At 36.1% G+C, this 72,089-nt stretch overlaps 1 protein-coding gene across 1 annotated transcript; it reads right to left on the bottom strand.

Moving 5' to 3' along the window:
• Positions 1 to 36,814: 36,814 nt before the first annotated feature.
• Positions 36,815 to 71,287, bottom strand: LOC150110400 (protein ZBED8-like). Its single transcript, XM_090397322.1, has 3 exons — positions 70,991 to 71,287; positions 37,808 to 38,032; positions 36,815 to 37,486 (listed from the first exon to the last, which is right to left on the bottom strand). Exons 1-3 carry the CDS (start codon positions 71,285 to 71,287, stop codon positions 36,815 to 36,817), a joined length of 1,194 nt encoding a protein of 397 aa, XP_090253448.1.
• Positions 71,288 to 72,089: the final 802 nt, after the last annotated feature.

Here is a 72,089-nt window from a genome sequence, read left to right as displayed (position 1 = left end):
TTTTTGTATAGTTCAGAAATTGTGGTTGTATATGTTTTTATATTTTCGGCAATTAGAAAAACGAAAGATTAATTACTTATTCTTAATTACTTAGTGGTTTGTAGCTTACATTTCTTCGTCAAAACCGTTTTTTAATTCCACAATCATGAAAATATCCACAGAACACAAGGAATTTGCAAAATGTTTTGGCTTCATAAATGTTGGCTGCTTTGGCTAACTAGAGTTGGTTTGTTCTGAATTACTGGCGAATCAACTAAAGCTATGGGGCCGGACTAATTTCCATATACCCACTTCAGTATATACAAAGGAGATAGATTTAAGAATTGGGTACTATAAAATTAAGAAACAGATGTATTGATTAAATATGTGATTTATTTTAAGAACAATAGCTATGCTCTTTCAAATTACATTTAATGTACCTTTCGTTATATTTTCAGGTTGTATAAAGAAAGAACTATATCCTCGAATAACTGTATGGGTTCTAGTTTGTTTATTCATGGTGTTGTTGATACAGGTGACAAGAGAAATAAGAAAACTAAAGCTAACTTCAAACTGCATTTTTTTTATAGTTCAGAAATTGAGGTTGTATAAGAGTATTGAACTAATGAGACAAATTTCAAATTAAATAAGAAGTTTATAATCGTACATAAAAGGCGATTTCTCTTACCCTAATTTACATGGATTAGTGCAGATTTATTACCAATATTTTCTCTATTACAAAATTAGTAATGCTTAATATGGATAAAGACAAATTATTTTCCATTATATAAATTATTCACAATTTTTTTCTGATTTTCATTTTTATATTTTCGACAATTAGGAAAACGAAAGATTAATTACTTATTATTAATTGGTTAGTGGTTTGTAGCTTACCTTTCTTCGTAATAACCGTTTTAAATTCCACAATCATTAAAATAACCGGAGAACACAAGGAATTATAAGAATATTTTGCCCACATAAATGTTAACTGCTTTGGTTAATTAGAGTTGTGGGTTGTTCTGAATTACTGCCGAACCAACTAAAGCTGTGAGGCCGAAATAACTTCCATATATCCACTTCAGTATGGCATTGGATAATTCACTGTAGTTGAAAAAGTCCTTATAATGATTCTTTGCAGAAAAGACAGGAATTTAACTTTTTATCAAATTGAGTGCATTGATATTACCGACTAGGTTACAGAGACAACCAATTGGTGTCTTCGCGCTAAGGAAGCCGTGGATCCGAATATTATTTCTGGTATAAATATTTAAGAAAGTTAATTTTAGAATACGATTACATTGATACGATTTTTTTAAAGCAAAGTTAATGATGAATTATTCCAACAATATTACGAAAATTATACCAACAATTCTGAAAGTCTGTAGTGAATAAATCGTTAATTGATGAACGATTTATTCACTGCTCCGAGTATGATCGTCGCAACCATCATTATCTGTTTAATAGATGCCTGAAGGAGCATCTAATAAACAACTGCTCAGTAGTTTATTTAATAAATTCGTTACTCAGTGGTTTATCTAAGACGGAGAGTTATGGAGAGGGACTCATCTTTTAAACCTGATGATATTTACTGTATTTTATTAACTTTTTTGTTTTAAAATTCATGATTAAATTACGTTATCGAAATTCAGCAAAGAAGGCAATTGCCATCTAGAGAGACTTAGATAATGCACTTTGAAAAGAAACGTCCAATTCTGAAGAGGCCTAACTTGAGGAGATTGAGAGAGGCTTGGAATTTTCCTCTCTGCCAAGAAGGCGAAGTAATTCAGAAATCCTTCTCATTGATAAACTTAATACATATGACAGCTTCGGAGTTAAATTTCCAAGGTTCTAAGTTGAGTTTGACACCTGAACTAAAAAGTAAATGACTAATTTAATAAAGTCGTTACACTTACGGACTACGGTATTAGAATTGAATTTCGAATAGCAAACGATTCATAATTAGTATAAATTACGTATGTATAGAAGGAGAATCACTTATATTAAAAGCAATGGATTACGTAACGAAACTTAATGTAAATAGAGTTCACTCGCAAATGAAGATTGATAGTCTATGGTTGACTGTCCGTTACACACACGACAAACTACGCTGTGGCACAAAGAGTAATTGCTGTAATTCACGGAAAAAATTAGAGAAGGGAGTGATCAAACGTTTTTGTTATTATTATGAACGGTCAATTTTTATGAAACAGAAAAATTTGGTCCAAGCTACAAACATGGTCGATTTCGTCATTCTACGAGAGGAGTCAAAAACGGGAATTTGTGACCTTCTTTTTTAACATTGGAAGTATATACCTAAGTTGTATGACAAGTAATACATCACCAAAAGATGCAAATTCTTTGAATAGGAATTAGATGCAAGCATGGTCATATCACGTAATCAGGTCACGTTTTACCTGAAGCTAAACCGTAATCAACCATAATTACAAAGATATTTACTTTAAGAAGATAAAAGTCAAATAAATGTATTTCAGTATGCTTTTCTCCTGCTTCTAGATCGCATAAAGGCTGACAGCTAGATAACTTGGAGACTTTCATATACTCTTCAAGGAAAGGGAGAATCTGCTGTAATTTCTAGACTAATGTGCAATCGTCTAATCTTCAGGTTCTGTGCTGTGTAAATTTCCAACTGGAATGAAGGCCTTCATACACAATTGTACCAAACGTTATATCCCACTATCGAAACCTTGAATTTTAAAATAGTGTGCTAACGCATTTAAAAATTACTCACTATAGCACTAGTAGCCGAAGAAATAACTTTCACTGTACATTCCGCCTACATAGCAACTCGCAATACTTCTAAAAAGAAAGTTGACAGATCCAGACCAAATTATGAAAGAGCCAAATGCTGTAAACCTGTCCACAGTCGAGTCGTCCTGTCCTTCGCCAAGGCAAAGTACAGGACGACTTTTATTCGGCACTTTTTCCAGCCTATGTTTCTACTACTCTGACATCCAGATGACACTATAGTAACGTAATGTAAAGAGAAGGCTTACTGGCATCACTATTTTTCTTCTATTTCCTCCCTTGATGAAAAAGGCAAAGTTCCATTTCACTTTAATAGAGTTGCTCGTTTCATTGCATTTCGGTCATGCACGAAAAGAAATGAGAAGATTTCTTAATAACTTGGACACAAACAAGGCGATCAGATGACATTCCCTCCATTCTGTTAAAAACATACTCCAGAATTAACATCTATCGTATATGGCCAGCACAAATTATCCTATTTAGCTGCCATCTAAAATATGGAAATACGCTTGAATTCAAAACATTCCAAAGAAAGCTGACATAGGTAAGCCAGTTAAACTACCCTTGAATTGCTCTCATTCGGCGCTTTGAGAAACTATCCATGCCGACTTCTGCAATACCGGGAGATCCACTATTTAATTAGTGACGAGTTACATGGATTTTGCCACTCGAGATACTCAGCTGATGTTCTATTCTTTATCATTCGTTTCTGGACTGAAGCCATGGAAACATTTTTTACAAGCAAATGTCGTTGCTCTCTAGATTTCTAAAGCATTTGATCGAATTTGTTACAGAAGGCTACTCAGCATACTATCATTATATGATTGTCCTCCCAGCCATTGAAATTTCATTGCCAACGTTCTGCCTGGTCTCCCACTAGGATTTTTGTTGGATGCCGTCCTCTTCTCATATTTCCCCAGCAATGAAAAAGAACATCAGAGTTCTGTACTTTCCTTCACTTTCGTCGTTTTGTATATAAATGACTTGCTTCTACTGACTTCGAATCCGATCCGTAGCCTAGCTGATTATAGTATACTCATTCCTAATTTTCATTGGACAAATCGTATACTTCTGAAGTATTAGAATCCTGAAGATCTACCATATCCAATGTCCTGAATCATAAACCCTAATCTCTTTGTTATATTTAAGTTAGGTGCAGTCAACCGTATAGATTTCAGTGTGTGTGTACTGAAAATTCGATCTCCTGACTGGCAAAAAGATCTCATGTTTGTTGTCTAACTTCCTATAATACCTAGATATCCTAATATTACATGATTTCCTTTCTTCAACTGACCTACATCTCCAGTCTATCCTGGCATAAAAACAGCTGCTCCATAGCTCCTACAGCGAAAACAATGGCTAGAAAGGTTTTTTTGCCCAAATCATTTCTTCTGACCTGTACAAATGTTAACTCTGTAGAAATCAAGATCCAAAATCGTGGGATACCGCAGGCACACGTTTCGAGAGATCCGCAGAAATGCTCTGTAAGTTTACGTGAGCCTATCTAGACAATGGCAATATCGTGAGTTTATTACTTTCCTCTGTCAGAGATCCATTCCACTCCAATCTCTCTCTCTCTCTCTCTGTTTCTCTTTCTCCTTCTATCTGTTTATCTGTCTATCTATCTCTCACTCATAGACGATCAGTTTCCCTCTTTTCTCTGTTCTTCAAATAATTTCCTCTAAAGTTCTGTGCTGAACGGGCAACTTTTATTTCTTCACTTTCTTCAAACGCAGTAAGAACAACAGTAAGCGCTGGTCAACATCGATTTCAAATCTGGCTCTAAACTATCTGGTCCGACTACTTAACCTACTCCTTTCCATATACGCCTGTTCTTCAGAACTACCTTCCTGACTGTAAGTTTCCCAGAGACATTCGCCTATTGAAAAATGTCAAAAGATTCCTTCGTTTTCTCACCTTCTTGCCCCACACAAAATACAATGCTATAGGTTTTGCATGACTACTTTCGTATGCAGGTCAGATATGTAAAGCAAAACCAATCGTGCATACTCGTATTTCAAACCTAAAAGTCAAAGTTTATGGGCAATTTCCTTACCTAATTTTCTATCAATTTCCGTTTTTTTTTTTTTTTTTTTTTTTTTTAAAGATCAGAAGCAATAAAGTTTTAGAGGAGAAGGATGAATCCTGTTTTGCTTATCTTTCGAAGGATCATAGTTTTATTTTCTGAGTAACAGGCTAAGTAACATTCAGTTGTAAAGAATTTCACGACAGACTTAAATAGTAGGCGCATTCAAGTAACGTTTACTGAGATGTTGGATCACTTTCATCGCCAGGTGGGAGAATGGGCGAGACTGCTTAATGCAAGCCTGAAGCTTGAGAAATTTCTATATTTGTCTGTCTAGTAGAACAGGATTTCTGAATCCAATTCTTAGCCTAGACTTGGTAATGATTATTTACAAAATTTAATGGTGTGATTCGCCCAAAAAATATTCTGGGTAAAATCCATCCACAATTTATATGAAGATTAAAAACACATTAAAATTATATGAAATTAGGTTACTTGAATGTAAACAACAGATCAAGGGTTAGAGAGAGAGAGAGAGAGAGAGAGAATTACGTTCATGAAAAACAGGATTTCCTCTAAAAATTTTATTTACTATTCGTACACAGTAATTAAGAGAATGACAGTAACAAGGAAACTTGAGGAAAAGAATGACAAGCTGCAACTGAAGTAGGTTCCATTATAATCTGGAAAAACATTCAGGGAAAATAATCATTTTTTTTTAATTACATTGCATGCATTTGTTACAGTTATTACACACATTACATACATTTGATTACATATGATACATTACTTACATTTGTTTACAAATGATACTTACATTACATGCATTTGTTTACATATAATGCATATATTGGTTTACATGTGATACGTACATTACATGCATTTGGTTACATATGATACATCTTGGATGAGAAGTAATTTCTTTGCTTTCATCCTCGAAGCTTATATTTAAGCTTATCTGACGATGACACCAGTTGGTTATTATTTATTGGTTTGTTTGCTGTGTTGGGAAGCTACGAAATCTATGATTGAGAAATTCGCGCGCACGCACGCGCACCCCCCCCCCCCGACACACACACACAGAGCCGGCACCGATTGGTGGCAGCACTAGTGGCCGAACAGGGTCATGATTCTAAGCTTGAGAAACGATGTATGTCGCTGTGATTTTCATGCTTTTCTGTGTGCTGGGTTTCCATATGGCGCGTTTTCCATTACTTTGGAATTTACTATCTCATGGAAATAATGTACAGAGTTTTGAGTCAGAGTGACGAAGCCATGTTTCATCAGCAGTCAAACTACAAGCCAAAATATTTGTATCTGATTTCGCAAAATTACCCAAAATCCTTTAGGATTACAGCACACGTTCTCTCTTTTTGTCGGCATTCAAACATTTGGGACGCATTTCGCTGAGAGCTTCTGCATGTTTTGATGTTGTTCCCGTTCCCTGCATGTACACGGAGTCCTTAGAATGTTCTTCTCTGGTACTCCTCTATCATCGGAGATCATGGCATGCACTGCGTCGATTATTTGCAGGTGGGATCATTATGGAAGGTTTTCGTGACTTGTGGGGATCTGTTCTCTCGGGATCCCTGTTTAATACTGATCTTGCCATGCAGTTGTAGACTTACCGGCACTTCTGCAGGACTCTGAACTGTTTTGGTAACAGCACTGATTCAAAATTGCATGATCTTCAAGACACATAATAAACGCAAACCAAACTCCAAATAAAATCCCAGTTAATGCTAAGGTCCTTATAGTCCTTATAAGGACTAGATTAAAGGGTTCGAAGCAAGAATGCTTTTCATGGTCCCTGTTATCTGTAGAGGGCAGTGTGAGCTATTAATGCTCTGATCATGGCAGGAGGGTAACAGCAATAGCCCAGCCTCAATTAGAATTTAATTGGCTACAGCATTGCTATCCATTACCCTCCCAGGGATTCATTAAAAATTACATAATACACACACACACACACACACACACACACACACACACACACACACACACACACACACACACACACACACACACACACACACACACACACACACACACACACACACACACACACACATATATACTGCGGTTGAACAAAGGTTGGTCGGTTGGTAGAGCCTCTGCAACTAATGGCTCAGTTAAGTAAGCTTGAACGCGGTTAGTAGTTAGAAGGGGACCAATTGTTCGATGCTGTTGGCACACTCTCCATCGATGAGCATTTGGACTCCCTGGTGTTAAAAAAAAAAAAAAAAAAATAATAATAATAATAATAATAATTGCCCAGCCAGTGGGGAGGGCAAGTTAGCCCATCTCAATGCCGGTCCCAAGCCCGGATAAATGGGGAGGGTTGGCATCAAGAAGGGCATCCGGCCGTAAAATTCATGCCAAAAACCAGGATGAAATGTCGAATAACAGAGAAAGGACAACGGCTAGGGTCGTCCCCCGTAAGCGACGGCAGTTCGCACGAGGACTGTGAGAAGTGGGCTTGGGCTACCGAACCAAGGACGGGTTCGGCTAAAGAAGAGAGTCCAGCATAGAGAGAGAGTGCAAAGTAAGAATCAGGTAACTGAATGTGGGTACAATGAATGAGAAGAGTAGGGAGATAGTAGACATGATGAGAAGAAGGAAACTGAAGATCTTGTGCGTGCAGGGGACAACGTGGAAGAGCAATAAAGCATAGGAGCTGGTGGAAGGATATAAACTGTTTTACAGCGTGGTGAATGAGAATGGAAGAAACGGAGTTGGAATCATCATCATCGACAAGGAGCTGAAGGGTGGAGTCTGAGAGGTGTGCAGGAAAAACGATCGGATATGATCGTTAAACTTTAGATTAGAGGAAGCGTGGCTGTGATAGTGTGTGGACACGCTCCACAAGTAGTTTGTGATGAGGAGGAAAACGAGGAATTCTGGAGAGAACAACACCAGGTAGTAATGGGATCCCTGATGGTGAGAGAGAGTGGTCGTCGGAGAAGACCTGAATTGGCATGTAGGAAGGCAACGAAGTCTTGAAAAAAGGGTGCACGGGGGTTGGAGTTGTGGTGAAAGAAATGAAGAAGGTAAAAGAATCGTAGAGCATGCTGTGGCCTTCGACCTTGCTATAGCTAACACATGGTTTAAGAAGAGAGTTGGACAACTGATAACTTATAAGAGCGGGGATAGGATGATTCAGGTTTACTATATTATGTGCAGAAAGAAACATCTGAAGGAGGTGAAAAACTGTAAAGTGATTAACGGAGAAAGTGTAGCGGTACAGCACAGGTTGATTGTAGTAGACTGTGATATAAAAGGGGAAAAGAAGAATAGAAGTGGCGGAAAGATAGGAAAATAAAGTGGTGGAAATTGGAAGAGGAATGTTCAAGGAATGAGTTTCAAGAAAAGCTATTGGAAGGAATGACATTACTAGAGGATGTGGAAGAATGGTGGGACGTATATTGTCGGAATATTAGAAAAATTGGAGAAGAGGTGCTCGGCATAATATTGGGAAAGGGGCTGCCCGAGGATAAGGAAACATTGCGGTGAAATGAGGAGGTGAAATTGGAGATCATTGCAATTGGAGAAAAAATGGGACCTGACTGGAACCAGAGCCGACAAGCGGCATATAGTTTAGCGAAGAAAAGTGCAAAGAGAGCTGCGGTAAGGGCGAAGGCGAGGGCAGTTGAAGAGGTTGAAGTACTGGAGAGAAACCGTGGAGAAGCTAAGTTGTTGAGAATAGCGAAAGTTAGAGATTAGGCATCAAAAGACATAACATCACTTAAGCAAATAAAGAACGCTACAAGAGGAGGACAAAATCAGAGGAAGATGGGAAGAATATTCTCATAATCTACTAAATGAGAAGAATCCAAGAGAGAGGTGTGAGGATGGAGAGGCAAACGAGGGATCGGTGCAGGCCATAAGTAGAGAGGAAATGTATTGGGCACTGAAAAAACGAAGAATAGGAAGGCTGTCGGGACGGACCAGATACCTGGAGAAGTGTAGAGAAGCTTGGGCAGCGAGGGCGTAGACATGTTATGGGATCTGATGAAGAAATAGCCCAACCGGAAAAGATACCAGAGAAATGGAGGTAAAGCATTCTCGTCCCAATCTACAAGGTAAAAGGAGATGTTCAAGATTGTGGCAACTATAGAGGGATCAAGCTGATGTCACACACATTGAAGATATGGGAAAGAGTAATTGAAGGAAGGATACGGCGGGAAATAAAACTCGGTGAGGAGCAGTTTTGATTTATGCCAGGAAGAGGGACAACGGATGCAATATTTGCGCTAAGGCGATTGATGCAGATATATAGGGAGATGCAGGCGGAACTACATATGGTGTTTAGAGACCTGGAAAAGGCGTACAACAGAGTCGCCAGACAGGAGGTATGGAGGTGTATGAGGAAGAAGGGGGGGGTGTCGGAAAAGTACGTGAGGTTGATGAAGGAGATGTATGATGGAGCAAAACCTCAGGTCAGGTCTAGTGGTGGCATGACAGAGGGGTTCCCCATTGTCGTAGGGCTCCATCAGGGATCAACTCTTAACCCCTACATCTTTGTTCTGGTCATGGATGTGCTAGTGGAGGACGTCAAGAAGGAGGCGCTAGGGAGCATGATGTTTGCCGATGATATTATTCTCTGTGAATCATCCCGAGAGAAACTTGAAAAGACCCTGGAAGAATGGAGAAACGTATTGGAGGAGAGAGAGAGAGGCATGAAAATTAACCGGGTAAAGATCGAATATATATCAACAGGGAGTGACGAGGATATTATCATACGACTCCAGGGTGAAAGGTTAACTTCGGGGAAGAAATTAAAGTACCTTGGGTCGGTCGTCGAGATTAATGTTGACCTGGATGAGGAAATACAGCACCGAATAATATGCGGCTGGATAAACTTGAGGAAGATGAGCGGGATCTAGTGGGACAAGAGATTGAGTTGTAAGATGAAAGGAAAGCTGTATAAGATGGTGTGAGGCCGGCGATGCTGCATGGCGCAGAGACGTGGCCTATAACAAAGGCACAGGAGAGGAAGATGGAAGTGGCGGAGATGCGGATGAGATGGATGAGTGGTGTGACAAAGAAGGACAGGATAAGGAATGACTACATCAGAGGGACGATCAAGGTGGGACCGACCGGTAAGAAGGCACAAGAAAGCAGGCTGAGGTGGTTCGGTCATATAGAGAGAAGGAGTGAGGAGTATTTTGGTAAACGAGTGGAGCGTATGGAGGTGGAGGGAAGGAGGAAAAGAGGCAGACCCAAACTCAGATGGAGGGATAAGGTTTCAGAGGATCTTAGGGAGAAAGGATGGAGTCGGGAAGATGTCCTGGATCGGAAAATCTGGAAGAAGAAGATTAAAGATGGGAACACCGACCCCGTTTAACACGTGATAAGGCATAGCGAAAGAAGAAAAATATATATATATATATATATATGTTAAAGATACCAAGCTATTTTAAACCTCGTTTTACTACATATCCCAAGTAAGCAAACACACAACTGTTTGTTTGCTTACTTGGGAAATGGAGTAACACCAGGTTTAAATTAGCTTGGTATCTTTAACATTTATTATACCCAAGGTAAAATACTTTCTACACATATATAATACAATATGCTATAAGATATTATTTTAACATATCTGCTTGTTAACGGAGTAGATTGCATTAAGGAATGTGTTGTTCTGTGATCTTGTTTAATAATTAAATAGTAAATATATAACATAACATTCATTACTTATTCCTTTATTTTTTTATCTAGTTGAAGTAATACAGAAGCCATATTTTCATATAGGAGTAACTGAAAGGTGTCTGAGCTTATTATTATAACACGCTGGATTATAGACAGTTGTTGGACGTTTTTCCACTTGGTTATATTAAAAATTAAAGAATCCAAGAAATTTACTTCAAGAATATAATTTCTTGACATTTTAATTTATACTATAACCAAGTGGAAAAACTTCCAATGAATTCTCGTCTTTTCCTTCGACTTCTTTGTAAAGTTCATTTTGACATCATAAATAACCAGAATGAATTACAAATTCAAGAATTTCAAAACTCTTATGATTTCTATAGTAAATAATACAATTAATGAATAATTTCATTAGTCTCTAATTTCATTATTTTGTTTTGGAAACCCAATGTATTTTTAAGGAGATTTAACTCAGACGTAGGGGAGTATAAAATAAATATCTATATCTATTTATTTAAGCACTTGCATTAGCTCACGCTGGTGTTTGCCGATACTTTATAGTTTACTATATTCGGCATGAAACTCTCTGATTCGATTTCAATCTTTGAGTTTCTTATTCGGTTTTGAAACAATGTGGATTTTATATCCCCTTAATTTAAAATATTATTTATTTAAAGTTTTGATTTATTTTAAGAACATGCGTTTAAAAAACGATGAGTTTCACATTTTTCATAAAAACTTTATTTTGCTATATTTTCATGTTCTTGAAAGGAAGAAGTGTATCTTTGTATAACCTAATGGATTTCACTTGATTTCTTCAAGTTGTTGACAATATGATTTAGATCATGTAAAATTTGGACCTTTGTTGAGTAGGAAATGACCTCAGGATGCATGTCGGCATTGGACTAATGATAGAAATATTTTAAATGAAATAAAATACAAATTAAAAATGAGATGTGAATAAAAGTGTTATTTTTTATTACCATAACTTACGAATACTAGTACAAATTTATTCCTGATATTTTCCATTTTAAAATAATAAAAGTTATCGTAGATAAAAACCGATTTTCTTATGCTAGAAAAAATTATTGCGAATATTTTCTAATTTCCATTTTATGTTTTCTCTAGTTCTAAAAACAGAAGATTAATTACCTAGTCGCATATAGAGAAAACGGGTTTTAGGAAAGTTGTTTTATATTTCACAGAATATGCAAATTGTCACTGGCAATTAATAGATATAATGTACTGGCCTTGTAAGTGTTACTTTCTTTGGCCATAATTGACTAATTGCTATTAATGCATTGTTCTGAAATGCGACAGGTTGGCAGAAAGTCTGCTAATTAGTGTTTTTTTTTTTTTATTTATGTGTTTTAAACTCCAGTCGAAGCTACTAAGTTCATCAAAATAGTGTAATTGTCAGTAAATTGCGTATTTTTCTAGAAATAAGAACCACTTTCATCTCCTTACTGGACCGGCTAACTAACGCAATTGAGCTGAAAAGCCTTTATTAATGTTCTTTTCAACCTAGTATTCGAACTCAGGTATTTCATTCATCGTTACTCGCCGAGTAGCTGAGACTTGCCAATTAGGATTTCGCTCTCTGACCAGCAAGTGTGGGCTTGACTTACGTTTCTCGCATAAATGCTCGTGAAAGTCTTTAGGTGGCAAAATGATTTCTTTTCTTCTAAGTGTGAGATCACCTACATCTCACACTGTCTATTAAACACGTTCCATGGCTGATCTCTAGATCACGCTTCCCTTGTTATCTAATCCGTAGTACAGTGATGGTACTAACATATGAATGACTTACTGCTTTGCAGACTCCGACACACATAATCATGAACTCACATGAAAATACAACTCCTAATGAGGAGTTACATTAAGATTTCAAGTCTTTTACATTAGTATTAAAGCATTTCGTTTTAATGGTTGTATGGTTTAAATTGTACATATTTGGTCTGATGTATTAAAATAAAGAACTTTTATTATTAAAAGATCAGAAGATAAATGATAAAATATACAAAGAGCCAGCAAGTTTCACTAGCCACTGTCTAGCATTTTCAAGGCTGAACTAGTGTAAAAACAAATGCATTAAGTTATATTTCAAACATACACTTTAGTAACTGTTAGGCCGTTACATTTGATCATTCTGTTTGAAGGCGTGCATGTGTTCGAAAGCTTCACTCAGATTCCGGTACATGACCACGTGTTGTGTAGTTTTTTGCATATTGTAATGCTGTCGAACTGAGAGAGATGATGAGAATTTTCATATGTCTTTAAGAATGATACCCTGATTTCTATTTAAATTATTGCCTGTGCGTAGTACCACAACTGCTTCTTTTAACGTTCTGTATCTGTAGCCATTCTCGATGTAAGGCATAGAACTGTTTTTCCAATCTATAACGTGATTTGATGTTGAGAAATGATGAGCTAAACCAGATGTGATGATTCTATTATGATTGACATCCCCCACATCTTCCTTCTGTCTTATTTCAAAACTTCTAGAAGTCTGACCAATGTAAGAAAGGCCACACGTTGTATGGTTTATTGAAGAGTCGTGTTAGGGAAAAAGCTCAACTTCTAATCTCATTTATAGTGAAATTTATTCATTCCATTAATAGTTTTCAATTCATAATTATGTTTATATTTAAAATCAAACACTGCATCAAAACAGAAAAAAAAAACACTTATTTCTTGATCCCTTTTTATGCAATTAATGTTTTGATGGATTCTTTTAAGTTAAATATCTTGCTGGAATTTGTTTTAGTTCAATTAAGTTTATTTTTACTGAAATAAAATATTTAATGATATTTTTACCTACTCAAGTTATGTAATAGACTTCACACAAAACGCGGAGCATGCGATTATTTCTGTGTTAGGAGCAAATTTTAAATGAACAATTAGTTCCGTATTTTTACATAAAGGTAAGGCTAGGCATTTAGAAGAAACTGCAAAATATGCAATTAATTCTTTAATCTTTTGTGAGGGAGATATAAGTATAAACCTAGAGATAATATTCAATTCGAAAACATGCGTTTACCGCTAAATATTTGTACGTAGCCTATTGTGAAAAATAAGGAATTAAATGTGTAAATTATAATCTTGTCTCCAGTCTCTTAGTATCATTGGGACTTCCCTATTTCAACAGTTCTTACTTGACTACCAACTTAAGTGTTATATGGTTCCGGAACCTAGAAGAAGAAATCCTATAAACGTTTAACTGTCGAAAGTAAATCTTTCACTACGACAACTTACTTTTTCTCCAGAGTAAGGGATGAAGAACAGGGAATCCTGGCTCGCACCTGAATTCCGCGGGTCGATTCTGAAACGTTTTCATTATAAAATTAAACTACTCGGTAAGAATAGACTTTCAATCAAGCGATTGAAATTGTGAAAAATCCTGGTATATAAGCCACCAGGAAGACAAAAATCTCCTAATGCCAATCGCTACCAGCAAGGGAGAAAAAAAACGCAAAATATGACTTAGAGTATTAAAATCCCTGGCTAGTTAGGCATGAATATTAAGTACTCGGGCCATTAATGTTCGTAATTCATTTCATAAATTGGTTCGTAAAGAACAATGTAAATAGTGTAATATTAGAAAAAGCTGCAAATCTACGAAGAAAGAATAAATATACAAAAAAAATTTATTCTGATGATTTTGTCCAGGAGAATGGTTAGATTTGAAAAATCTTTTTTTCTGTTTGCATGACGTTTCATACTTGTTTGTAAGAAGTTTTAATATTGAAAGTGGGATTGATTATAGATTTACGTACTTTTTTACTAAGACATGCACCTAGAAAACGTTACACGACAGTAATAGGGGTGACACTATAAACAAGATCAAGATAAGATAAGGATTCATGACGTCATTGCTTGATCAGATAAGATTGTGTGTGTGTGTGTGTGTGTGTGTGTGTGTGTGTGTGTGTGTGTGTGTGTGTGTGTGTGTGTGTGTGTGTGTGATATCACTGCTATCGTTGTGTGTTGTTATCAGATGACGTGACGTCATGTGTATGGAATCGTAGGAGTTTCCCTGGGGGACACCGCTCTGTGACGACACATTGTGCTTTTTTTGTTCAAGTATAGAATTCTGGGTAATTGTTCGGGTATGGAATTCTGGGTAAAGGATAGAGTATGGAATCCTTGGAATTTCCCTGGGTGACACATCCATCAATTACATCACGTTTTGTATTTGGTTCAAGTGTGGTATTTTGGGTAAAGGTTCGAGTATGGAATTTTGGGTAATGGTTAGAGTATGCAATTCTGATAAGACGGAGATGTTGATAAGATACGAATTAGATAAGTGACGTCATGTTGTGCCTTTGGTTCGAGTGTGGACCTGTGTGTAATGGTCAGAGCAGGGAATTCTGGGATGCAGCGGTGTTTATCAGTGACATGAGATGAGTTTTTTCTTTGCATGTATATTATGGGTAATGATTAGAGATTAGAATTCTTGGAGGATGTTTGGTCAAGTGTTGGGGCATGGTCTGGAGTGTGGAACTATTGGAGAATATTTGTCAATGGAAACATTAGACATTTTCTAAAATAATTAACTAGTGGATATCAGTGGTGCCACCTAACCCCCCCCCCCTCAAACACATTGTATTCTTTCATGCTCACATTTTCAAAAATAATTAATTACTAGAATCACAGTTTTATTGCTTCTATGTCATGTTTAAGATCTTAAAAACTTCATTACTTTTCAAATTAAATATTAAATGTATTGCAAATTCTAAGTAGAATAAATATTCTTGGATATGGAGAACATGTCAACAGCAGCTAAATTTGTTCATTTACGTTTACAAATACACATTTATTTGACTGAAATATTATTTACGAGTACATTCACAATGAAAAATTTAAACATGTAATTGCCTAGAAATATTTCACAAGATTTGTCTCTCTCTTGCTATTTTCCTGAAGAAAGAAAAATTTGAAAAGATTTTGGGTTCGCTAATTTTTTTAATACTTTACGGACTACACAAAACAATCAAGTTCAGCACAACAGATGTGCTATTATTAGCTTTCTGGTATACTTTCAAGCTATCTGTGTTCGGAACAATCTCTTTAAAACTAATCCACACACAAAACACTGTTAAATATGCCATGATGTATGACGTAATTCCGAAAACCTCACTAATACTGCATGCTCGAAGAAATGGAAAAAAATTAAATTGATCTTTGCTTTAGTGTCCAAAGAATTTTTGTTCACTTCATTCTTGCAATAATCAGAATGGTTGTATTACACTAGGCAATAATAATCATCTGAATGTAGTGGTATCTATATCAAAAATTTCGCCTTTACTATGGGGACTGAACAACACCACCCCTGCCTGCTATATTTCATTACGTGTATATTTTGCTGCTCGTATCCTGTCTGGGAGGATATTTAAGGGCCATTAACAAGCCAAAAGAAAGTGAATGCGTAGGCAGAAAAGTTGGTTGTAGCAGATGGAAGAAACGTAAACAAATTTAACCTTATTCCGCATTTGAATTTCGTCAGAGTTTTAGTTTTCTAAGGATCAGTCCTAGAAACCAAGGAATATTAATTTCTTTCTTGCATTGTGGTTTTCTACCTCCCCTGTGATGAGTAGAACCCTTAATCAAATCATAATATAAGACATTGTGCAGGACATTTCTTTCTTTATTTCTCTCTCTCTCTCTCTCTCTCTCTCGTTTCCTCACTCTTCGAATGTGATTTGGTCCTTTATTATTACGACAATGAAAACGATGTTTCTTTGGCTTCTTACGCTTATAATCGCAAGCATCGATTTACCTAGTGAACGACGATAACTGTTGAATTATTCTTATTATAAGTAAGATTTGTTTTTTAATATAAGATAATGAATTTAATAGAAGAATCTCTCTCTCGCTCTCGCTCGTACTTCATGTGGTTACTCATTCTACCATAAAATAAAGAAAAAATTTTATTTTTTTAAAAGATGAGAGACAGATATGCAGAATGTCAATATTTCAAGGTAAGATTAATAACTTTCTCCTTAGAATAAAGGTGTAGCAAGAACGTAAATCCTTGCAACAGAAAGAAATGAAAACAAAAATGAGGAAGATAGAATTAAAATCACACGCACTTGAGTGGAGATTCTGAAGGCCATAATTTTCGATTCATAAGTATTCTGAAACTTGTTCTTGTAGAAATTTCGAAACAGAAACCAATTTCATAAACGGAGTAATAGTACTTCTTAATGTCAAAATATAATTAGTTGAATTTCATTTTCAAATTGATATGAAAAAATATGCTTTGTCTTCTTCTTATTATTATTATTATTAGACCTCAAAAAAGGGGGATATTAGATGGATAATGAGACCACAACATACCAATATGGTCTATATCCTTAATTCGCGTCATGATGATGTTATTATTATTATTAATTGTATTATTATTATTATCACGTGATACTTCCAGGAATCCAAATAAATACTCATCATTGGCGGGCACTCGACATCACAAATCACACCCTTTAGAATATTTCAGTTTCCATCTACTTTGTCTCTGATATGTGTATGTGTGTCCTATAGAAAATATGACAGTTATGTCAGAAGAAAAACCTCATTATGAGAGTCGCGAAAGAACTGCTAATTCCGTAAGAGATAGGCTAATTGACCTTCACCTAATAAGTCCGTACAACGATTCATCATGACGGGAAATAATCACGTTTTTCTTTACTTTTGATATTTGGAAAGAATCTCAATGTTTTCCGAATATAAGAGGAAAAATATATACTCAACGTTGACTTTAGAAATCTTTCCTGCGGCATTTCTTAAAAACATATAATCCAACATATTTCGATTTATGCGTTGTAAAAAACCAGTTATTCCCTTTGGAACACCATTTAGTTTAAGTTGGCCAAATACATATTCCTCAGGTGATTTCAACATATGTCACTTTTAACGGACTGCGAAATTCTGTGAACTGAACATGCAGTAATTTAACTTGTGAATCTGCAGAAATTAGGAAATACAGGAATTCTGCTATAAAGACAAAACGAAGAACTTTATCAAACTACTTTTGACTAACAGTAGGTAAGATGATGAGCTTATTTCTTTCTTAATTTCTATCTTTCTTTCGTTAGAAATAGATGCGAATTCACTAGCCTGGTTGGCTGAATGAGTACCATTTCGGTGCACCAGCTAAAAAGCAGTGGGGTTACAGTGATTTTCATTAACCTGGATAGATTACTAACCTGATTATCGGAGTTCTGAGTTGGTTAAAATGAATCATCTTTATTGTACACAGCTGAGTTTCCGGAATTGTTTTAATTTCTTCATACTATAGTATTAAGATTCAGATAAAATATCTGTGATTAAAGGAATGTTTTGACATTTTGTAGTAATAGCTGAATTGTTTGTTCTTTTTAGATGAATAAAATGAATTTTATACTTTTAACACTAATTTTTCCCTTATGCAGGTGTTTCTGGACCTTGTTTATTCAGCACTTGTATTGTTTTTTGTAAAGCATGATCCATCATTAATGATTTTTAAATGTGCAGTTCTGAAATCAAAGAAGAAGGTTATTAGTACCATTATTAACTTTTATTTAATAATAGAAAACAATAATTCAAGTTTTAACACAAAACTGACTTACAGTTTTGTAACTATTAATTCGGTTCAAATATAATCAACATGAAGTATATCATGTCAATTATTTTTGTAGATTAAATTTCGATTAAACGATTAATTAAATAATTAATTTCCATTAATTATTAGACTTTAAATCTGGTTTTTATTAAATGGAAAATAGAACATCAATATTCGTTTTAGACTTATGCGTAAACAAGAAAACATTGAATATTTTTTGCCAACATCGTTAACATTGTAAATATCTTCTTCGTTTTGTAGCCAATAGGCTGTGGGTTGAATTTTATACCATGCCATGGATGGTTTTGAATGTATTTTTTAAAACATCTATATTTCATCATCCTCTTGATTAAATTCAACTACTACGTTTAAGACAACTTCCCTTCTTTTTGTAGAGCAGAAGTGGCTTGAAAAAGTGTACAACATTTGGTTTCTAGAGTATGGAATACTGATTACCCAATTCTTAGCATAAAAATATTAAAATATTATCATGAAATATTGAGATCTTTAAATATTACAGCAGCATTGTCGACACGGAAATCACCATGGAATGTAAGAACGATTCCGTGTCAAACAAATTCGAACAGAACAGCTGATAAAACGAAAATCAGAAAATCTGCTCTCAAATGTGTAATTACTGATATAGTAGACCAAAATATTTCATAGTGTTCCATTATCGATGCTGCATCGATGTTGTAACATATAATCCTTAGAAGCAAAAGCAATTCTTTTGTACACTGACTAATCCGACAGATATTACTAAAGAACTACTAAGAGTGATATCAAACACAGTAAATTCATATTCTTCTAAAGTCTCCATGATGTAGATATCTCTACAACAGCTTTTAGAGGAGTTTCGATGAATTAATCGATGAACTTCCTGAGATCGAATTTTTTTTCAATTATTATTTTTTTTTAGGTACTGAAGACTTTTAAAAGTGAAACTGTTTACAATAATCGTAACGATCCTTCTATTCGTCTTAAATCTTAATTCGTCTTAATTACAAAAGCTACGGATGAGAATCCCTTTTATGGATTAAATGTAATCAAAATAATTTAAGAGAGTAAAGGACATGACAGAATACTTGGATTGTTTACAATACAAAATCTTGCTAAATTATTTGCACTTACGCGGGAAAACCATGGATGACATGGATGAATCATACCCTCACATACAGTTGCTTCTAACAACTAAACGTTTCGCATGGAACTGGTTAGTTACATCGAGAAAGATACATTGCAGAATTTAGGTTAGTACAATGCAATGATATATTTATACGAGACCCGCATTCATTTAATATTTAACTGCTTGGAGTGAATTGATATTAAATACGCGTTGCTTTAAATAGATGAATTTTCTTGCTCAGTGTCAGACACAAACACCATGCATATCGGGATTATAAAGTGTATTGGAAAATTTTAAAATTTCGCCTTCAAAATTGGGTTAATCATATTTAATGTCAAACCACCTACATTAATAATGCAATATAAGTTTACAATCTTTCACGGGTGGGATTTAAACACAATGGGTGATTTATACCCTACCTCAATAAGTCCTCGAATCCCTGAAGGTCTCATATAATACTAATAATAATAACGTAACAGAGATCAGCGACCGAGAGGGGCATTGGTGTTGATAGGAAGATGCTGCGTTTTGGTCCAAGACCAAAACGTCACTGTACATTCAGCCTACGTTGCTGTTTGCAATAGTTCTATAAAGAAAGCTGACAGATTCAGCCCGCATTCTGAAAGGGCCAAATGCTCTAAACCTGTCCACAGTCATATTGACAGTCGAGTCCTCCAGACCCTGGCTAAGGCCATATGTGCCCACTTTTATCCACCTATATTTCTATTATTCTCACATATCACTTTCAGATATTACTATAGTCACATCATGCAAACACAAGGCATACTTATTGGCATCACTGTTTTCTTCTGTTTTCCTGTAATGATGAAAAAGGCAAAATTCCATTCAACTTTACACTAATAGCATTGCTCACTTCATTCCATCTCGGTCATTTGCGAAAAGTAATCGGAAGATTTCTTAAGAACTTGAAACACAAACAAGGCATCTAAACCAGATGGTGTCCCATGAAATGTGTTAAGAACATGCTAAAGAATTAACAAATATCGCCTCCTCAATTTACCTTTTCAGCTTTCATGTACCCTGAAATATGGAAATAGGCATGAATCGAACACATTCCAAAGAATCGAAATAATATTTCGATTCTTTCAAAAACTATTTACAGCCAACCTCTGCAATACCTGGAGATCCAAAATTTAATTCGTGAAGAATATCATGTATTTTGCTACGCTCGATATACAGCGTAGCAAAATCCATGTTATTCTGATATTCTGATCTTTAGCACCTGCTTCTGGACTCAAGCCTTGGAAACATTTTGGACAAACACATGTGGTTTCTCTATACATTTCTAAAACATTTGATCAGATTTGTCAAAGAAGCCTACACGGCTTACTATCAGTATATCATTGTCTTTCCAGATACTGAAATTTGATTGCCAAATGGTCCCCACTATGAGTCATGTTTGATGGCTTCCTCTCCTCATATTTCCCCATCAATGAAAAAGTACCGCAGAGTCCTGTAATTTATTCTACTTTCGTCCCTCTGTATACAAATGACTTCCTGTTACTGACTTCAAATCCGATCCATGGCTCTGCTGATTACAGTGTACTCTATTTCTAATTTTCGTTGAACATAATTTGTACTGCTCAAGTATTAGAACCTTGAAGATCTACCATAACAAATATCTTGAATCATAAACCCCAATCTCTTTGCTATATATTTAGTGGGGTGAGGGAAACCTTATAGATTTCAGTGTGTGTGTGTGCGTGCGTGCTGAAAAGTCGATCCTGACTGCTCCCTAGCAAGAAAGAGCTCATGTTTCTTCGCTAAGTTTCTATAACATCCACATATCCGAATATGACATGATTTCTTTTCTTCAACTGACCTACATCTCCAGCCTATCCTGTTAGAAACAAATCTTCTCCATAGCTTCTATAGCTATCAAAAATGGCTGGCATGGTTTTCTCACTTATGTTTCATACTGAATTATGTTTTTTCAGTATGTCTCACTTGCAGAAGACCCCGTCCACCTATTCTCATTAGTAGAAACAACCGGTCATCATCCCTTCGTGGATGTAATGCATGATGCATAGTCATGAAATTTCTAGTTTTGCTGTCCTGTATGTCCAGGTCAAACAAAGAAAACAAAAAGAAAAAAAAAGTGATGAGAGTCTCCAGGACGCCAGAAAGTATCAAGGTGATGATGAATGGAGAAAGTGTAGAGCAACTGAGACAATACAAATACCTTGGTAGTATAATACAAGAAAATGGAAAATGTGGCATAGAAATAAAAGAAAGAATTAACAAAGGAAAATATGCCTTTTATAGCAAGAAAAATTTGTTTATTAATAACTTAATGAGTATGTGGTTAAATTACATGTATAATGATTTTTTTCTTATCAGTGCTCACCTTGATCGCCATCTTGTGCGATGCATATTCCGAAAAACATTTAGTATTTGCTGAGTAGTGCTACATTAAAGTGACGATGATTAAATGTGGTTTGTTTAACCCTGACCTAGATTTGCTTACAACACCAGGATACTTATCACCCCGACTTATCACTGTGCAGGCTGTTAAAGTATTTAACTTCCTTCTTCCTGTGGTGTCATTAGAGAGAGAGAGAGAGAGAGAGAGAGAGATCGCAATTAAATGCAATATTTTGCTATTCATTAGAGAGGCTCGATGGTCATAATATTTCCTCATGCATTTAAGCACCTCAGAATTTCAGTAATTTTCCTTATGTTCTGCTTTATTTATATCACTTACTGTGGCTGTGGGAAATGACATTGTAGTAACATGATTTATTACATAAAATATTCCCAACCTCCTCTTACAAGGAATTGCAATTTTAATACAGGACTTAAATCTGATCCAAGTAGAAAAGGCCGTCAAAACGATGACGCTCTTTATTTTGAATCCTCGTGAGAAACTGATTAAATCTCAAAGTCCAATATTTTCATTCGAATTATGATTTTAATTATCTATCCTCTGTTTCTTACCTACAATCCTGAAACATTTATTCTCTGATAAATATAACTGCTATTAAACTGCGGATTCTCTAAATAACTTCATTCTTCTGAATCTGTTATTCACCTGATTAATTGTTTTGTTTTTTATTTTCTCAGAATAGAATTCTGAGAATTTCATACAGGGATACGAGGTCCTAGTGATGTCTATAGGACATCACTGGGACCTCGTATTCCCGTTGAACACACCTTTGCCGCCAATTCTTACCTGGTGATTGTTCCAGAAAATATATTGTTCTACAGGATTACTATGTGGCCAGAGTGATCTGTAAAGCACGGCAACGCCCCGTATGACATTATTTATGCAAGCATAGTTCGAAGAACATATCCGAGCATTACGTGTGCAACTGCCATACAATATCTTAATTTCTTTCCCGCTAGATGCTCCACAATCCCTAAAGGCAAATGAATGCACTCACTCACTCACTCACTGCTCAGTGAGAAAATTCTAGCTCTTATTCCTTTCTTCACTGCGAACAAACTTAACTTCCATGGATGCCTCTTGTTCTCTCCCCACCTTCTATATTACGAAAAGGTTCATCATACGATATCCTATAACGCCCGTTCAAAGGTTTATGGACCTCTATCATATGACCCATCTTTCTCTTATTAACCAGTGTCTGTAATTCACATACTTTCAATCTTTCCTCATAATCTGAATTCCATACTCCCGATATAATCTATGTAACTCTTCTTTTCACTCTTTTCACAGCTTCTTTATCCCCTTGAAGCTAATAATGAGAAACAATTTACAGTAACGTAATATATAATTTTTTTCTAATCTTATGGTTATTCTTATTAACTGTCACTGGTATTTCTCAGTTATTATTCAATACAAATGATATTTAATAAGTATGATAGTGTGATTTAAGAAAAATAAAAGAACCTTTACGATTATTGTAAACGGATTCACTTTGAAAATTCTTCAAAAGCTGAAAAGAAAATTGCAAAAAAAATTGATCTCAGGAAAGACATCGATTAATTTATGGAAACTCTAAAAGCTGTTTTAGAGATATGTAAATCAAATTGCTAGAAACCCCAAGAAGAATATTTGCAGAGTAGGAATTTACTTTATCTGGTCTCTTTCAGCGATAGGTGAGTTAACCGGGCTCATACTAAGGAAGGGCGTTTTTTCACCCGGAATCCCACGAAAGGCAGTTGTCTCAAACTTGGTAATTGAATTTTCTCAAGAGGATGAAGAAATATTACTGTTTTTTTTAATACATTCACAAACACCCACGCCATGGTAAAATATTAAACCCAAAACCTGTTTGCTAGAAAACAGATAAGATTATTTACTATGTTAACGATGTTGACAAAATATATATTAATTGATTTCTTATTTACGCTTAATTCTAAAACGAATAGTGATGTTCTATTTTCCAGTTAATAAAAATCATATTTAACCACGTCGCCGTCAATATGGACAAAATACATCACTACTCTACACTTCGTATCCATCATATATTTCATATCACTGGTATTAAAATTTTAGTTGTAATATGCATTTCGCATCCATGGTAACCTAGACGTACATATACGTGTTGGCCAGTTGGGTTTTAGTGTAATAATTCCCAACATGTGTTACATCTTAAGTATTTTTCTATCAACTGTTGATCTTAAATTTCTTAGTGTCAGCATATTAGAAGCAAGTGACCATCCTAATATTCTGTTCGACTATATTTGGTTTGATTTTTTTAGTTACAAAAAGTAACTGTGTTTTGTGTTAAAAATTGAATTACTGTTTTATATTATTCAATAAATGTTAATAATGGCATTAACAATATTTATTCTTTTTTGTAACAGCACTATCCATCATTAATGATCTTCAAAACGTGCAGTTGTAAAATTACAACTGCACGTTTTGAAGATCATTAATGATGGATAGTGCTGTTACAAAAAAACAACACAAGTGCCGAGTAAACAAGGTTCAGAACACATGCTTAAGGGAATAAATGACAGTAATATTGGAGTTCTGAATTTAACAAATTCAGAACTCCAATAAGCAGGCATGTAATGTAGACGGTTTAACGAAAATCGCTGTAATCCCACCGCTTTTTAGATGGTGCACCGAGATGGTACTCACTCACCCAACCAATCTAACGAATTTTCATCTATTTCTCACGAAAGAAAAAATAGAAAGAAAGAAATAAGCTCATCATCTTGCTTTCTGTCTGTCAAATGTACCTTGAAAAAGTTCCATGTTTTGTCTTATCGCAGATTTCCAGAATTTCCTAATTTTGCAGTTTTAGAAGTTAAATAACTGCTTGTTCTGTTCACAGAATTTCGCAGTTTTATCATAAAAGTGGCACATGGTGAAATCGCCTGAGGAAAAAAAATATGCCAACACACACACACACACACACATAAAAAAAATCAGTGACGAAAATCCAATGTAGATGATAGTATAGTATATAGATTGAAACTCAAACAGTGTAAGCGGTGTGATTTGTGATGTCGAGTGCCTTCCAGTGATCAGTATTTATTTGGACTCCTGGAAGTATCACATAATAATAATAATAATAATAATAATAATAATAATAATAATAATAATAATAATAATAAGGAGAACACAAAGATAATTTTTCATATCAATTTGAAGTGATAATGATATTCAACTAATTAATTTTACCATTGAGAAGTACTATCAGACTAATTCTGGGAGTAGTTTCTGTTTCGAAACTTCTACAAGAACAAATTTGAAGAAATATTTATTAATGTAAAATGGCCTTCAGAATCTTCTCTCATGTACGTGCGTGATTTTAATTTTATTTTCCTCAATTTTTTATTTTTTTATATTTCCTGCTATAGACACTTACGCTGTTATTAAGTGTCTACAGCTTTATTCTGATGAGACACTTATAAATCCTACCTTGAAATATTGTTGATATACTTCATGTTTGTCTCTCATCTTTAAAAAAAGAAAACTTTTTCTTTATTTTACGGTAGCATGAGCAACTAGATGAAGAGCGAGCGAGAGAGTGACATTCTTCTATTAAATAAAATATCTTATATTAAAAATCCAATCTTATTTAAAATAAGAATAATTAAATAGTATTCGTCGTTGACTAAGAAAATCGATGATTGATATAAAGAGTCAGAAGCCAAAGACTGACATCGGTTCCCTTGTCATGATAATGATTATAATGATGATCATGTTCAGCCTGTTTTTCTGATTGATTTTCATGTTGATTTTCATACCTTTAAGAGTATTGTGGATATATTAATACATTTTAATAAGAAATTTAGCTATAATCAGACAAACTACACTCGACCAGAATTCACGATTCTATACCTGCTTTGTTCTCAGTCGGTTCGGATGATGCTGCTTGGATAGAATTTGATTCGAATCCCATTCCTTCACTGTCGGGAAGAACTTTAATAAAGACTTTTCCACTAAAGATTAGTTAACAAGTCCTTTACGATTTCTCTTCGCGAAACTCAAATTTTTTCATCCTACTAAACAGACTAGCAAGTCATATGAACAAATGGAGTCAGCAGATATATTGTGCTAGCCTGAAAATATTCTGAAAATATTATAATATTCTTGAGTCAAAAATTCTAATAGTTATGCTTTCAAACGATATTTATTGTGAATCTGTAATTGTGATCCTTCGAAAGTATCACAGTTAGAGATTTGCAATAAATATCATTTGAAACTACAACTATTAGAAATTTTGATGAATGAATATTATTATTTTATTACATATTGTTAATGTTTTTAGACTGGTGTGATTGAACATGGAAAATTTTGAAGAAAATGTCAATTGCTTCCTGTTTATTGCTGAACTCAAGTCCATAATAGCAATAAGAAAATAATTATCTGCCCATTATAATAAGGAGGCTCCCCATAGTAATTTAATAACTGGGTGAAAAAATTAAAAACAAACTGGATCACTTCATGACAAACCCAGATCAGGGAGGCGTTCATCAAGAGAAGCGAATGTGTTCGAAATCGAAACGGCATTTGACAAAAAGTCCCAAGAAATCAGTGCAACATGCTGCTGCTGCTGCTGCTACTGAGTTAAAAGTATCAAAATCCACACTGCACAGAATTCTAACAAGACAACTCCATAAACATGCTTACAACATGACGACTGTTCAATTGCTACAAGAAGAGAAGAATTATCATGCCAGGTTGGATTTCTATCAACTGATCAAGGCAAAAATGGAAAATGTCACAGATGTTATTGACATGATAACTTTTTCAGATGAAGCAACATTCCACATAAGTGGGAAAGTTAACTGTCACAATTGCCGCATTTGGGATGCAGAGAAGCCTCAGGAAATGTGGCACCACGAAAGAGACTCACTAATAGTTAATGTGCGGTGCGTGGTTAGGAGTTGCTGCGTTATTGGGCCATTCTTTTTCGATAAGCTCACTGTCAGGGGTGAATCTTATTTAATAATACTTCAGAATGTTTTTTTATTTCCGAATTAAAGAGATTAAATCTTATGAAAAAAAACATTTTCCAACAGGATGAGGCACTATGTCACTATGTGACACAGGTAAGAAAGTTTTTCTGTAGGACACGCAGACAGCTGGATCTCTAGAGGATGTGATCTTGCGTGGCAACCTCGTTCACCTGACCTAACGCCGTTAGACTTTTACTTATGGGCTCACACCAAAACAGTCGTGTATGCTTCAAAACCTGCTTCTCTCGAACTTGAGATTGTTTAACAGCATTGGACTAATGAGACAAATATTGAAAATAAAATAAGAAGTTTACAATCTTACGTAAAAAGGCTATTTCTATGACCCTTTACATTAATGAGTGCAGATATATTACTAATAGTTTTGGTATTACAAAATTAGTAATGCTTAGCACAGAGAAAGACAAATTAGTTTGGTTTATATAAATTTATTCACCATTTGTTTCTCATTTTTATTTTTATATTTTCACCAATTAGAAAAACGAAATATTAATTACTTATTCTTAATTATATTTGTGTAAGAAGACTTGAGAAAGTGTTGCTGAATGTAGTGGATGTGCAAATTCAGGGAAACTAGATTTATTAAGGGGGGGGGAGTAGATATACAGTCCTTAGGGAGGCAGTTGAATGTAAGAATGAATATAATATGCCAGAGCAAATAAGGACAACAAATCAGAGTGGAATAGTTAATACAAGTCATCAAGGTAAGGTTGGGGCTAATGGGGGTCTTAAATTCATGTACACTAATGCTAAGCGTATTAGGAACAATAAGGAAGAGTTTTTGGCCATGGTTGGCACTTCCAGACCACGGGTTATTGGTATTAGTGAAACATGGCTGACTGTAGATGATATAGCAGCTATTGGGATTGAATGTGATTGGTATAGTGTCTTCAGGAACGACGGGGAGAATAAAATGGGGGGAGGAGTATTGTTGATGATAGCAGATGAGCTATAGCCAAGTAGAATAGAAATTGAATTGCAGGATAGAGAAAAGAGCACATTTGAGGCCATTTGGTGTGAGATTGTGGGGTGCTGCTATAGACCAGGCGATGGAAAAGATGGTGGTGACAGTATGCACAAGCAAATAGAAGAAATGAGTGGAAGAGGGTGATAATTATGGGAGATTTCAACTATGGTCGCATTGATTGGAGTGAGGAGAGGACACACGGGAGGAAGGAATTGGATTTTATGCGGTTATTAAGGGATAACTATCTGCAACAGCATGTAATGGAAAATACTAGGGGTCAGAGAGTGCTTGACCTAGTAAATACATCTGAGGATTTGACTGTAACAAATATGACCACATTGCCACCAATCGGTGAGAGTGATCATAGGGTCTTGACTTGGGAGAGGCTAAAGGTGTAGAATTTTCAACAAAGACAGGGTACATGTGGAATTATCGGGCTGGAAAGTATGACAAGCTTAGGAGTTTGATTGGTTCAGTGCCATGGCATCTACAACTGCAAGGACTAGAAGTTGATAGTGCATGGGAGGTAGTTAAGAAGTGCTAGCATGAAGCAATGGCTGACTGTATACCTAGAGTTCGAATAATAAATCAAGTAGGGGTTAAATGGATGAATAACACCATTAAGCTTGAGCTGCAAAAAAAAGAAATAACTATGGAGGGAATTTAAGGAGAAAGGTGAACAGCAGGCACATGAACGGTATAAGGCGCAGGCCAGAAGGGTAACGAGTTTGGTAAGAAAAGCAAAAAAGGATTACAAAAGAACATTGGCCATGCAGGCTGAAGAGAATCCTAAACAGTTTTTTAGATATGTAGCAAGTAAAAGGAAAAATGTAGATGGCAAAATGATTTTAAAAATGCCGATGGTAGGGAGGTAACTGAATCAGTTGATATAGTTGAGTTACTGAGTGAGCACTTTACAAGAATATATCATCCAGGTGGTGACATTGCAGAAACGAATAAACCAGTAGATTATACGGGAATTGTGGTGAATGAAGTGGAGGTGAGTAGTCTATTGCATAACCTCAATGTCAATACATCTGTGGGATTGGATATTATAACAGCTCGTGTTGTACGAGACGCAGCTTAAGAATTGTCAGTACCCTTGACCATTTTGTTTAATTCGAGTCTCGGGTCTGGGATAGTCCCGAGCGGGTGGAAAGAGGAGAAAATAGTTCCACTGCATAAAGGTGGTTCCAAGACTGCTGTTGTAAATTACCGACCGATTAGCATATCAGGAATCATTGTGAAGGTCTTAGAGAAATTAGTCAAGAAAAGAATACAGGATTGGATAGATGAAAATGGGATATTGTATGGGGGACAACATGGTTTTGTGAAGGGTAGATCATGCCTCAGTAACTTGCTCACGTTTTATAACACAGTGACGGCTGAACTGGATAGGAGTAATGGGTTTACAGTGATACTACTGGACCTTGCCAAGGCCTTTGATAGGATACCACATGGAACCCTAATCAGTAAACTGGAGCAGATGGGGATAGATATACGGTTGGTGGGATGGATAGGAGGGTGGTTGAAGGAGAGATACCAGAGAGTGGTTTATTCAGGAGTGGAGTCTAAAAGACGGCTTGTGACTAGTGGAGTGCCGCAGGGCTCTGTTCTTGGACCACTGCTTTTCAATTTGTTCATCAATGATATAGGAAGAGATTTGAGAGGAAGTGTTCACTTGTTTGCTGATGATGCAAAGTTGGGTAGAGCAATTGTGAGTGCACAGGATGTCAAAAGTTTACAGGATGATTTGGATAGTTTGGAGGACTGGGCTAGGAAAAATGGATGTCAATTTAATGTGGCAAAGTGTAAGGTTATGCACTTTGGGGTGAAAAGAATAGCAGCAGTATATCGCATAGGTGGAACCGTCCTCCAGGAGATTGATGAGGCCAGGGATAATGGAATGTTGGTGGATAGCGAATTGAAGTTTAGGGGGCACATTGCAAAAGTGACTAAAACAGCTCACCAAATCACATGGCTTCTGAAAAATACTTTAACATACAGAGACAAACAAGTTGTTGTTCCTCTGTATCGAACATTGATAAGACCCCATCTGAACTACTGTGTCCAGTTATGGGCACCAAAGATTCTTCGTGATGGAGAGGAAGTAGAGATGGTCCAGAGACGAATGACGAAGATGATAGCAGGTCTGTGGAATGAACCTTATGAGAATAGGTTGAAGATTTATGGGTTGCAGAAATTGGCGCTAGGAGAAGGAGGGGTGATATGATTGAGACATTCAAATTACTGAAGGGTTTCTATAAGATTGATCCAGAAGATATTTTTGAAAATATGACTGGTGGTGGGAGGACTAGGGGCCATGCCTGGAAGCTGGGCAAGAGCGGGGTTGACAAGTGTGTTAGAGTTAGGTTTTTTACTTGGAGAGTGGTCAATGAGTGGAATAAGCTTCCAGAGTCTGTTGTGGGCGCTACGACCGTTAATGAGTTCAAGGCAAGGTATGATAGATACTGCGTGAATGTCAAATAGTTGTTCTTGACATGATGTTAGGGCCTCCCTCGATGAGTCTGTCGACTCCTTGGAGTTGTCCGGAACAACAACAACAACAATAATAATAATAATATAACAGTTGGTAGTTCATTTTTGTTCGCAGAAAACCCTTTTAAATTCCACAAATTATGAAATAAACAACTGGAGAACCCAAGGAATTAGAAAAATATTTTGGTTTAGAAAAATTTAGCTGCTTTGGTTAATTAGAGTTGGGTTGTTCTGAATTACCGCCGAAGGAACTAAAGTTGTGAGGCCGTCCTAATGTCCACATTTGCACCTCTGTATTGGACCGAATAATTCACTTTAGTTGAAAAGGCCTTGTCAGTTTTGTTAAAGATAACAAGCAAATTTATAAGCTAGGTTTTAACCACCTTATCGGCCATTAGATCAAATACGCATACGTATCCATCATATATATCAATGTGTTATCAATGGTATTACAATTTTAATATGTATTTCGCATCCATGATAACGTGAACGTCTATAGACATCTCGGCCGGTAGCGGGTTTTAATCCTCAAGTCTGAGGTAACTCGTGGTAAAGGTGGAGTAAGTCCAATCACTTTCCTTAGTATTTTCCCCTAATGTAAAGCACATCCTCTTGCGGAGATGTATGACGCTATGCATGAAAGGCAAGGGCCACTACCCAGACAGGTTTCGACCTTTATTGAGGTCTCGTCAGTGGGAGCCAGACCCCAAAAATGCCAAGGTATATACCTAGTGTAAAAAACTTTCTACATCTTACTCTAATCCTGAGATTTTTATTTAATAAGATCAAAGCACCTTGTGGCAACGTGTTTAGGTAAAATCTATAAGCTGTGAATTACTTCATCCTTGGCATTTTATGGCTCTGGCTCTCACTGACGAGACCTTAACAGAGGTCAAAACCGGTCTGCGTAGTGGCCTTTGTCTTAAATGCATAGCATCATACATCTCCACAAGGGGATGTGCTTTGCATTAGGGGAAAATACTAAGGAAAGTGATTGCCGCTTAGTGAACCTTTATCATGAGTTGCTTTAGAATTGAACATGTTCAGGCGAAAACGTGACTTACTTGTCTGTTTGGTTCTTGGAAAAAGGATTAAAACCTAGCTTATAAAATTGCTTGGTATCTTTAACATAGTATATTTCGAAGGTAAAAAACTTTCTACAGGCCCTATAAATATTCTCAGCAGGAAAGACAGTCATTCCAACTAGAATGTATTGTCATTACCGACTGAGTTTCAGAGACATACCAATTGATGTCTTCGCACTAAATAAGCTGTGAATCCATCAGAATATCATTTCAGGTATAAATGTTTGTGAAAGTCTTTACTTGACGAAACAATTTCTTTAGTGTAATATCGTCGCAACCATCATTATATGTTTAGTAGATGCATGAAGGGGCATCTAATAATCAACTGATCGGTGGTTTATTAAATAATCGCTATTCAGTGGTTTATCCAAGACTGACATTTATGGAGGGGAACTCGCCTTGTAAACCTGTTGATATTTATTAAATAACTTGTTTTGTTTGAAAGTTATGATTAAAATTCGGCGAAGAAGCAATTGCCTTCTGGAGAGACTTGGATAATGCGCTTTGAAAAGAAACTTCCCTTCTGAAGAGACTTATCTTGTGGAGACAGACAGAGAGAGAGAGAGAGAGAGAGAGAGAGAGAGAAACGGAATTTTTCTCTATACCAAGTACGTGAAGTATCTTTAATGTATGATTTAACCTATCATTCAGATTCTCGAAAACCTTTCGACTAAAAACAACAACAACAACAACAACAACAAAAAAAAAACAATAGTAATTTGAGGTTTTTAGATCGTCACTTTAGGAACAATATTTTAACTACCTCCCAATAGAGTTCCCTAAAGTGATGTTTCCTGTGGTGTTTTAAACAATCCATTATATGCAATGTTACTCTACTACAGGAAAATTGTTGTAGTGTGACTTATACAACATCCTAATCTGAAGCTATCCAGAACTAACTGTCCACCGTAACAACCTGTTTATTATGTTATGTACAAAAAGGCTGCAAGATATTTTTTTAAACATATGAAACATTTATTCTATAAAACTGGTTATACATGTATGTTCTAATCTTTCTAATCTAAACAAACATTTCAATCTAATTATTAAAATAATATAATGATGAAAATTTTTGTCTTATGTCATATTAGTTTTTGGCAAGATAAGACGATTATACAGGGCGTTCACAAATGTATACCCTGATTATAATAAATTATAACTCTTGAGTGGATACTGGAAATGGAACACAAAATTAGACTTCAATGCATGACATGGAGAAAAAATCAAAAGTCAACGAACAACTTCAAGATGTGAACTGTCGATGATACGTCTAGGGGTGTAATGTCCTGTGACCTCTGGGGACATGGGAGTAGACTATTTCTGCCAAACCAGCGATTTGGGAATTCTCGATTAAGACGATTGAGAACATCACGAGACCAATGAAGGGGGGGGGGGGCTCCATCCTGTTGAAAGATAACATTTGGTTGCTTCTCCTGTAGCTGGGGAATGGCATGATTATTGAGCATGTCTAAGTACACATTTCCATTAATTTCTTTTTCAAGAAAGAAGAAAGGGCCAATCACTCGATGATGCATTAGTCCACACTACACATTGAGATTTAGACTAGCTCGAATGTGTTCTCTTATGGCATGTGGATTTTCAGATCGCCTTGGACGATCATCTGGCTTTATCTCTTGGACAATTTCCACTTTGTACGCATACAATTACAAACATTTGCGTACCATTTTGTGGACTGTACTCCTTGGCATTTGTTTTTCTAGTGAAGGTCTTCTGATTGACTTCTGTGGTGACCGGATGAAGGCAGTTTGAACTGTCTCAGCTGTTTCCTCGGAAACCGATGGTCTACTACTGCTTGTACCCTTATGAACTGAACCTGTTTCTAAAAAAATTGTCTTCCATGATTTAATGAGCTTGGCATCAGGTGGGTTCTTTCCATACTGTGCCCTAAATATTCGCTGCACTATAACTGGAGATTTTGTTTCTACTAGCCACAGAACACATTGGGCGTTTTACTGTACTGAAGCCATTTTTAAAGAAAATCAGCAGCAGTCCTCCTGGTGACAAAAGCAGTATACTGAAGATACCATAGGAGTTATAAAATTATGTATACGCACTTTAAAAAATTATAATTTATAAACACGATATATACTTTCAATTTTATTTGTCCAATTTTAAAGCCGAGATAGACAAACTGTTTTTCAAATTAACATAAATGTAGTTTAAATGTTCAAAATGCACACTATGAATATGAATGCTTGAGCGATGCGAAATAATCTTAGTCTTACCTTGTACATATAATGGAATTATTTCCATCTTCTCTTTATTATGTAGTAAAACCCGTAGAGTATTCATAACTTAAACATAAACTCGTGACTATTTCGTCCTACGTATCTTAGGACACCATCAGTATAGTAATTTTAAACGATACTAGGATTAACATACAGTTAGGGCGCATATCCACAATGAAATACCACTATGCGTGCAAAACCGTGATATAGAATTAAATTAAAATATACCTGATAAAAAAATAAATTATATTAAATTAAAATAAATAACATACGTAAAGTTATTTTACAGAATTTACGATGACAAATTCTCAAACTTTAGGGATAGTAAGAACGTCATTAAGGTTCAAATTGGGTCTGTGACGTAGAGCTTCATGGCAAGGTTCCAAGAGAGAAGCTATTCAAAACGCTACAGTTAGTTGGTATCAAGGAGGCATTATATCAGGCAATACTTTGTCTTTATTTAAGTTGTAAATCAGCAGTTAGATTTGAAGGAAATACAGGAAAATGGTTTACGTATTCAAATTAAATGGATATTTAATCCAACATTATTTCAAAGCCGAATAGAGACACTACAAGACCGTGCAGAATATAGAAACTATAAACGTATCTGATCCAAGCATAAGCAAACATTTCATCACAGGGGCAACTGGTGGTGGAGGTGGAGTAAGTCTGATGTAAAGCACATCTCTTTGCGGACATGTATGATGCTATACATTACAGGGGGGGTCACTAGCTGGACCGGTTTCGACCTTTGTTAAGGTGTCATCAGAAGACAGGTAGACCCAGATGTAAATAACTAGGTTGAGGTGATGCAGAAGTTTTACTTTGCCATACCTTCGAAGGCACTTTTTATCGTATCAATCCATCAAGCTGAAATGTTGCACTTGTTCTATAGGATCTCCATTCACAATGCAGTTAATATGTTCAATATTTCTGCCTATTTTCATTGTGTTTGTCTTGTTATTGCTGACCTTCTTACCATATTTGTTACAACAGTTATTCAGTGTAGTCAGGAATATTGCACACTTGTAGCGGATTTATTTAGAAGTACAACATCATCCTCATAAAGAAAAGAGCTGAGATTAACATCTCCAATTTTGATATAAGGTTTAATACAACTTTTCTTCATATTGTGATCCATAAAGATAACTAATAACAAAGGATTCATCCAAAGTGTATTCTTATCTGACACCAGATTTAATATTAAACCATTTTGGACAAGTTGTCCAAAACATTTCAGATACTCAGGCACAATGTACAGTTAAGATGGCAAATTAAATATGGAAATAGACAACATATTAATCAACAAAACCTGGTATGCTAGGAAGCCAACTAAATAATATTTTATGAAATAAGAGAGAAATTAGCCAAAATACAAAATTCGCTGTATACGTATTCAAACCAATTTTCACTTATGGATCTCAGAGCTGAATCAGAAATTAAACACGACCAAAGACTAGAGACCGCAGATATGAGATTCCTGAGAAAGACTAGGGGCATGAACAGATAGGATCAATGGCAATATCATATTGAAAAGGATATTAGGAAAGAACATCACATTGTCAGCATCCAGGAATGCGTTAGCAGAGCTAATCTCAGGGAGTATGGTCGCTTAAACAGAATGGGAGAGAAAAGATTAGCAAAACAAGTGTTCGCTGCCAGGTTGGCAGGAAAACAATCCAGAGGAAAATGAAGATATAGGTCGATTGATACGCTAAAAATTGCCTTAGAAGATAGGAATATAAGATCTGATAATATTGAAGTCTCTTTAGAGGTAACAGACTAATTTGGAGGAAAATTGTAGATAGGAAGTTAGTAACGATGTAAATTTTTCATTTAGTAGTATCATATCCTGTACACCCACTTAAGGGCACATGTCAGGAATTTGATGAGTATGATGATGAATAAATATATGCTGTAAGGCTCAAATTGTTAAAGTGAGGACGAAGATATTCTGAATATCTAAATAATTACTTTAAAAGACCGCTACATGAAACAAGTAAGAGAATAATGGCAGAAAATATTCAACAGGAATACAGGCAGGTGACCATAATTGTATTTCTAAAATATAAAGCCATCAGCAAATTGAAATCTTGAAATTTAGCTAGAGTAGATAATAATTATGTAGACGTATTTGAACATGAATGGGTAAATTTTTTAAGTGACCGACTTCAAAATTTAGAAGGCTGGATGAGAATGTCGGAGTAGTGAGGATTGGGGTAGACCTCTCATAGTGCCCATCTTTAAGAAGAAAAACAAAATCAATATGAATATTACAGAGTAGTTTCCTTACAAATTTTTATGGAGTTCTTAGAGGAACCTCCTCAAAATGTTTGAGCGGTGTATCAATGATTGGATGGATTTGAGATTTTTACAAACTTAAGATCTCTTCAGATGTTACGTAATACATGAGCAACTTTGTGGAAATCTAATTCTTTGGATACTCCTCGGGAGGAAATATTTGTAATATGTTTACGCCAGAAGAGAGAGAGAGAGAGAGAGAGAGAGAGAGAAAGTGGAGATTATAATAATCCCAGAAAAAATGAAAACAAATATAGGCACATAGGATAAATTGGCAAGGACTGAGGTTCAAATTAGCCATTTTTTCAACAGTTCTTTAGAGAATGTATTGAAAATGCTGAATTTAGGGTATTCTGACATCAGCGTCTACAAACATTTTGAAAGGTTTGGTGATTTGTGCACTGAACGATTTACCAAATGAGAAAGCGAAATGTAATGTCATTAACATCTGTGGATTAAATGGAAAAACAACAGGAGGTGGGTGAGCAGATTGCTCTGTTCAGTTACTGGATGAAAAGAACAGCACACAGTGAAATCCCATTTGCGAAGATGGAAAGCGATGCATGTGCCATCACATATATGAATCTGTATATAGGCTGTTGACCCATATGCAGAAGTCAAAACATGAGCAGAGCATATTTCTGGCGTTTGTATAAAACTGAATGCCACCTTTCATAGGAATAAGAGTAAAATTATAGAGTGTATTTAGCAAAAACATAGAAGAATCGTGCTTACGAATCTAAACTTTGAGTTTTGTTAGGAAACATAAGTCCTACTGATAATGGAGATGATCATTATCGAGGTTATAGCTAAAGGCTCATATTCGTTTCTGTGTATATTGAATGTATTGTCCTGCATGACTTAATCCAGGGGTCGGGGAAATATTTTACCCATTACCCCAAAATATATTTATTTACGCCTACGTTACCACATTGATTTGAAAGGAAGAAAATCATAAATTATTTAAATTCAAAAGGTTTGTTGAATCTATTTATACGGAGAATACAATTATAAATATAAAATGTATAAAATAAATTAGATAAAATAAATTAATATACTCATTATGAAACAAAAGGATTTCTTTGAAAACGTTTTCTCTTCAGGTTTTGGACAAATGATGTTGTTTCATTTATGATACAATAACATCAGAATTGGGTCATATTGATGTCAGAGCAATTTCGATATTGAATTTGGATATTGTCTTCGGGGTCCAACCGATTTCTCTGCTTTGTTTTCATGTTCATTAGAGTGGAAAATCCAAGTTCGCAAAGGTAGGTTGTTGCAAAAGGCAGCAACATTTTGACTGCCTCCTCATGTGCAAATTTGAAAGCCTTTGCAGCTATTGGCATCCAAAAATATGAGAGCTCTGCTTTGTTTTCAAATTCAATACCTGCTTCGATATTGGATCGAAGTCCAAGAAGTGCCTCTGGAAACCCTTGAGGCTCTTCTGGTACATCAGCAATTTCACATTTAAAGGGATCTACAATCCAACTGACAGTATGTGAATCAAGATCTGGAAAGTAATTAGAGAACCGCTCTTTGAGTTTGGTATCCTCGATGTCGTCAAAAGTAATATTGTCACAATCTTCGAAAAACAAAGCTAACTTTGAAAAGGCAGCTATCTTCTTTTGTTCTGCTTTCTGTCTCCAATTTAAAAGCTTTGATCTAAACGCTGAAATCATTTCTCTGGCTGAAATCATATTGATGTTTTTTCCTTGCAATTCTTTGTTCATGTGATTCACATACTCAAAAATATCAGCTAAATATGCGAGATGTGCAACCCACGATGAGTTTGTAAACTTATTTGCGAGAACATGCTATTAATCAACCATAAAAATTTCAAGTTCAGTTTTGAGAGCCCACACTCGGTTCAGAACATTTCCACTTGAGAGCCACCTCACTTCTGTATGATAATGTAGGTCTGTATATTCATCCTTACCATCTTTACATAATTCGCGAAATAGTCGCATGTTTAGCGCATGTCCTTTGACAACATTGACAACCTTGATAAAATCATGCATGACGGCTTCCAGTGCAGGTTCCAAATGTTTCACAACCAGTGCCTAGCGATGAATCATACAGTGGTTAACTTCAATGTTTGGATTATTCTCTTACGCCAAAGACGAAAAACCACTTACATGACCCAACATAGCTGGAGATCCACCAACAGACGCAGCAATGCAGTCGTCGCACTTTATAGCAACGTTATTAAAGTATTCATTAACTTTATTGAAGTCATCAGTTCCATAAGATCGCAACTCGAGAGGAGAACAAAACAATTCCTCTTCAATTGCATGTAAACCTTTGTAGCGAACATACACCATTAGCTGCGAATTACTACTGACATCTGTAGTCTCATAAAGCTGAATAGCAAAGCATTTACTCTCTTTTATTGAAGAAATAACTTGTTCCCGCACATTTTCTGCTAAAATAGAAATTCTTTCTTTCAAACTTTTGCAGACAAGGGTACTGAATTTAGTTTCATGGCATCTTCCTGACCACAGAAATCTCTGCCATTTTCAAAGCTGCTGGTTTAACCAATTCCTCACCAATAGTATATGGTTTCTTGTTTCAGGCAATCAACCAGGCAACTTCAAAGCTAGCCTTTGATGCTGAACGTTGATCTAATGTGCCTCTCAAGCTGATGTCCAGTCTTTGTCTTTGGACAGACATTTCCAAATTTACACAGTATTCCCAGGTTTTGGATGTGGGTGCAAATTATCCAAGTGTTCAATTGACTCTTTTTGAAAGGTTCTGCACTCAGTACTTTCAAACAGACAACACACTGTAGTTTCATTATTCCTTTGCCTTCTACTTGTAAGCCATGCAAGCCACCGTAGCGCAATTGGAAGACCAACGGAACATTGTGCCCTTTGATTGGAAAAGACCTGAGTTCGATTCTCGTCGTGACCAGGGGAATCCTTATATGGGCTTTTTCAGTTGAAGGTGAGTTAGCCGATCTCATACTGTGGTAGCAGGGTGTTTTCTCCCTGAAACACGGGTTTTTCATCCCGCGTACAGACAAATCGGCCTTCAGAACAGACACAACTTACAGACGAAAAATACTATTGTTGGTGGTGATGATGGGCGATAGATGGCGTTGATGGTAGTAGTCGTGTCGTAGTTGGAGAATTAAGTAGTAGTGGAGAGGATGAGATGTATCTAGCGACGTAGAGTAGTATGTGCTCCCACGATGAGTCCTTGGACTCTCTGGAGGTGTCACGTAGTAGTACTAATAATTTTTTTAAATTTTTTATTTTTATATATAACAATCATAATAATAATTTACAATTATATTGTTCAGAGTTACATAAGTTGTATAATATTACATGTTGTGGTTTACTATTTTTTTTTCAAGTTTGAAAAGGTGTGATTATACAACAGTATTTACACATATGCAATCTAAATATTATGTTTCCTTATTCTCACAAACATACGGGGTAAACTCATGATTTACTTTTAAAAGATTTTTTTTTACACTGCATACATTTGTTACGGTTATTATATACATTACATACATTTGTTACAATTATTATATACATTACATACATTTGTTACAATTATTATATACATTACATACATTTGTTTACATATGATGCATTACTTACATTTGTTTACACGTGATATTTACATTACGTACATTGGTTTACATATAATACATACATAAGATACATTGGTTTTCAGGTGATACGTACATTGCATGCATTTTGTTACATATGATACATCTTGGATCAGAATTAATTTCTTTGCTTTCATCCTTGAAGCTTATATGTAAGCTCATCTGAGGATGAAACCAGTTGGTTATTACGTATTGGTTTTTTTTTTGCTGTCTTGGGAAGCTACGAAATCTATGATTGAGAAATTCACGTGCGCGCATTCACATGCACACGCGCACGCACGCACGCACGCACGCACGCACGCACGCACACACACACACACGCACGCACGCATGCACGCACGCAACCCCCCCCACACACACACGTGGAGAGGGTGCTGTGTAGGCATACGAACGGTTGCATGGTTGTATCGCTGGTCCCGTTTTCATAGTTTTAATGTGGTTCTAACTCCTGTTTCTAATTTAAAAGTGTCATAAAGTGACTCTACTTGTCACGCTGAAGACAGTGACATAATAATTCATCGAAATCGGCCAAGAGGAATCCAAAATCTGAGTGTGCTAAAAATTGAAGCATACACCCCGGTTGCTAACGAATATATAACAAAGGACGTCGCCATCTTTGCAGCTGTCCAAAGGAAGAAAGGTGAGGCATGAAGTGCAACAACTGTAGAAGGAATTGCCGTCTGACGGATATTATATAACTTGCAGGAAATGCCATAGGAATCTTCACTTTACATGTTCCGGACTTTCAGAAACAACCTGGCAACGCAAATCCAATGCCAAACGAGAAGAATGGAAGTGCCTAAACTGTAGTGAGAACAAAGAAACGCCACCACCCACGACGCCACTGATTACGCCGGAGGCAGAATCGGACGAAGGAACTGAACAGACAACAAAACACTGGTGACATTTATAATTTCAGTTCCGTAAATTTATTACTAGAAAAAGGTTTAGAAAATATAAAAGCCAGCTTGGTAGATCTTGTCCAAGAACTATTTGATAAACAGAATAAAGAAATAAAAAAAAATTAGCGAATATGAAGAGTTTGTTCAATTTAATAACTCAAAAGTCGAAAAAGTCTTACAAACGGTAAAAGACATTAAAACCAGCATTAACGCATTAACTGACATGCAGCACAAATTGATAAAAGACACATCGGAACTCCGTCAAGAATTTAATTCTCTGAAACTACAATACGAAGTTTTAAACCAACAATATAAAGAAGACCTTGTCATAAACGGTCTTCCAGAAACCGAATCAACAGAAAATCTCAGAGACCTAGTTCTAAAGTTACGCCATGCAATTGACATCCCCCTACAGCATAATGATATTCAGACCATAAATCGGTTTCCCAGGAAGAACAGAAAACAAGGCTCGCCACGACCCGCACCAGTCATAGTTCGTGTGGCTAGCAAGGCTACAAGAGACAATCTCATAAAAACCAGCAGACTGAAAAAATCAGTAGTTAAGGATTTAAATGCATCGCAAGACAATACGCCAATCTTTCTATCTGAGTAGTTAACACCTTTCAATGAGAATCTTTTGTGCCAAGCAAGAAAAGAAAAAACAGAAAAAAAGTATCAATTTTAATGGATCAAAGACGGAAAAATATTCTTGAGAAAGTCGCAGAGTTCAAAGTCCATACAAATAAAAAGCTCGGAAGATATAGACAGGTTGCCAGAGTGAAACAAAAGATTTCAACTTAGTTCAAGAAGAAGATCTCAACACACAACAAAAATGAATGTTAACCATCAGATAGATATAATTACACCAGAATACATCAGTAATTGTACTTTCAAATCCCTTGATGCATGGAAACAAAACACAGTACAAGCGAGAGGTGTCTCAATCTTGCATATTAACATCAAAAGCATCCGAAAACATTGGTTATTATTACAAGCTTATCTGAGGAATTACAATGATATTATTGATATATATTTATTCTTACAGAAGTGTTCATAACTAATAACGAAGCGACTGCTTTCCAAATTCCAGGCTTCCAATAACATAGATCATGCTGCCAAACAAAAAGAGGGGGATGGAATATTAATATTTATCAAACAAAAATTAATAGCAAAAGAAACGGCCTATCAGTTTGAGCATGCTGAAACCCTCTGCCTCGAAATCATTAATACCACGAATACACAGCATCCCATAATACTAAATGCTATTTACAGGCCACCAAACCTAAACATGATAAAATTCTTACAGGAACTCAACTGCTGGCTTTCAAGCCACGAAATAAGCTCAACCGAACACCTAATGATAATTGGCGACATAAACATAAATATTGCAAATAAAAACCAGAACAACACTGTACAATACCTAGACACATTATCCATGTATAATCTAATACCAACAATAACATCATGCACTAGAGAAGAAATATTCGTAAATACCATCACTGCCTCCTGTCTAGATCATATAAACGTCTGAGCACCACCAAATAGTTACACTGCATCAGTCATAAAGTGCAAAGTAGCAGACCATTACTTCACCGCTCTAAACCTGTACACCAAGACAATACCCATGCAATGTACCACAGAGGAAAAGCGACAGAAAACAATAATAGACGAAGAAATAATCAACCACGAAATAAGAAAAACAGACTGGGAACACCTGGCATCAGATTCAGCAGATATCTTATACAACAACATTAAGCTTACACTGGATGAAATATATAAAAAGGCTACAAAGAAAGTCCGAATTCGATCAAAAACAACCTAAATTCCTCGGATAACACAAAACTTAATCCTAGAAATACACAGACATGACGCTTTATGGAAAGAATTAAAGCGATATCCAAATAACACAGCTTTAAAAACTGAATATAAGATAACAAGGAATCGCCTTACAACACAAATTAGAACTCCAAAAAGAAGCTACTACAGAGACAAACTAACCTCCGCTCAAAACAACATGAAACAAACCTGGCATCTGATTAATGAGATGCTAGATTCTGTTCCCAACACCACTGCCTCCGAAACCATAAAACACAGCTTCATGAAAGACGCAAAACCTATCCAACAACTAGCAAATAACTTTAACCAATACTTTGCAGACTCCATCCAAGAACTTCACAGAAATATTCCCCCAATCACAAAACGAGGCCCTCCACTTGAACCGCGATCAAAACAGATATTATGGTTCCCGACCATAAAAGAAGCAGAACTTCTCTCAGCAATACATCAAATCAAACCAAACAAAGACGCAGGAATAAATGGTATCAGACCTAAAGATATAAAGCAACATGCAACTAGTTTAAGTCCTATCCTACTAAAACTAATAAATAAAATATTTAAAACAGGACAGAGACCAAGTATGCTAAAGACCGCCATAATTACACCCATATACAAACACAGAAAAAGAAATTTAATCAGCAATTACAGACCCATAGCAACATTACCAATTATCAATCAAATTATGGAGCGGATCATACTGAAGAAACTCACAGCATACATTCAGATCTTTCATATTATCCCCAAAACACAATATGGTTTTCAGAAAAATAAGGGAACCATATCTCTCTTGGAAGACTTTACAGACGTAATTAATACCGCCTTAGACAAAAACAAAATAGCCATGGTAGTCTTTATAGATCTAACCAAAGCATTTAATACACTTACACACAAACCTTGTTAGAAAAGCTGAGGCATGTTGGAATAGACGGGCCTTTTCACAGGTTGCTTACAAACTACCTCCAAAATAGAAAGCATATCACACATATCGGATCAAACCGAACCAGAGAGCTACCTGTAAATCTGTGGAGTGACACAGGAAGCTGTACTCTCCACAACTCTATTCAACATTTACACGCACGATATTAATCAGTTACCACTCAAAGGTAAGATATTATAATACGCAGATGATACAGCAATAATATTCATCCATAATAACGCAAGCATAGCCCAAACAAATATGCGACATGAGATAAATCTGATAATAGACTGGCTCACGAAAACCCCCATTCACCTAAACTCAGAAAAGAGAAAATTAATGATATTCAGAAATCCACTGACTCGACCAGTTGATAACAAATATATAACCATCCAGCATCCACTTTCCAACATAAAAAAACACACAGAACAGTAAAACCACTACAATCACTCGGGTTGAAACAATACGATACCTTGGAATTTACTTCGATGCAGATATGAACTGGAATAGCCACATAAACCATCTACACAACAAATTCCGAACAATAAGTGGCAAACTCTACAGGTTAAAAGACATAGATCCCATACGCCTAAAAACACTAATATACAAAGCACTATGCCAAAATATACTAAGATACGCTATAACACCGTATGCTTTCTGTGCACCCTACAAATTAAATAGATTAATGTCGCTACAGTACAAAATGACAAAACTGATCTTTTGGGAACAAAGAGAAAATCACGACCTTATAAACATTGCAATGTCAGAACATAAAATACAAACAGAAAACATTTATGTCACTATGCAGCCTTGCTAAAACATTATTTCGATGCCAACTACAGGACAGTTAGAAATACATACCTTATAACAAGACCTCAGACTACTAATTATATTACATATAAATACAATAATCACTATGGAAAGGCCACGTGAAACTTCTACATCCCAGACATGATAAACAAATTACCTATTGAATACAGAAACCTTATAAACTACAATAACCTGAAAAGACCTCTAAGGACATACAATGAACAAGAAACACGCACCCAAAATAAAATACAAACTTAATGAAACACAATATATTCGTTGAGGATTCCAGTTCAGCGACGCATCAATACATTCCAAGTTATTGTGTGTGTGTGTGTGTGTGTGTGTGTGTGTGTGTGTGTGTGTGTGTGTGTGTGTAATAATAATAATAATAATAATAATAATAATAATTTGGGTAAACCCATAATTAAGGAGCTCTTCCTGGTATATTCCTTTTCCAATTAATGTCATATGAAGGATAAAAAAGCCAGTGATTGAATTTAAGTTTTTTTAGTTCATTTAAAATTACAAAAATTTAATTGGTAAACGTGGCGTTAAGATATGTCCTCAAGACGAAGGCAGTATTTAATAATTTTATTGACCACCGAAAATTAATCCAGGAAGGAGAAAATAATTAATCAAAATACCGAACTGACATAAAACTGAAATATGGTGAATAAATGAAAATCTTACCCTTAAAATAGAACTATTGAAATAAATTAAATAACTACTTAAATCGTCTTAAACAAAGCAAAAACACATGTGTCAAAAATAAGGTTACGGCGGGTAATAGACAACTGACAAACAATATCTGTTTAGCCAATCGACAACGCCTTAGCAGCCAAATTGTTTGGAGATCAACATGGCGTGATGTCCCCTAAACACGGATGTTACTTTGGCCAGATGCAGTGTTGCCAGAAGAAACATTTCTGTATTAAAAAGGAACGCGCTTTTTATATAATTTTATTTATGTCTTTTGAGTCCTCATTACTCCCAAGAATTTCATTTTTACCCCACTTGGGGTAATTTATCCCGCTTCGCCGACCCCTGGCTTAATCAATTACCGGATGAAAAATACGACATTCAGTGAGTAAAATCTTCAACACCAACCGTAGGAGACCAGCTATTTCACCTTTAATTATAGTCTATTAGAAGAGATCTGAACCAGATCTTTCACACAAAAACGATTTCTTCAAAAACCGATAAATTACTGGGTCCTCGACAGGCATATTCTCACTATTCAAGTTATCATTAACTTAGGTGTTGGATGGATGACTTTCATTAACTTATGTTAAGCCTCTCCAAACTAGTTACGTGAGGTCTGAATTAACTTGAAAGCGTTCCACGTTGTCTCTAGAGTTTGTTTCTGTACTTTATAACTTTTATCGTACTAATTGTACTGATATTACTGTACGGCAACAGATCTTTTAATGAGTCAGTTGCGCGTTAAAGAGTATGTGAGGTTTTGTCACTTCGCTGTTAATAGCAGAGAAATGGTTGGAGAGAGAGAGAGAGAGAGAGAGAGAGAGAGAGAGAGAGAGAGAGAGAGAGAGAGAGAGAGAGAGAGAGAGAGAGAACGAGAGCAATCAAACTAGATTGAGGAATGCATAAATAACTTATAGTGAAACGACGACACTTTATCATCATTAAAACAAATTTAATATCTATCTGTCAATAAACGTAATAATGTAATGAGTTGCTATTTTAACTTGTATCCAATTACTATTGCTAAAAATAAGTTTATTGTAATTTAATTCTTAATTACAATTTATTCACAATTAGAAAGTACGAACTGGTTGGAGAGAAACGAGGAATAGATGTACTGGATAATATCATCTTGCATCTTAATTAAGTTGGGTTGGCCATTTGAAGAAAGCGCAGATACTGAAGGTGAAAATACAAGAATGTGCGATTGAAGGTCACTGTGTCGAGTTTTCATTGGTGTAATCCCTGGAGCATTTCTTTTTGTAATCTTTCCCGTGGGGAAAAAGTTACTAAACTGCATACTCTAGATATTTATCGCTATTAGTTCCACATATAGTTGTAAGAAAGGCCCAAAGGCTTCAAGAGTTAAGCTTAAAAAGAACCTGAATTAATATCTCCCATTTTGAGAAGTATCGAAGAGAAACCATGCATGTTTCGTTAATTTTCATAATTTTCTTATTTGGAGCGTTTCCTCATAGCTCGGTTACAAACTTTCTGGAATTCGTAGGATCAATTTTGTGCACTTTTTGTGGTAAGTATATATCTTTTATTGAGATAGTATAAAATACTCTCACATTACAGGGTATAATGAAGGGGTTTACGTGTCACTTAGTACAGATCAGATGACTGTCATTTGTGAGACAAGAACTCTTAACTGATTGTGATCAAATTAAGAAGTTCAACAAAAATGTTTGCTGTTTTTATAGATATGGAAAAATATAGAAAATACATTTTCATTATTTGTTGTGTTAACACTTTCCTGTGTGAGTAATATTTCGATCTGTATTTTTCATTTAGCCCTGCCCGAAATAACGAAGTCAAACTACTTGTTATGCATCGATAAGTGTAGTGGATATCAGGTAAATCAAAAGAATGTTTCAGGACTTTTGTTAGTTATAAAACGCGGAAACCTCTTTCATATCCTCTCAGTTGTGACTCTGTTAAGAAACAAAACTATGTATATTGCTCATGTATGGCCAGTGAGAATGACGGAAAACTTTCCAGCGTCACATAATCTGTAAGCGTATATCATGTGAGTATTATGGATATTATGATTATTATATAGTTATTATGGTAAGTATTTTTTCTTAATGTTTGTATTGGAGTATCTGGTCTTATGAGGAAATTTGTGATAGATCTCTCACATTACTCACCTCTCCATATAGTCTTTAAATGGCTGTCGAGAGTTCGATCTATTTCGCAAGCTGAAATAGCCAATCCGTAAGAAATGCATCACTGCTGCTGAAGAAATTTCTCCAAAGTGAACATTATTATTAAAGGCACCAAAAAATAAATTTAAGGAAGCCAACAACATATAATGTTGTTTAATCGTTTATCCAAGTGCAAGAAAAGTTTGTTTTTGATTGATTTAACGAGTAGCCTCTTTGTATATAAAGCTAATAAATTCACATTAATTGCCTTGGCATCCCTTACGACGAGACATACAACGTCCGGTGTGTATAATGCTATACCTAATGGGAAGGGTTTTAAGGAGACGGATTCATCAGCTTCTGCATAGAAGTAACCTACTGGGGAAGATATTTAGTGTTTAAACTTTGTTTATTTACCATAGGATCAGGGATAAATCTGGAATATAATTTCATGATGTTTTTAATTTCATTTATCGATATTTATCATTATTTTAGTCCTTTCACTACGTTTTCGAGAAATATATATAGGAACTATGTTTTACTTCAACCTTGGTGTCCTTTTGCGTCTAGCTTCCACTGATACACTTTTGTGCAAATGTGGAAGTCCGCTGAGATGGTCTTGCCGCCGCCTTACTATGAGTTAAATGATCCTTTGGATTACTTGAAATGAAAAAACCTGGAAGATTGCCTGGGTTTTTTGAGCATTCCCTTAACGTGTATTTTGGGAAAATTCGTTGAATGGGTTCCACGGACTGGAATCACTGAAGTGAATGCTTTTCCCAGATATATGAACGGCTCTGCTCTGTGATGGATTGGCCACAGCTGAGAGTTTTGCTTGGTGGCAGGGTGAGCATGCCACTAAGTAGAATCACCGCCTGGTAATGAGTAAAATGATTCTTTGGGTCACCAGCGGATGAGTGATCTGAGAGATCGCCCGCAGATTCGGTGAATACTTTTTCCTTGGATGTGATCAGATATGCTAAAAAGGAGGGTGCGCCTGTCACTGGGTAGAGTCAACCCTGAGAGATGTATTCAGTATTACGTATTACCCTCTCACTGAGTAGAATCCCCGTCTAATGAGTTAGATGATCATTTGGATCACTCGATGAATGGGTCAGCTATGGATTCACCCGAGTCATTGGGTTCTCCCGAGGTTTGGTGAAAACCTGTAATTTTGATGAGTCAGCTGAAGTGGTCTCTCTTCGGTAGATGCTTTTCCGCGGGATACGAGTGGCTATGATCCTTCGGTTAATTAATCGACTGGGTAATATGATGGATCAATCAAGTTTGTGGAACAGGTCCCCACTTAAACAGGCTACGTTAGGCCACTTCGGTGAATGCTTTTCCCTGGTGATGAGCTGAACTTGTCGTTGATAGAGTCATATCAGTGAGTAGAACCACTGTTGAGTATGATTTGAGTGATCGACATTTATTGAGTTAAATGGCCCTTCGCGTGACTCAGTGAGGGTGGGTGATCTGAGGGAACGAATTAGTTTTGAAGAAGAGCTACTCTGAAACAGGTCTCTATGAATGTGGGAACACTGAAGTGGTCTAGATCATTTCATTTATTTTAGTCATCTGCTTATGTTATTGCCTTTGTTGTCATCTTATCGAGTCCTTCGGTGGACGCTCTGTCTCGGGATATGAGCGGTGTGGCTGTAGGCCTGAGGATGTTGATGATATGGGTGTGGTGGTTTTTGCCTGCCTTGAGTGAAGCTGAGGCTTCTGCAGGTTTTGTCTGGAAAAACTAGCCATGAGATTAATGGAGGCTAATATGTTATAATATCCTTCGGGTTAAAACTCATTGAAGTTAGAGTGATTTGAAGGATGGCATAGCGTTTAGTAAGAGATCATTCAATTATACAAAGGTCTCGATTACTGCATTCCATTAGATGTTCATCTTTGATATAGATTCTGTTATTGATGTGACCTTCTACCGGGCCGTTCTGTGGATGCATTTCGCTGTGAGATTAGAGGTTCTGCTCGCAAGCCGGGTGTGCTCGAATTACTGAGTAGAACAGCCGCTCAGTCTGTCTGAATGATCGAGAGCTAATGAGTTAAACTGATACTTCAGGTCACTCAATGCGGTTACAGCGATCTGAGGTATCACCTGTTTTTTTAGAAGTCATTTTACGTATACAGTGGTCTCGACCACTGCATTTTATAACAAGCCTGCCTATGGTATATTTTGTATTGAAGTGGCAACTAAGTAGTTCTGGCTATCGGCTTGCAGATATAGATGCTCGGCTTAGTAATCTGTTTTTGCTTCTCACTGAGCGGAAATGTAGTTTCAGCTAGTTTTTTCTGGCGGAACATATATGTACAAGTGATCTTGTTGGACAGAAACTCTAAGTGCAACATTCTCTGCTCACATTTGGATAAAGGATTAAACAATAATATACTATTTTGGGAAGTTTAATTTATTTACAACCAAGTGAAAAACCTTTCTGTAGCTAATTTTAAGAAATACAGTGGTGTCAGTAACATATGGGATAACATTATTTGTGAAGATTACAACCAAAAATTCAGAGGAATCACCTTGAGGAAATCTGTGCAACTGACCATTACGTGTGGAAAGTGGATAGAAATTGAAAGATTCGAATCAAGCGCAAAGGGATCAAGCTCTTTTCCTGAAGGAATAAAGTTGCACACTTGTAATATCTTATATATTATATATATCATATGGATGATTTGACGCTGATAAGAAATATTGGAAAGCTTGAAGAAGACCACAGAATGACTGATATTGACAGTGAGAGTGTGGAATCTCACATTGCTTTTTATCTATAATCTGTTGCAGCTTTTCATACCAATGGTATGTGCTTCAAACGTTTGCTGAGAGGTCTCCCTCACTCTACCGTGGAGAATGAAGCCAGATCTTTGATTATAACAGCAAAACATAATCGACGCACCAAGTTCAGTTGGAAGTAAGCTGGTCAGCCCGTCGAAATGTTTTCATGGGGTTTTTATCCATAAAAATCGGATAATATACTAATGTGATAATGCACCTTTAATGGATGAGAGTCGTTTATTCTTTACTACGATTCTAGACTACACTTAATCTGCCGTGAAAGTGATACTGATTGCCATTGCGAGAGTGTTCTTGAAATGGATGTTTACGGAGGTGATGGTGTGATGGTGTAAGGTGACGTATGCTTAAGGGACCGAGATACAAGTGCTGGAAAGAACTATGACTAGTGAACGATATTGCAACGAAGTTCTTTAACGTCATGTCCAATTGTTCGTTGTGCTGTAGAGAAAGCATTGATTTTTATTAATGACAATTCCCCACCACCTCGTATACGAGAGATGGAAAAATTTGTGGCCACCAAGGATAATAATTGAATCAAGTGGTCAGAACGCATCCTAGATCTCAACCCAATGAAGCAAGTGTGAGACGCAATATGGAGATGCGTGGTTTCTTGATTTTCCTCCAGAAAACAAACAAGTTCCTATTTCTTCTCTGCAGGAGAAGGAGACGTGAACCAGTTTGCCTCAAGAACTCTTGAATCACTTGGTGCTAAGTTTGATAAGACGTTGAGAAAGCTGAATCGCAGTTCGGGGTTCACAAATTCCATAAAGAAATGTCTCTCCGAATAGATTTATGTAAGCACTATACATTCGTTTCTTAATCACGTCTTTGGGAAATGTTTAACTTTCTTTACAAATTAATGTAAAAATTTATTGGAATTTAATGTATATGAAAGTTATAACACACATGTTTTGCTGAATAATTTTTTAGTCTGCCGGCAAAAACAATCTGTGCACATTTTGTTGTAGCCAAGAAATGTTTTTATGTACTGGTAAAAATGTAGTTCTTCGTTAGCTGTTAGTCACCACTATAGATTGTTCATAGGAATATATTTTATTTTAAATATCATGTCATTTGACGTCTACAGACGTCATTTGGTCACTCCTGTACCTAACCGAGTTTTGAGAGGAAGTCTTCTGATAGAATTAGTAGTAAAGTCGCCCTTTCTACACAGATTAATATGAGAGACTTACAAATATCCATGCCCATTGTGGAATTCGAACCCACAGCTACTTGGCTGGAGAGCGGACACACTAACTACTCAGCTACCCACGCAGGCTGTAAAAACTTAAGCATTGAATAAAGGATAACATGAAAAGGCACAACGAAGCATACAACGAATGGCAATGAATGCATTTCGTTAAATAAATGTTTGGTTTATCAGCAGGAGAATAAACAGTATGATGAACGTTGAACTTACTTTTCGTAATGAGTTTTAATGTCGTTATTCTAGTTTTTATTACTATTACTCTATTTACAAAAAACTGAACTGAGTTCATTATGTGTTATAATTAAACATTTCTGAAGGGAATCTTTGCAGTTTTTAAAACGTGAATACTTAGCATGGAACATTTGAAGTTGAACTGGAAATTAACAATCATCAATTGCTATTCAGGAAATGGAATAAGAGGAGTAATGGAATCATTGTACAAGATAAGTAAACAATATGTATTAAAATATCTGTAGAATGAATATGAGTCAGATATTGTTAGGCAATAAATGCGATGAGGCCATGTGAGAATTCAGATCACTCTAATTCATATCCAATATACAAACAGAATTTGAAGATTTTGTGAGAAACCAATATATGAGGACATTATTCAATGTTATGAACAAGATTATAAAAATTTGACTAGATGAGAGGTAATCGCTGGAGTAGAGAAGAAAGCACACAGAAATGGATGCAATAGTTGTATCAAGAACAAACTTACTGTTATTCCGTGCTACATCCTTCTTGTTCACAAAAATGTTTCACAACAAAAGCATTAAAGTAGAGAATTTTAATACTCAAGAGCTTATGCAATGAGCTCATATATTTCATTTATTGTACGCTTCTTAAACATTGCATTCTTGAATAAAATGAAATGGTAATCTATTTAAACGCTTCTCCCAGTTCTGAATACGTCATTATTAAAGAACTGATTGCGCGACTGAACAATTTTCTAATGAACGAATCAGTAATTATTTCGTTTCTTATATATTTTCGGTTTTAAATAAGCTGATATACTTATAAAACATTATCACACTACATATAATATTTAGTGTCTTTTCATTAATGGTGGATATACTTTTATCAATTTTAGATTTTACCACCGTTTGGAAGGTGTATGGTTGAAAAGAATGTCACAGACTGTCCCACCCTTAAATATATTGGCAAATTTCTTTGCACAGGGATTTGGAAGGACTGCAGATGCGGACATATTGGTGCGGTACGTAAACTGTGTTCGATATTTTAGAATCTACTCACATACATTCTCTCTCTCTCACACTCTCTCTATCACTGTTTGTTGTTACATTTTACATTTTACAACTTAAAGGAGGATTATTAAAACTCAGTAATTCAATGACATGGAAAACACAAAATGTCTATAATTAAAATTATTATTATGAACATGTCGTACTTAATAGGAACTGCAAGAGGCCTACGAGTGTTGGATGAAAAAAGCCATTCCCTCTGAAAATCAAGAAGAATTCTTTAAAAGGATGCTTGGTTGCAACAGGGTAAGTATCGTATTGAATTGTACTGGTATTTGAAATAGCAGAGTAAACGAGCACTGTAATATAAATAACATTCTCCATATATTTTACACACTGAATGTTGATGAACGAAAGTGCGTCGATTCATTCGTCAAAATGATGGGTAAATTGAAGTTCAACTGTTATCCTCTTCTAACTTTCTTTTCGCAAAAGCACACTTTAGTGTTCAGATTTAAGGTCTCTGAACTTGTAATTTAAACATGGCATTTCTGCTTCCTCAAATGTTACTAGAACCCTTGCCGTAAGATATTCACGTGAACTTATGCATGATCTGTGGATATAATCGAGTTATTCAACTTGATTATATCAACAGAACTATCAAAAAGTACTCAATAACTTCAGGATTGTATATATTCTGAATTTGTTCAGAATATAAATATAATTTCCGGTTTAAATCTTTCCGAAAACTACAGCGTCGTTGTAGTTTTTCGGAAAATATAGTTTGTAGTTTTTACCACACACACACACACACACACACACACACACACACACACACACACACACACACACACACACACACACACACACACACACACACACACACACACACACACACACACACACACACACACACACACACACACACACACACACACACACACACACACACACACACACAGAGAGAGAGAGACAGAGAGAGAGAGTCGGCCAGGTTGGACGATTGGTTAGCGTATCCGCTCTCCTGTTAGTCAGGAGGGTGCGGTTTCTAATGCCACCAAAGATGTATATGTTTGTGCTTGTCCTACTAACCGACTGTAAATCTGGTGCAAAAACATCATATGTCATACTGCACCGAGGACACAGGTTAACAGCAGCACGTGTGATGTCTTTGCACCATAAAAATCAAATGAAACTCACGGACACACATGATAAAATTATCACAAAGCAGTGTACAAACAATTATCCAAAACGAATAATGCAGAAACCGGCATCTTCCATTTTACCCTATTACCATAAAATGTCTAATTAAATTGTATAAATTACAAGACTACTGTTTCCACATTGACTGCAATGCAAAACAGCGTATAAAGAATTGTTCAGCCTGGATCGGGTTGTTTACATTAAGTTCAAAGGAACACTTGGGGTTGTGTATTTTATAATTTAATGTTTGAGTTCTCCTGCGTGATGTGTGTCCCTTTCACCGAAAGAAAAACTCGATTTTCTAATGAGATAGAAAAATAAAAATTATTAACCACTGTTTGAGATCAATTAAATCAACGTTTGCCAAAAAAGTACTGAAAATTGTTCTTCGTGTTTGTAAGGATTCGCCCTCCGGCATTTCCTTCTTGACAGTTTCTTTAATACCGACTTAGATACGGACGTTTGTTTTCCAGACATGTTCAATACCCTGACACTTCTATGATGCGGAAAAAATGTGCATATTATGGAGCGACGTCTGGATAAATAAGTTGCAACGCATTCTATACATTCTTTAACAGGATCGATTGCTTCAGAGAATCGGTTTTCTTTGTTTAATGGTTCAGGTCTATAGTACATAGTACATTTCTATTCGAGTTACAAATTTGCTATTAAAATTGAGGCCATGTAACTGGTTCTTCGAGCAAGACAGCGACTTCTATCATCTTTGCTCGCCACCAGAAAGCTGTAATCAGAACCACATTGAGAATGTATGGCATATGTTAGAAAAACACATTCAGGAGCAAAATCCACTTCTGCCAAATCAGTACCAGTAATAGGAATGTCTGTGTCATAACTGAAAGCTGAGGCAAACAAAAATTGGACGTTGGGTTGCATTTTAATAAACGAGAAAAGCTGTGTGGAGGAGATAAGATAGACGGAACCGTTATTAAAGAAGCGTTCAATAAATAAGGATAAATCTTCTAAACTAAAAAGATAATTAAAAAGTTAAAAATTGAATGTGATTGGAGAACGGAAAGCGTGTGAGAAGAAATGTGGAATGCGGTGGGGTATATCGCAGTGAATACAGACGATCTCTGATAACAGACATAGTTAATGCAATAAAGACCAAATCGTAATCTGCTTTAAAAACAACTGAGAGCAAAACATGGCAGCAAGAATGCAGAAGAAACTAGTTAATGACATGCTCGTCCGACAAGAGAAGAGTGAGAGAGATGCAACTGTGCTCATAGCAAGAGAAAGAAAATTGAATTTTATATGCAAGGATTGCTTCTGTAGCATTACGGTTAATATTGAAGAAGGAACAAATCTAATGGAGAGCTCATACGTTCTCATGATATTCGGAAAGAAATGATAGTCTACATTCAGAAATTGGAAGATTAAATCTAGCCGGCGTTAAATTGAGCTATGATTTGGTTGATGACTGAATTACATGAAAAGAAGTTGAGAATTGATGACAATGTAGAAAGATGAGCGATATTTTAGCCTGTACGATGTACTACAGTACAGCGTACAGGCTAAAAATTACAATTGAAATGTTTTTAGTATTAGGATTCGGTTAGATTCTTCTAACCTAATACCAACCACCCACAATGACTTTCAAAAATTCATTATCAGAATGCACTGCATTTTAAAGAGGTAGAACTGATATTACTGGACAGCTTTTATTAGAAATGTCCTCAGTTCGATGTTTGCCAAAGAAGAATGCATATTAGAGATTTTCAGTTATTCAGCGCTATCTGGCTTATTCTTGTGCAACTACTAAGAAATTATAATAATGTTAATTACCGGAATTCTAATCGAAATTCAGATTCAGAAAAAAAAAGGGAACGCAAAGTAATGTGAAGAATTATTTAAGAAAAGAGCCACCCATACATTACAGAACAATACATTTTTTTAACGTAAAAGAAATTGTTATTGTGCAGTGAAAAGGTAATTATTATTATTAAACAAATATTCTCAAACGAATTGAGTTGCACTAGGCTGTGGTCTTAGTTATCAAAAGTATAGGGGACCTCTCCTGTGTATTTGGAAGGGGAAATGGTAAATAACAGAAGGAGAGTAATGGGAGAAAGAAGAATGTTATGGGAAATACGGTATACGGAAGATGAAGAAATCAGAATCGTTTTGGATTTAGAGAACAGTAAAAAATTGGAAATTAATGTTAGTAAATGGAGCAGGGAAATCTTGAGCTACAGATGGATACAAGCAGCGGATTCTAAATTAGCCATTCACAGAAAGGCATATGCACTAATATTTTGTTGAAGGGAATTATAAATATATAAAATGGTGAATAAAGTTGGGAAGTAGGTGATGTAGCTGTAATTTAGGTTTCTTCCATGAAAAAAAAAAAGTCTAGTGTGGATAACTTTAAGATGTGCGTTATATCTTTTATGTTAGTGTGTATGTAACGGATTTTGGTAAACTGTAAGAAACTGTGAGTCTTTTATGACGATACTGGTATATTTTTTTGTATTTGGAGGTAAATTGCATTGTGTATGTATTTCTTTCTTAGGATTACTTTTAGATATCTATTCGCTTTGCATTTTTATGACTTGAGAATTTCTTATTTTTCTGCTTCATGAATTTTGTATTTTTTCCTTTATGCGTTATGCCTTTTAGGATTATTATGTATTAGTGGCACTTCTTATTTTATATATTTGTATGTTACATTTCAAATTGCTTTGTACATTTTATAAATCTGCATTTTAAAGAGAGGCCAATTAATTTTCCATGTAAAATGTTCCTCTTGTGACAATCACTAATTTAATTTTGAATACCAGAAATAAATTAGACCATTCCGAAACCTATATCTATACACATATAACAATAATGAAAATTATATTCATCCCAGTAATCGCTACGTGCAAAACATTTCTTTTTCTCGCTTCACAAATTTTGGATTCAAGATACCAGAAAGCATGTAATGATTTCCTATCCAGGAGAAAAGAAACGTAAAAAAACATCAAAATATCATTGATTCTACAGAATATTCAGTATATGCAGATGAACGTTTTCAGGGAAATGTTAATTTTCAGAGATAAAAAAAGAGAAAATGTGATGCTAGCCTACCTTGTTGAAAAGCTCGCTCATCTCTGATTAAAGGATATGAAAATGAAAAACCAATCCAAGTACATGCAGAATCAACCTAAACATTTCAAGAACACATTGAAAAGTGAAACTCGTTTCAACTGAAGTAGGTAAGTAGGTTGAAATTAGGCAGACCAAAAACAAAAGTGAAAGACAATAAAAAGCTATTTTTAAAATGAAGATCAACCCTCTTAAATAAGAAACGTTTAACGATCTTACTATCTTACTTATTTAAAAATATAAAAATTTCCCGCATGTAAGTTATTTTGAATTAGTTTATTTTGTTTATTTTATTTTGACTGTTTTATTTTATTTTATTTTGGTTTGTTTAATAATTAGTTTATTTTTGAATTCATTTAAAGAAAATGTTTATTTTAATTTTTATTTTCATATGTTGGTTTTCTTTGGATGATGTAGACTATTATTCTATCTTTAGGCCTGCGGTCTGAATGTTAATCCCCAAGGAGCCTGTTTTTTAAAAATGTGATTATTCCATCAACAAACGTTTCAAGTGAGTATATGCAAAATACAATATATGAAACTATGAGTTGTGGAAATACTTTCTGAAAATGAAAGCTGTGCCGAACAAAGCGGCCTTTTCCAGCTGCCCAATCTTTAATCCATCTAACTCGAGTGTTTCTAGATGTTTTTTCAATGTTTTAGGGATGGCGACTAAAGCACCTGTTATTATGGGAACAACTTTTGTTTTCTTTTGCCAGATTCGTTCAACTTCGATTTGCAAATTGCGATATTTTGTAATTTTTTCATTTTCTTTGTTGTCAATCCGACTATCTCCTGGTACTGATATTTCGATAAACGTAACACGCTTGTTTTCACTTTTTTCAACCACTTTGATATCGGGCGTGTTAGATTCCAAGCTTTTGTCAGTCTGGATTTTGAAATCCCAGAGTATTTTAGCTTTTTCATTCTCAACCACTTTCTGGTGAACTTTATGCTTCCAGTAGTCTTTAGGTACTTCAAACCCATACTTTTTACATAAATGCCAGTGGATGATCTTAGCTACATTATCATGCCTTTTACGGTACTCAATTTGTGCGATTTTGCTGCATCCTCTTATAATGTAGTCTACTGTTTCTTCCTTTTCTTTGCACAATCTACATTTACTGTCTTCTTGAATTTTTTGTATTTTTGCCTTCATAATGTTGGTTTTAATGGCCTGTTCTTCTGCTGCAAAAATTACCGATTCTGTTTCTTTCTTTAGTGTTCCATTTCTCAACCATTGCCAGGACAAGTTGCTGTCAGCGCTGTCCTCTATGCTGTGAAGGTATTTTCCATGCAATGCCTTATTTTTCCATCTTTCGGTTCTCATTTTTACTTGGTTGGTTTTGTATTCCAATTTTGTCTCCATGGGTTTAAATAAATCCTCTTTCCTTACCTCAATTAGAAATTTTTCCGTTGTTTGCTGCAGATAATCATTTAAATTTAGTTTTTCTTCTTCAATAACTCGCTTCACTTGTAATAATCCTTTACCTCCTTTTTTGCGTGATAGATAGAGCCTATCAATGTCACTGCTAGGATTGAGGGCATGGTGCATTGTCATTAATTTTCGAGTTTTTCGATCTAAATCTTCTATCTCTAGCTGGGTCCATTCAACAATGCCTGTTGAATATCTCAGAACAGGTATGGCCCAGGTATTAATTGCTTTTATCAAATTTCCAGCATTAAGGAGATTTAAGGAGTTTTCTTAATTGTCTTATGTATTCTACTCTAGTTCATTCGTTGATCTTATTGTGCAGAATTTGTGATGCTTCTAAAATTCCCAAATATTTGTAGCTGTCTTCGAATTTTATTGCTTGAATTATTTCACCATTGAGCAGCTCGATTTCATTCATATCTTCAAACTTTCCTCTTGTTATTCCAGCAGTTGCACATTTGTCTAAGCCAAAATCCATTGATATATCTTGACTGAATATGTGCACAGTGTTTAGCAACGATCTGAGTTAATTTTCTGATTTTGCATACAACTTCAGATCGTCCATGTATAAAAGGTGAGATATCTTTGCACTCTTTTGCGTAGTTTGATAACCATGAGCAGTTTTATTTAAAATTCTAGTTAAGGGGATCAATGACAATATAAACAATAGAGGAGATAATGAGTCTCCTTGAAAGATGCCCCTATTTATGTTTACCTCTCCAATTTCTTCTCTATTTATAACCAACGTTGTTTTCCAGTTTTTCATGCTGGATTGCAAAATGTTTTGGACGTTTTCGCTAATACCAAATAGTTCTGTGCATCTTAAAATCCAACTATGAGGCACCGAATCAAACGCTTTTTATAATTTATCCAAGCCATATGAAGGTTGGTTTTTCTACATTTGCAATTTTTAAGAATCATTTTATCAATCAGCAATTGATCTTTTGTGCCTCTTGATTTTTTGCTGTTACCTATTTGTTCAATTGGGAGAAGGGAATTTGCTTTAAGATAGCTGTATATTTTATCAGCTAGTATGCCTGTGAGTAGCTTAAAAGTTGTTGACAGGCAGGTTATTGGTCGGAAGTTTTCTGGGTTTGGACCTTTTTCTTTATCCTTTATGGTCAAAAACGTTTTCCCTGCTGTGAGCCACTCTTCTTTGCATTTTCCTTCTAAAACATCATAAAATTGGTCAGCAAGTCTTTCATGTACGCCTGTTAGATATTTCAACCAGTAGCCACGTAATTCATCCTTCCCGGGTGTTGACCAATTTTTTATTTTTTTTGCTTGCTTTTGAACCATTTCAGTTGTTATTTTCAGTTGGTCCATTTTTCGTTCTTGAGCTTCATTCGTAATTTGTTCAATCTATTTTGCCTTGTTATTGTGCCTCTTAGGGTTGTTCCATAGGTTTTTCCAAAACTTTAGTGTATTTTCTTTGTCTCTGTATTTATATTTATATTTTCATTCAAGTTATCATTCCTGGAGCAATCAATTTTCTTGTAAAACTGGTGCTGATCTGCACGAAACATCGAATTTTGCTTGTACTGTTCAATGCGTGCACTGTATCTTCTTAGTTTAGCTGCAACTGCAACTATTTTTTGCTTCACTTCCTCTAATACTTCAGTAGGTCGTGTTCCAGTATTATATCTCTTTATGAGGTCATTTCGGATTTTTGTGTTTTTCAGCTTCTTTTCCTTAAAGTTTTTCAAATTGCTGACGTCTGCTCTGAGTTTAACAATTTTATTCTCCAGTCGATGCTTCCATTTTGGTTCCTGAGCCTTACTGCTTTTGGGTTCACTAATCTTATATCCTAATTCAGATGTTACGACGTAGGCTATTGAGTACATAAGTTGATTCATTTGCCCAATAGTTCCAGTAGGAATATCCTTTGCAGCTTTATTGGCCTCTTGTAGGAGTTCCTTGAGTTTTTGTTGAGGTACTTGTCTCAATACCGAAAGCCTAACTCGTTCCTGGTTGCTGTTCATTTGCTCGATAATTTTTCGTGTGAGTTCTTGTTCCTTATCTGATAGCTTCCTTTCAACTATTTGTATATTTTCAAAATTTACAGCATCCTGCAAGTTGGATTCTGATTCTGCTTCACTCATATTCTTGGTCACTTCAGGGTCAGTACGGTCTCCTTTTACAGCTTGAGGTTTCAGTGCTTCCAGCTCAAGTTCACTAAAAACCTTCCGTTTGATAATGAAGCTGCGTTGCTGCATCAGCCTTTCGAATGAAATTTCCGAATTTGGGTGCCGTTCAAGCCAAAGTTGGAACATTCGTTTCTGAAATCCCCTAACTGATGGGTTTGAACAGTAGTAGCACTGCATGACTTGTCTATTTTCAGCCATGCTCCACTTTTTCCTAGTAAATACTTTCGAGCTCTGTGGATCTTGCTCCTGTATCCCATTTGTCACTGGCTGTCCAGGAAGCCTAACATCCAGTGCGGTCCTTGGTAACCCGCGCAACGACCGACGCGGTATAGTCTTCTGATTTGTCTTCACCATTTTTAACTGGGGGTGGGCATGAGATAAAAAATATATATATATATATATATATATGCGGTGATTATGTGTATATTGAACTATATGTATATAGTTCAATATTGTTCACCTGCTTTTAGTCCGCGTGGTGAGCCTAGTGGCTATGCGCATTACAACCATATCCCTAGGGAAGGAGTGTCCTAGGTTCGATTCCCGTTGACGACGTGTGGAGCTTAAGAATCTGCCTCAGCCACAGCCAAGTTAGCCGGTCTTGGGTGTGGACAGGGTTTTCATCCCCAGTGAAAACTTATCCGAAGTTTTTCATCCCGCAAGCAGGCAAATCGGCCCCGTGAACACACCTCCCAGTAAAAGGAGCTCACGCCCATTGAATCACCATACGAAATGAATGAATGAACCTGCTTTTAGATCGTGCTGTAGCTCTAGTGTTAGGGGCTTTCCGGTTACTTAATTTTTTTTTCCCCTCCAAAAAATATAAAAGCCTATCTAGCCTACATATGACATCAGTTATACATTTTTTTCAGGCAAAACTATATATCTGGATAACACATAGCGGACACGATGCTACCAGTTTTTAATAACATTCGACTGAGGATCATTCATGATGCAGCTAAAGGAAAACAATCCTCATATCCCTTGATTTTTGGCTTGAACTGTGTGTGTGTGTGTGTGTGTGTGTGTGTGTGTGTGTGTGTGTGTGTGTGTGTGTGTGTGTGTGTGTGTGTGTGTGTGTGTGTGTGTGTGTGTGTGTGTGTGTGTGTGTGTGTGTGTGTGTGTGTGTGTGTTTAGTTTTTGTTACTGTAATAAACGAAGATATAGTCCGTGTAAAAATCACAGGTCTAAAAAAGAAAAGATTTCTCAGAACTACTTTATGTTTCATGCATTGCTATACTGCAGTGATAAATTCCTCAAATGTGTACCACATGGAAGTTTTGTAATGAATATTGCAGGATAGATGCAGTTCAAAATAATTTGCCAAAGTATTGTGAACAGACGTCTTCGGGTGATCTTTCAACTTGTTGTAAAATTAATTTTGATATCCTTCATAACAAAATTGAATTACAAATTGAAACAGTATGAAAGCTGCATATTTTATACTACGTGTACATGCGTCTGTGAAGTTTGCCTATTTTGTTGACGAAAAACACGTTCTTCTGGGGTTAAAAATCTCTTCCACCTCTTTATGGGGGAAAATCTTGTAAAATCAATGCAGGTTATCTTACAGATGTATGTTACTAAATGATTTCATTATTCACTAATTTCATTGTTCTGTTTTATTTTTGAAATCCAATGTACTTTTGGTATATGAACTAGATCTATTTTAGAAATGGGTAGTATAAAACAAAGATTACATGAATTTATTTAAGGCTTGAATTTATTTTATCAACAGCAAAATATGCACTTGTATTTTTGTAAAATATTCTTTTCGATATATTTTCAGATTCCTAAAAGAATGAAGTACCTTCACGTATAGCAGTACGGATATTTGTTGGTTTTTTCATGTTGTTGATAATCATGACAACAGAATATATATCTCAAAGCCTGCCCCGAGTAGTAAATTACTTGCGATTATATGACAGCATTCGACTAATCAAACAAACATTTAACATGAAATACAATGCAAATTTACACTCATACATAAACCATAACGTTGATTTTTACCCTATATTACACAACCAGTGCAGAAGTAAAGATTTATTCCTTATAGGTTGCCTCACGTAAACCTATTTAATATTCGGAAAAGCATGCAATTGGAAGATAAAGTATAGTTGTTAGTTGTTTTGGTGATAGTAGACTAATTCTTATTATTAAATTTTTTGAAATACGAAATGTCGATGGAATTGCTAATTAGTGGTGGGTTGGGTTGTTTTGCATTATGACCGACGCAACTAAGATTATAAGAATTCATCATCATCCATATCAAGGATTTAGGCCTACGGACGCAAACCCCAGGACATCCTCTTAAACGATTCAAAGATGACTTCTAAGGTCAGTAAGCCTTAGAAGTCATCTTTGAATCGTTTATTAAATAAGTTTATTAAATCGTTTGAATCGAATATTAAATAAGGCCGGTAGGCCTTAGAAGTCATCTTTGAATCATTTATGAGGATGTCCTGGTTTTCTTTTTCCTGGTGGCTTGTATTTTAAGGCTTATTTTGGGAATCTTCCATTTTCATTCTTTGAACGTTTTCCATCCATTTATGTTTATATTTTTTAATTTTTTCTATTACTGATTCTTGGTTTAATTCTTTCATAATTTTTCCCTTTCTTTTGTGATCAAATAGAGTACACTTTGCACTTTTTCTCATAAACTTCATTTCTGCTGTTATTAAACTTTGTTTGTCTTTTGCTGACTGTCCAGATTTCACTTCCATACAATAAGACTGGTAGTGCCAATGTATTGTATACTTTTAGTCTGGTTTGTTTTTGAACTCTCTCTCTGTGTTCACTGGGTATCTACAGATGCCGTATGGTCACTCCGATGCTCGATGATGTTCCACACTAAGCCTCGCCATGTAGTCCTGTTGTTTGCCCTTCTGGCAGCCTCAACTCTCTGAAGAGCAGTCACTCCACACACGCCATCCATCCATCTCATTGATGGTCTACCCCTACCTCTTTTTCCAGGAACTTTACCTTCTATTACTGTTCTGAGAAATCCTCCTTCCATCCTTTCTATGTGTCCAAAATATTTTAATTTTCTTCTGTCATTATCCTTAAGGAGCCTTAAAGTTCTACTAATCTTTTCTAACATCCATTCATTTGTAGCCTTTCAGTGTATGATATCCTCAACAGCCTTCTGTAACACCTCAAAAGCAGATATCCTTTTCTTATCTGACTTCTTTAGGTTCTAAGTCTCGCATCCATAAGTTGCTGTTGGAAAAACAACTGCATCCAAATCCTCAACTTTGTTCCCATAGAGATAGATCCATCCTTCCAGATTTTGGACAGGTCTCTGACTGTTGTTTTAGCCATTCCTAACCTTTTTCTGACATCTTCTGAACGGCAATTCTACACATTAATAATGGATCCCAGGTACTCAAACTTGCTGACTTCCTCAATTCTTTCTCCATTAAGATACATTTGTTTCTCAAGAGTTTCTCTGTTTGTTTTTCCTTTGAGAACCATGATCTTTGTCTTGCTAGAATTCAGTTGAAGTCCTCTGTTATTACTGATCTTGTTAACTTTGTCAAGAATTAGTCCTAGTTCTTCCATATCATTACAAAGGAGTACTGTATCATCAGCGTACCTCAGATTACTCATCAATCTACCTCCTATCGTAATTCCTGTCTTGAGATCATCCAATGCTTCACGCATAATGTCCTCTGCATATATACTAAACAAGTGAGGAGAAAGTAAACATCCTTGCCTAACTCCTTTTCCAACTTGAAGGCAGTCAGTCAATCCAACACCTGTTTGTTACTGTGGCTTCTTGCTCCTTATACAAGTTGGCTATCAACCTTATAGTGTGTTGAGGAAAACCCATTCTTTTCATTACTTCCCACAGTTCAACATGCTCAACACAGTCAAAATCTTTAGAGTAGTCTAAGAAACACATTACTATAGGGAGTCTGAATTCTTTATATTTTTCTATGATCTGTCTAAGGCAAAGGATCTGATCTCTGGTGCCCCTACCTTTCCTAAAACCTGCTTATTCCTCAGGCATCTCTGCCTCAACTTTGGCCTCAATCCTATTTAGCATGATCTTTAATAAAATTTTGCTTGCGTGAGATATTAAACTAATAGTTCTGTAATTCTTGCATGCCTTTATATCACCTTTCTTGTGTAGTGGTATGAAAACTGACTTCTTCCAGTCTCTAGGCAATGATCCTGTCTCCCATATCCTTGTAATCAATCTATGAAACACTCTTATCCCTCCGTCTCCTGTGGCCTTAATTAACTCTGCTCGGATTTCATCTGCACCTAGGGCCTTATTGCTGTTGAGCTGCTTAACTGCTCTTTCAACTTCATGCCTGAGTGGAGAAGGTTCCAATTCAAAATTTTCTTGGTGGGAGGACTCCACAGTTTCTTTATCCACTCTGCTGTACAGTTCCTCACTGTATTCTTTCCATCTGTTTTTGATTTCCAACTCTTCTGTTAGTAATGATCCATTCCTGTCTTTGATGACATTCAATTCAGTTTTTGAACTAGGTTTGGTTTAAATATAGAGTTAATTACTCCTGTTATTTTTAAATATTTTGCAATTTTTACATTTATATCTTTTTCATTTTCATATGTGATAAAACATCGTAGGTAATTAAATGAATTCACTCCCTTCTAAGAATCTTGTTGTCTATTACTATCTTAGTTCTTGTTTGATCTTGTCCTTTAAAGACCATAAGTTTTGATTTTTCTGTTGCTATTATCATACCATAATCTTTGGCTATCGCATTTAGATCTAAATTAGCTTTCTTTAAGTTATCATCAGAATTTGTAATTATTATTTTGTCGTCGGCAAAAAGGAGAGTGTTTAAGTTCACAGTAGGAGAAAGTTTAATACCTTGATGGAAATTTTTATTCCATTTTATTATTATTTCAATTAGGTAAATGTTAAAAAGTGTTGCTGAGGGAGGACATCCATGTCGGATCCCCTTTGTTTATCTCTCTCGTTTATGATAGCTCAAGATTTAATCTTAATTGTATTTGATTATTTTCATATATACTTGTGATAGCTTTTAGGATATTATTTGGTATTTGTCTTTCATTTAATATGTTAAATAAAATGCTTCTTTTAACTTTCTCAAATTCTTTTTCAAAGTCAATAAATGTGATATGTGTTTCTAAATTGTATTCTATTCTTTTCTCTCTTATTAATTTTAGGCAAACTGCTGGGTCTATACATGACCGTCCTCTTCTAAACTCACTCTGTTCTAAAATAAAGTTTTCAGAATATTTCATCAGTTTGATATTTAAAATTGTGCTATATATTTTGTAAAAGGAATTTAGAATTCTTATATAAGTTTTTAGGGTAATCTCTATTACCTTTCTGAAAGATAGGAATCACAATTCAGTATAATCAGGAAATATTGCAGATTTGTAGCGGATTTATTTAGAAGTACAACATCGTCCTCATAAAGCAAAGAGCTGAGATTAACATTTCCAATTTTGATATGAGGTTTAATACAACTTTCCTTCATATTGTGATCTATAAAGATAATGTACATTCTTGTTTGACACCATATGTAATATTAAACCATTTTGGACAAAACATTTCAGCTACTCAGGCACGATGTTTAAAGAAGATGGCAAATTAAATATGGAAATAGACAACATATTAATCAACAAAACCTGGTATGCTACGAAGTCAACTGAATAATATTTTATGAAATAAGAGAGAAATTAGCCAAAATACAAAATTAGCTGTATACAAGGAAGTGTTCAAACCAATTTTTACTTACGGATCTCAGAGCTAAATCAGAAATGAAACACTACCAAAGACTAGAGAATGCAGATATGAGAGTCCTGAGAAAGATTAGGGGCATGATCAGATAGGATCAGTGGCAATATAATATTAAAAACGAGGATATTAGGAGAGAACTTCGCATTGTCAGAATCCAAGAATGCGTTAGTAGAGCTAATCTCAGGTGGTATGGTCGCTTAAACAGAATGGGAGAGAAAAGATTAGCAAAACAAGTGTTCGCAGCCAAGTTGGCAGGAAAACGATCCAGAGGAAGATCACGATATAGGTCGATTAATACGGTACAAAATTGCCTTAGAAGTTAGCAATACAAGATCTGATAATTTTGAAGTCTTCAGAGCTAAAAGACTAATTTGTAGGAAAATTGTAGATAGGAGGTTACTAACGATGTAAATTTTTCATGTAGTACTATCACATCCTGTACACCCCTAAGGGACACATGTCAGGAATTTGGTGATGCTGATGATGAATAAATATATTTTGTAAAGCTGAAATTGTTAAAGTGAGGACGAAGATATTCTAAATGTTTGGATAATTAATTTAAAAGACCGCTACATGAAACAAGTAAGAGAATAACGGCAGAAAATATTCAAGAGGAATACAGTCAGGTGACCATAATAGTATTTGTAGAATATAAAGCCGTTAGCAAATTGAAATCTTGAAATTTAGCTAGAGTAGATAACAATTATGTAGACGTATTTGAACATGAATGGGTAAATGTTTTAAGTGACCGACTTCAAAATTTAAAATGCCGGATGAGAAGGTCGGAGTAGTGAGGATTGGAGTGGAACTCTCATAGTGCCCATCTTTAAGAAGAAAAATATAATCAATGTGAATATTATAGAGTAATTTTCTTACTGGTGCAATAGATCACATTTTTGCACTGATATATGGCAGGAATAAGAAAAATCATACAATAATATTAGATATGTGAAGAGCCAAAAGCTTCAATTCGGCGACATATAACTTGTTTAAGTTAAGGGATATTACATCCCATATCGTTTCTTAGCCGAATAAGAAACTCAAAGATTATGGGTAAATATCAAGAATAGTAGTGATCGGTACTTGCTCCACCTTTGACATGAGTTGCCTCAGCTTGCACTACCTTAAGGGTCAGTTGCTGCAGTATCCAGGTATTTGCTTACGCTTGGAATCGCCGAACTTTATATAGTTTCTACTATATTCGGCATGAAACTCTTTGAGTTTCTTATTCGGCTACGAAAAACGCTATGGGATGTAATATCCCTTAATCAAGTATCCTTTAATTAAATTATATAACTGCTGTCCAGATGGGGCATGAAACCAGCAGTACAAAGACAAATACAGTAAATCATCCACTCCATTCTCAATGGAGAACTTGAGTTAAGTTCCTGTACCATATTTCCTTCTGTGTTACGCTCAGTAGCCTGTTCATGGCTAAGTAACTTTGATCAGAAACTTGATTATTGCTTAATGTAAATAACTATTTGTTAACATTGATCAAGTGTAAACGGATAAGTATTTTTATCCGTTTAACTAGTTTCACCAAACATAAGCTGTTGGCATCTTCAGGGTACAAGCACTGAGGCGAAAACATATCACAAAAATAGATCTCAACTGTAAATTCTAAAAATTCTAGTTGCAAACTAAAATAGCATCGAATGTGAATAATACACCTATCGCGTGTACATAATTTACTAGTTGTTGCTAAGGAACGTTCTACAGTTAGCATTAAAGTTCATTTCCTATGTGTTCAGAGATTTAATTAGGGTTTTCCCAGGAAGTATTAAACCTTGGTTCCTGTTAAGGTAATCTGTAGTGCGTGCGACAGTGGCTGCTTCTTTAAACATTTGAGAGTGGTAGTCGCCTTCTGTGTAAGGGGTTCAACTTTTGTCCCATTCAATGATATGGGTTGTTATGAAGAAATGTGATGACAGGCGTGATTTATCTTGTCTGTTGTTTTTAACATAACCAACGTGTTCCTTCTGTCTAATCTCGAGGCTTCTCGAAGTCAGGCCGATGTAACTTGAACCATACGAGCATGGGATATTATAGACTCCGGCATACTTATAGAAAGGATGGGTATCTTTTGGAGATCGTAGTAGATTACGAATTGTTTCTATAGGTCTGAATATCTCTAGATAAAAGAACCATTCATAATTTGAAGAGAAAGAAAGATAACATAATACTCAAGGCAGACAAGGGTAACAGTACTGTGACAAGGACTACGAGGAAGGATAAAGTGAACAATCTACTGTCGGACATGTCTGTTTACCATATCTTAACGAAAGATCCTACATTAAAAACCACAATGACACAAACAAATTACTACGCGATATGATCAACTGGCCAACAGATCTAATTAAAAATTATAATCGATGCACCCTCTAACTCCAAGACTTTATGGGGTTTCAAAAGTTCACAAAGATCGTATTCCTTTATGCCCCATTGTAGATGGCATTAATTCACCTACCTACTTATTGTCTAAACATCACTCTACACTCTTACAACAACATATCCATAATTCAGAGAGTTGTGTTTGAAATTCACAACATTTTGTGGATAAATTAAAAAACATTACTATATCTGAAAACGATCTACTTTTAAGGTTAGATGTCACTTCTCTTTTTACAAACTTTCCAGTGGTGTAAGTTATCAACATCTTAGGCACTTTATTTCCACAAGATATAACCGCACTGTACAATCATTGCCTAAATTCAAACTATCTTTCTTGGAAGAAAACTATTTACCAACAATTATTTGGCCTGGCAATGTGTATCCCACTTTCATCTTCTTGTGCTGTCCTATTTATGGAGGATCTCAAAAATAAAATTCTATGTCAAATAAATCCTAAACCAATAATTTGGGTGCGATATGGATGATACCTTCATTCTATGGAACCACAACAAAGATGACCTAATTGATTTTCTCAATAAAATCAACTTTTTTCACCATTCTATTAAATTTACTCTAGAACTTGAAAAAGACAAACTACTGTTCATACATCACCTTACGTTACCCAGGCGCTATCATCCCGGGGGGGGCAAGCACCACAGGTGCTTGGGGCCACATCGCAGAGGACCGTGTCGCCACTGGACACGGTCCTCTGCGACACGTCAGCCACGTTCTGGTCTGCAGCCTGCAGGTCTTCCTTTTCCTAATTCGACTATCTCCTGATCTCCCTAGCTGCCTCCCTGTTCGGTGTTGAGCCTCTTACACTTGTCTCACAGTCCTTTCTACGCCCATACGGTACAGGTGCTCCAGCCACTGAAGACGCCGGGCTCACAGTTCCATCAAGACGTCTGCTGAGGTGTATAAAGCGTGTATGGTAGCATTGAACCGCCTTCTCCACAGTCCGTCTACCATGACCTCCATAGATACGTCGTAGCATCTTGTTCTCGAACACTCTCAGATGATCGGCTTGTCTCGCCGTGATAGTCCACCCTTTAGCACCGTAGAGGAGAACAGGCCTGATCAAAGTTTTGTATAGTCTCATCTTTGTAGTCCAAAACAGCAAGCGCGAAGCGAAAAGGGGACGCACCTGATAGTAGGCGACATTCGCAGCATTTACCGGACTCTGGATATCAGCCTCAACTTTGTTGTCTTCAGTCACGAAAGAACCCAAGTACCTAAGTACCTTCACCCTCTCAAACGGTGCAGCTGCCTCTGGAACGTGAGCAGCATGACGACTCATAAAAATGTATTTTGTCTTCTCGGCGTTTATCTTCAGGCCAACGTCTTCTGCATCTTCTTCAATAGCAGTAGCCAATGCCACTGCGTCGTCCCGTTGATGCGCCATGACTTTCAGGTCGTCCGCGTAGCCAGGAATCCTAACTTGCACCCTCATGTCGACTCCATCTGCCACTTGCGGTGTGTTTCTAATTACTTTTTTCCAACACTAGATTGAAGAGAATCAGAGAATGCCCATCACCCTGCTTCACACCGGTCTATACGTGAAATATGTCCGACAGGTCACCTTCTGCTTTTACTCTTGCTTTCGAACCAGTTACGCACACCTGCACTATTTTTCGGAGTTTTCGACGAATTCCCAGCTCTTCTAACACCTGCCATATGTTTGGGCGTATTATTAGGCATACGCTTTAGAAAGGTCTATGAAAATATTATGAACTTCCCGGTTATATTCCCAGCACTTTTCTAAACCTGGCGCAGCTTGAAGAGTTGATCTATTGTAGTACGGTTCCTCCTGAAGCCCGTCTGGTAGTCACCAAGGCACTGTTCTTCATATGGTGTGAGGCGCATTAGCATGATGTCAGACAGCACCTTGTAGCCAGTCGACAGCAGTGATATGCCCCTATAGTTGCCGCGTTGAGTATTATCTCCTTTCGTATATACGGGGGTGATCAGTGACTCCTTCCATTCGTCAGGCAGCCATTGTTCTCGCCAGATCATCAAGATGAGCCGGTGCAGCTGCTCCAGCAGAACGTCCCCACCATTTTTCAGGAGCTCCGCTGGTATGCAGTCCACTCCTAGAGCCTTATTATTTTCCAGCATGCGGACAGCACGAGTAATCTCACTAAATGTCGGCTCTTCAATAAATGATTCAGCAGTTTGATAAGGAGTATAATCCTCGGATATTGACGTTCCAGCATTGACATTCAGCAAGTTCGCGAAATATCTACGCCACCGAGCGAGAGCATCTTTTGACTTTGTTAATTTCCACTCTCATCTCTTATGGTTGCCGCTTGTGTCTGGGCACCTCGCATGGCTTTCATCGTCCGGTACATCTCCCGTTCATTATTCGTCACCCTATGTCTCTCTATACTAGCCACTTTCTCATTAAGATACTTCCGCTTCTCCCTACGTAGACATATATTCACCACTCTTCTCACCCTCTCATATGCAGCTTTCTTCCTGCTATCCACTTGGTAGTTCAATAGTGCTTCCCTTCGTTTTGCTACAGCTTCTTCACACTCTCTATTAAACCATGCTTTTCTCCTCCTCTTTCTCTTTCCCACAGTTCTCGAGGCAATTAACGCAACCGTATTTTTGATGGTGTCCCACATCCCATCCAGATCATCCTCTTCCTCCTGCAACTCCCCAAAACGATTCTGCAACTCTAAATGGACAGTCCATTTGCCTTCCGCTGTTTTCAACTTGTCCAGTTCCCATGCCATACTATCGGCATGGGAACTGGACACGCGGGCATCTGAACCGCATTTCTATGCCCGAAATCGTAGACTACCAGATAGTGTCGCTATATCCATCTGCTCCTCTGAAACTTCTCACATCCGACATCAGTACACCTCCGAGATGGATATGTGCTGATGTCGATACACTAGTACATGATTTATTTGATTAGCTTTTCTACCGTCCGTTTATCTCCAGGTCTACTTGTGGACCTCTTTATGCGCAAACATAGCGCTCTTTACAAAGCATCCCGTAGCGGCGGCAAAACTCGCAAGTCGGATCCCGTTATCATTGCACTCCTCATGTAATGTCTAACTACCCAATAAAGGCCGCCACACACGCGCTCTCCGCCAGCTTCGCGTTGAAATCTCTCACTACTAGCTTGACGTCATATGACGGTAGATTAGCACAAGTACGCTCAAGCACTTCGTAGAAACAATATTTAGCTTCCTCTGAGCTTTCTTCAGTAGGCGCATAACAGTTCACAATAGACACATTTTGAAAACTTCCCTTAACTCTAATAGTACACAGCAGATTGTTCACAGTTTTAAAATCTAAAATATTACACAAAAATTTATCACTAACTAAAAACGAAGTTCCGAGTACTTTTGGTCCTCTGTCGTCACCACGACAGAGGACAAAAGAGAACGGGTCGAGCCATGTCCCGGCCATCGCGCCTCTTGTACAGCACAAAGTCCAATTTTATACTGTCGTAAGACATTCGTCACATTAAAAGAGCTCTTTCTTTCACCAAATTACGTATATTCCAGGTCCCAAAACGATTAATAATGATTGTCGCAAAGGCGCCCGAATTTCAATGTTTCTGTGGTGCTAGTTTCGTAACCAATAGGGTTTTCACAGTTAGGGTGGTTGGCCCCTCGCTAACCTTCCCCTTATATTAGGATTCATTAACTAAATTGAGCAGCATAGTACTAGCGACAGAATTCCTTTAGCAGTTGCATGCAACCAAGTACTGTAATAAGCTCCTACTCAAATTAGGCTTTGTTGCTCGCACATTCTCTACCACTACAGTTTCCTCAAGTATACTCACTAAAAACCAATAGACAATTTACAAAAACCTATATGCAATGTGCTCAACCTAAACATCATAATTTTAAAAGAAATACTCCTCAACAAACATATTTCACTAAAACGCGTAAAACAACTACCGTTCTTAAACATCTTAAATAAGAAGCAAGTTACTGGCATTATGAACCTATCAGTCTACAGGAAACCTACGAATACAGGACGTTCTCTACATTTCAGCTCCTCACACCACATTTCTCACAAACTCAGTATAGTACACTTACTAAAGAAAAGAGCTGTCCGCATTACAACAGATAAAAAGGACCTCCATAACAAATAAACATTGATATCTAATAACGTCGCCTTGAATGACTACCCATGAAGACTCCTCAACAAAATCCTTTTCTCTGAGCTACCACAAAGAGAAAAAGAAGACACTCAATATATT

This window comes from Typopeltis vanoorti, chromosome 1 (genome assembly GCF_054136105.1).
Source record: "Typopeltis vanoorti isolate ZY-2024b chromosome 1, IOZ_Tvanoo_1.0, whole genome shotgun sequence".
In the NCBI taxonomy this organism is placed as follows: Eukaryota; Metazoa; Arthropoda; class Arachnida; order Uropygi; family Thelyphonidae; genus Typopeltis; species Typopeltis vanoorti.
Note: the sequence above shows the minus strand (reverse complement) of the source record. Positions and strands in the feature narration are given on the sequence as shown.

Bases quoted from the DNA above. Each gene is read 5' to 3' on its own strand.
- LOC150110400 (XM_090397322.1), bottom strand. From the start codon at position 71,287: ATGGCCGGGACATGGCTCGACCCGTTCTCTTTTGTCCTCTGTCGTGGT. The intron at 38,033-70,990 runs GTGAGAGATTTC...TTTGCTATTCAG, and splicing joins CATATGACGTCAAGCTAGTA to CTTTATGAGACTACAGATGT. The intron at 37,487-37,807 runs GTAAGTGGTTTT...GTTGATTAATAG, and splicing joins CTCCAGCTATGTTGGGTCAT to CATGTTCTCGCAAATAAGTT.